A 72,089-nucleotide genomic window follows, 5' to 3' on the forward strand; every position below is an offset into this window, starting at 1 on the left:
TTGTGTATTATTTGCTAGCCATCTGATGTCCCATGCTAGATATAGGCAATAACATGCCAAAAATTTGACTTTTGTATGCAAATGTCACTCACTTGAAAATAAACCAATTCAATTTGGTAGCTATAGTTTTGTGCAATTTGCATACACAATGCTTTTGCATTTAATTACTTAACAATGAGTGTTTGGTATCCCCATGTATATGGATTATTGTTGGAGGCATGGGGGAAGTACCTCTCATGCAATGTAATCTCCTGCATTGTGCTACAGGACTCTTTCTTCCCTTCAAAATACTCCCATTACCGAGGTATCATTATTTAAAAAAAAATAAGGGGGAGGGGTGAATAAACAAAAGATTGTGTAGCGCTGACATCAGCTTTTTGCTGATCTGATCCCTTCTACCATACAAAAATGGAGAGCCCTGAAGGCTTAGGTCCTACAACAATGTCATATTCCATACTGCTAGGTGTTCCTCTTTAAGCTGACTTTCACATTTAAATGTGAAGCGCATGTGGTTTCCACACCAGGAAAAAAAAAAAAGGAGCAGTGTCCTAGGCCAAGTATAGACCCATGTCTCTAATGAACCTCTATATTAAAACTGCTAGTGACCTAGGAGACTAGATACCGGGATATCCTTGTTGATCGGGAAGGAGCAAGTTGGCATTATTCCACAAAGACAAGCTGGTGACAACATTCAACGCCTCCTTTATCTTATCCTGTGGATTTCCCCCTCCCCCGGCTCCCCACAGAGCAATAGATAACCCTATTCTTAATCGCTCTTTGTGGTCGGGGATTGTTAAGTATTCAGGGCAGCTTATGTCTCCTCACACTCCTCTTACAACACTGACCCACAACCTTTTTCCTGCCAGGGTTTAAGAACCCCAGTCATTTTCAGTGGTGATCCTGAGGAGGGGGTTCTGTAGAACTAAGGACTACAATCTGCGGTATGTGCTCCTTTTCTTCTCTGCAAGATTTTTCATATCTCCATCTCCGAAGCAATGCGATGTTCATCATGCCCTTTGCTTTGCCTGCTCCCACTGTTTACAACTGGATTCAAAGAAGTATTGTTAAAAAGCCATTGGGTGAGGGAACCCTGGTCCCAATTTATGCTTTCCACCATGAACGCTTGCGCGCTCTCTTACATTACCCAATTGGGGTCCAATGTTGGTTGAAAGCTGGGTTAATTTCAACGGCAGCGGATTTTGGAATTCAGTATAGGGCTATACCCATACATCTTTTAATGAAGCCAATTAATAAATCTCCTGGTACATCGCCACAGCAGTTGGCTAAGTTTCAACCCAGTGCCTCCAACCTTTGTTTTCAAGGTCATTTGGCTCGTTATATCAGCGGTCGCCAACCTTTTTGGTCCTGAGGGCCTCTAAAATTATGGGCTCCTGACCTCGCATGTGCATGGAGAGCAATCATATGCCTAACTACTTGTACACATACATCTTTAGGCAACTTTGTTCTTTTCCAATACTGTTATTTGTTATCCCTGATATTTATTATTTACAAATTTGTTAAAAACCATTGAAACAAAGAAAAGATAATTGTTCAAAAAAGTTGTATCTATTGTGACACCAATGCAGGATTGGTGGTAGAAGGGAGGTATATTTTCCCAAGATTCCTCTCCTATGTGAAGTAGCAGGTGGAAAACTCTCACCTGCGAGGTAATTATTGAAGCAGCACTGAGGGTGAGGTTATAACAGAGCCAGGAGCTCAGTCAGTCTCTCTCTGCCTGGGGACACAGAAGGTTGGTCTGTGTGGATGAACTCAGACCTGAGTAAAAGGTTGCTGAAAGCTTTGTTTGGAGCTGACAGGGAGAAACCCTCCAGCTGATAGACAGGCATGTCGGATGTATAGTAAGTGCTGGACAGGCGAGGTTTTCTTTTGCTATTTTTGTTATTTTATCTGCAACCTTCAAATAAACCTGACTACAAGTCAGCTTAACACTTATACCTCAGTGTATGATCTGAATTGGATGAATCAGACAAGTGTCCTTTGACCCCAGCAAAGGCGATACTGAGCTTAACCCCTTACACTATATATAATTATATATAACATTAGTCCTATATAAAACATATTGCATCTCATAACAGTCATCCATTATCTGCAAACATCAATATTTTGCAAAATGTTGTGTTGAGGAAAAGTCGAGTTTGTAATGGGACAAGTTTCTTAATTCTAATTGATACAGACAGTGACACAGGAGAAGCGGACCCTACCCAGCAGAGCTTACAATCTAGGAGGAGGAAGTATCGCACAATGGAAGGGGGGATATGGAGTGGTGGGAAGTACTGAGGATTTTAAGAGACAGAAGAAGACGGGTAGGTGAACTTGGGTGATGGGTTTTGAGTGATCTTTTCTATGAGCCGAAAGTAGGAACAAATAGGAACAAGATGCACAAATGCAGCCCAATCACTGAACGTCTGATGCTTAAAATTAAATTACAGGCTGTGGGTAAGAGTCGGCATCTTGCATATACAAGAAGAAGTTATTACCAACATTTAACCTGCATGGTAGGTTTACCAGGGTAAATCATTCGATGTCCAAAATTACATAAGAAGTAAGCAACAGTTTTCCTTTATACCTATAGACAAAGACAAGGTCTTCTGGTACAATGGGCTATAAATTAATTTAAAGATAGAGTTGTTTGGTAACAGTAACAGTAGGCATGTTTACCACAAACTGATGACACCATTAAAGAAAAAAGAACCTTCTATTAACCGTGAACCATGATGGTGAAAATAAAAAAGTTTGGTGTTTTGGCAAGTTGCAGTCTTAAAAACAACTGCAAATAATGCATATATATATATATATATATATATTCAAATGTTCTCTAGAAAATGTTAGGCCATCTATCCAAAAGTTGAAGTTAATATTCAATGGATTTTTCAACATGATATTTATCTGAAACAAAAAAAATAAAGGGCGGAGAGGTCTAGCCTAGTAAAAGCCTTGTTCTTCAAATTCTTTTAAACTTTGTGGATTCAAAATAATATAAATACACAGTCATCATGCAATAAAATAATTATGCATGTATGAGTGGTCAAAATGTAGTCACTGGGGTTGATTTACTAAAGAGATATTAGTAGGTATTTATTACCCTGTAAGTGAAGCTCTGCTGTCTTCAACTTTCCAATCATGTGCAAGAAAAATACAGTTTTGCTTTGTATTTCCTTGTGTGTTATTGGGTATTGCAAAGTTAACTATTACCACATTCATCAAGTGAATTCAACTGAATTTTTCTAGTGATTTAGTGATAATTCACTAAATTCCTATGGATAATACTACTAATATATGTTATACTAATCCTACATTTCTGCTAATGGAGGAAAAATCAACTTCTGAGGCTGAGGGTGTACTTCCTCTTCTGAGTACAATATTACATCTATTCAAAGTTTTTGGCAAAATGATTGAAGATACATATTTTTCTTGTGTTTTTTTTATTGCACATATATCACCTTAGTCTATAGATATTGTTTGAATAATGATTTAATATTGGCCTGATTAAATGTGTTAAAAAAATTCTGTAACATTTCTGGAACAAAGGTTTGTTTTTCAGGTATTTTATAAAACTAAAATGATTATGAAATGTATAACATTTTACAAATTACTGGTTTTCTACTTGGTTTACGGACAAATTTCAGGTTTATTTAAGAAAAAGTTGGAGACAGAAAGTCAAAATTAAGTTACTCAGCATTTAATAAAAGCAGTTTTTTTCTGAAATACTCTTTTCTGGAGTGGTAGCCTCTACTGTTTTTTTCCACATTCAGTGTAATTGAGGCCATTTCTCGGGAGCCCAGGGTATCAGGAGCACATCCCCTAAGGATGTGACATCATAACACTACTACATTTACAAAAGCCCAGTGTTGGAGGGGAGAAGAAATAGAAAGATGGCCCCAAGACGTCTAAAGACAGCTGGAAAAAATGGAGGAGGCCATAGGCCTGTGAGGGGGCATGGACATGTTTAACACATTCCAGCTTCACAGAACAATGCTCTTCTTCAAAAAAAGTTAGTTTTTTTTTGTGGAAATGTATAATGATAACATGATGTGGACTAAAAACTAGCATTAAAAAATGTCTTTTATTGTATAGACCAGGCATGGGCAAACTACGACCCCCGGCCATATACGGCCTGTTAGGCTTTTTTATCTGGGCTGTTGAACTCTCTCTCTTTCTCTACTTTAGCAGCTCTGCTGAAGTAGAGAGAGGGAGTTCAACGGGCCGGATAAAAAAGGCCACAGGGGGCCAGATAAAACGGGCCACGGGGGGGGCCACACCGGTCAGAGCTGCGGACCATGTCCCCTGTACAAATCCTCGGCTCAGAGAAGTGGGCGGAACAACCCGCCCACTCTCCCATCGCAGGCTCAGATCTGCGATGGGAGAGTGGGCAGGGTTATGCCATCATGACATCACGTTCACTGGCATCATGATGGCATAACCCCGCCTACTCTCCCATCGGCCTGGCCCCTCTGTCAAATTTTATTATTTAATAAAAGTTTGCCCACCCCTGGTAATGACATACTAAATATTGTATATATGTTTTTTTGCAGCCAACAGACATAGTTAAAACAGTGCAAATAAAAGAGTCATACACACTGAAATCTTACCATATGCCCTAGTTTTGCAGTGCCATTTCAGCCCAAGGAATGTGCTGAACACTGAACAGCAAACCTATGCCATAATCTGAATTAAAACTTAAACTCTGCAAATGTTTCCTATTCTACAGGTGCTGTATAAATATTGTACGTTTTTACAACATCAACCTAGAAGAGAGAAAAAAAACTGAGAATCTGTACAAGAGAAAAATATAAGAGCTGTGTGTATTACATGCACAGCCAGCACAAAAGTGAAAGGCAAGGGTACACATATGGGCAGACAGATGGCACAAGGATTGCAGCCAAATACTTACAAAGGATGGTCATCAAATAAATAAATACACATAAAGATAACCACAGAAGCAAGCAGCAAGACTGCTCTCTAATAGCAGATTCATTACACGAAAACTGAACTGCAGGATAAACAAATATTGGATAAATTCAAGAGGCATTGGTATTCATATTGAATTTTGGTGCTCTTTGTGTATTTTTTACAGATTTGTGCAGTAATCTAGCATGAAACTTTGCCTTTGTGCGGGGGCTTTCTGTATTAAAAACCAAGTCACTCCCACTGTCTATCCTTGTTCAGGGTGATTGGTCTTTTATTCACCCTTCCTGTAGTTTTCTGCAGGCTGCCCTTGATTCCTTGGAATAGCTTCCCTCTATGCAAAGTACTCACTGGACTTTCAAATTCATTTGGAGCACATAAAATGTATTTAAATACCCTAAGTTAATTTTTTTTGTCCTTGGAATTCAGCTGTTCTCAAACATAATTATCCATACATAACTACCAGTCAACCATTTGTAATCACTTCCCTTCCATCCATATAGTACTGCTAAAACATTCACAATAATTCCTCAGCCACCCATTCAGGACCACTAGTAAAACACATCCTGGTAATACACCTATAGTTAGTATTTGAGGATTTTAGGCATAATGTTCATGGTAGAGTGCCTCATAAAAATAAATTAATCCCATCCATGACGTGATCAGCCATGGTGGTCAGGAGAGCCAAAAAAATTCACCTCATCACACAGACAGGGGCAGGGGTAGAGTCGTAAAAAAAGAAGAGGGGGCACAGTACTATCCATGGTCCCTCTCCCACTACACCCCTGCCTATGTGTCACTCAAAGGGGAAGAAACTTCCCCCAGAGAGACGTCATGATACCAGAACCGAGGAGACAACCTGCCCACCACCCTGAGCCTGCAATTCTATATGGCAGACATGGTCCGTGGCTCTGGCAGGTGCGCTCCCCCAGCGGGGTCATCCTTCTGACCCCGTGGGGGGTGGACCGGCCAGAGCAGCGGACCACAAAAGAATTCTTTGAAAAAAATAAGACTGGGCACATGTGTCCATTCCCGAAAAAAGTAAGGGCACTCCACACTATACCCCTGGTAAGGGGTCAGGAAAAGAGTGGGCATGCGCATGCACTGTGCACTTTAAGCAGGTGGGCTGCATTGTGGCTGTGCATTGACATCACTGGGCTCCTCTCTTTTATCTGATCTCTCGTGCAGACCGCACTACAATGTGACTACAATGTGCAACCCTCGCCCAGTCTAAGCCTGGTCGCGGGTACTGAGAAACTGTTTAGTAAAAAGGAGTAGGTGGCAGATGTGCTGTATGCATGAAAAAGCCTTGCCTGCTGCTGGGCCCCCTACTACTTGGCTGTGCAGGGACCGTAATGATACCTTAACATTTTTTTTTAATTCTTATGAGTCCCCTATTCTGCCAAACGTAGAACTGCCCCACAGGAGTCACTAGCTTTGCATTTGGGTAAATGTGTAGTGTAAAAAAACAAAACAAGGATAAATATACAAGTACACCCCATAATTCAATACCTTGTAGAATCACTATTAGCAGCAATAACTCTCACATTGTTGAGGAGGAATTTTGACCCATTTTTCTTTACAATGTTGTTTCAGTTCATTGAGGTTAGCAGTCATTTGTTTAAGATAAGCTCTTTTATAGGTCCCACCTGATTACCGTAGGTTAAGGTCTGGACAATGACCAGTTTATTGCAACACTTTGATTCTTTTCTTTTTCAGCTATTCTGTTGTAGATTTGCTGGCGTGCTTGGGATTATTGTCCTGTAGCAGGACCCAATTTCAGCCTTTGGTATACAGAGGAATGCATGGTTGACTGCTTGATGCCCAGGTCCTGTGGCCCACATCATCAACCCTCCACCACTTTGCATGATTGTTGGTATTTGTAGTGATATTTGATATACAAAGGAGTTTGTACCGACATGCTGTGTTTGGTTTTCACCAAACCTAATGCTTTGCATTATAACCAAACATCTCCATCATCTCATCTATACCAAAGACTTTCACACTTGTGATCACATTTGCTAATTATCAATTAATCAAGTTCATTTGGATAGCAGTACCCTCTGAATTTCAATGGAAGTTGTAGGAGTGTACCTAATTTTTCACACACTGCTTTTGTATTTTCACTTGTATATTTCATGTACTGTTATCCAAAGTTGTATGTATCCAGTTTTAAGACCTGCTAAAGACCATCTGATTTGAAAGAGGATGTATTTTTTTTCCACATGCCTGTATATATATTTTAAGTATAATTACTGATCATACTACTAGCATCTACATTTCTTGTTCTTTTTCATTCAGTGTTCCATGTGCAACTGAAGGGGACATAATAATCTACATATTTATATTAATCACATCTATGTGTATGTCATATTTACTGAAAAGTATTCCAGTTTCTCCCTATACATAATAAACATGTTCGGAAAAAAACATTCATGTCAATTCAGTGTTCAGTTGAAATGTCTAGTCCTATCAGTGTGACACATTTGTTCAGAGTTCCAGTGAATGTTGTAAGTTGGAAGCTGAACGGGATAATAACATGAAAATCCCTTCTTAAGTATTTAAATCTTCTTTGTCAGCAGGACTTAAAACTGCCAGAGACACATACAGCATAAAATGCTTTGCTATTGTTTGCTTCTGTAGCGATATAATTCAGGGAGACATAGAAATATGATATACAGAGATGGCCATTGCTCTTGGCATATTTGTATGACTGATCTTTTCATGAACTTTGACTAGGCATGCTGCAATACAGACAGAGGGCCAGGGCTCCTCCTTTGTCATTTTTTAGAGAAGGATCTGGAAGACCCCGTGGTGACGAGGAACGATTTCACCTGGCTAGAGATTCTAGTGGCTTCAAGTGGACCTCTGAAAGCAATTTTGTTTATTACATTGAGGATGAAGATGATGATGTAGAGGAACAGAAATGGGCAGAGCGAGAAGAAAAACGACTGGATGGATGGAAAAAGCAGTTTGTTTCTAGCCATGAAAATGGATCCTATGAGGATGATCAAGACATACGTATACTTTCTCCCTCTGTTTTTGGAAATGTTCGCAGCAGCTTGCTACACATCAACGTGGGTGGCACAGCTTACTTTATATCCTACATGATAGCAGCTAGTTATCCCAAAACTCGGATAGGAAGATTGGCAACATATACTGATCGGCAGCGTAAACTAGATTTATGTGATGATTACAGCCCAGTGGATGATGTCTATTTCTTTGACCGAGACCCAGCAATATTCCATCATATCTACAACTTCTATCGTACTGGGGTGTTGTGGGTGAGGGATGAGTTGTGCCCTCGCAGCTTTCTGGAAGAAATCAACTATTGGGGTGTAAGAGTAAAGCATACTCCTCGTTGCTGTCGAATATCATTTGAGGAGAGGCAAGACGAGCTTAGTGAGCAGTTAAAGATCCAAAGGGAACTCAGAGCTGAAATGGAGACAGAGGAGAATGAGGAACTTTTTAGAGGAATGCTTTATGGACAGATGAGACGCTGTATATGGAACTTGATGGAAAAACCCTTCTCTTCAGTCACAGCCAAAGCCATAGCGGTTGCATCCAGCTTCTTTGTTCTCATTTCAGTTGTAGCTATGACACTTAACACAGTTGAAGACATGCAGTACAAAAATGCCGCTGGGCTTCCTAGTGGTAAACCTTATTTAGAGCATGTGGAGACCGTCTGTATTACATTTTTTACTTTGGAGTACATACTGCGTCTCATCTCTACTCCAGACATACAGGATTTTCTGCGCAGTGTTCTTAATGCTGTGGACCTCATTGCAATATTGCCACTGTATCTACAAATGCTTCTTGAAAAGTTTTCTGATGATGATGAAGGTGGTAAAAAGACCAGCCATGAGCATGAAATAGAGGCTGTGGGAAGAGTTGGCAAAGTTGGACAAGTACTTAGAATAATGAGGCTGATGCGTATATTCAGAATTCTTAAGTTGGCACGCCATTCTACAGGACTAAGGGCTTTTGGGTTCACTCTTCGACAGTGCTATCAGCAAGTGGGCTGTCTATTACTCTTCATTGCCATGGGAATATTTTCCTTCTCAGCCATGGTCTACACAGTTGAACATGATGTCTCGGGCACAAACTTCACAAGTATTCCTCATGCCTGGTGGTGGGCAGCAGTAAGTTTTGCTTTCAGTGTCTACAAAACACTTCAAATGTTTGAAACTTTTGTGATTTGTCCAAATTGCCTGGTGTTCATGATTTATTTGATTCTTTGTAGATCAGACAGATAGATGTCTTAATATCCAGGCCAAATGAACATTTGCTAATTGGCAATTCCCCTGATTTTATCATCACTACAAGGGATATATTTTAATTCATAAAAAACACTAAATACATATAATATCTACCACATAATACACATTTTCTAACCTGGGGAATGAACTGAGTATAAATAACAAGTATATTTGAAGATATTTCCACAAGATATTTCCACAATATCTTCTGCTGTTACAGAAAACTCATATCAGTTTGACAATGAGAAAGAATACATTGGACTTCAGATCTAAGTGGTCAAAGCAGCAGTGAGTGGTGACAAATCATATCTGTAGCACATAGATATGTCTCAAATTGGTAAAAAAAAAACACTGATGTTGAAAGAAGCTGGTGTCAGAATCGAGGCTCCAGAGAGACTATGGATGGAACTATGAACAGAGTGCATGCATATAAATATATATATATATATATATATATATATATATATATATATATATAAATATATACACACACACACATTTATTCCATTTATCTTAAGGCTTTTCATCATACAGAAACAGGCAGTTAGGTATTCTCTTCTGTATATCTGTGACACCACTAAAATCTTGCATAAAATACAACTATCCTGTACTAAGCTATGTCACATTCTTCAGATCTTATAAACTACACATAAGTTACAAGTCCTGCAAAAATGAAAGTATATAAAGGCAGCTTGGGGTGAAGTGGACCCAAAGCCTAAAAAAATGTTCATGTTGAAAAATGGTCAGGTGTCTTTGTTACTTTTTTTTTGTTAACACAAAGTTTCCCCCCTGGGCAACACATTGTGGAGATAGACCACTGCTATCTGTGAGAGAGAACCAATCTCTCTGCAATGGTCCTACATGGGCAGAGTGAATAATGCTCTCCTACAGCCTCTGCTACAAGTAAGAAATACACATAACTGTTTTCATGCAAACTAAACTATGCACTAAAAATAAATCCTAATTTGCTTTTTAAAGAAAAATACTAAAAGGTTAGTATGAACCTTTGTAAAGCTTTCTTAAAACACAATTGCATATCCCACTTTTGCCAGAAATAAAACACAGGAGTTTAACTAATCATTTTAACATAGTGGATGATGCAGATCATTCCTAAATGCTCCTGAACCATCTTCACTGGTTTACAGCATGGATACAGGGTAAAATAATTCCGCCACTTATTACAAAAAAAGCATTAAGATGTTTCAGTCTTGCTGGCCATCATCAATTCAGCACATGGAAACAATGGCTTCTATTGAAGGAGGAACAAGAAAGAATGACTAGACAGTCTAAGAACCGTAACATGATCCACTAAACCAGTGCCAGCACTTCTTAAAGGGGAGGAAAAAGAGGACTGTATAGGCCTGATTTACTATTGACTTTATCAAGGACTTGTTACTGGCTTTCCTTTAATTCTCAAAACATCACACACTTTTCTCTTGTTTTTCCATCCTTCCAGTTACCTAATCTTCATACTAATCACCCTCCTACAATAACAGATAGTGTTCTGCACTGACAATACAGACAAAAAAACATGGACATAGTATTATACACATTACACACATATAGTCCTCATTAGCCATCTATACACAACATGGGCATTGTAAAATATAACATGTAGAATATATATAATATATATCAGAATGCATGCTAGCAATGGAATGTCTAACCTCAATTTCCTGCTCTTTAAATGTAATCTTCTTCCTCTTTCTTCATTCTTTAGTTTTCCATGCTTTACATTTCCAGTGTATCAAAGGGACAGATGCAGAGAGTTAAAAGAAATTGAGGTTAGACAGTTCATGATTGGTAACAGCTCATGTGATGTATGAATTAAAATGCCCACATGCCTAAGAATATGAAGGAAGAACTACTCATAAATGAAGATAAAGGTTAAGAAAATATATTAATATTATAAGAATAAAATTCCAGTGTCTTTGTACACTTTACAAATGAGTGATAGCTTCAGAGTGAAAAGATCTTTAAACTGATTTATCAGTAATAAACTGAAGATATAGAAGGGAAAACTTGAGTGGAATACAGAGAGTGAATGGACACCCCGGCACATCGTAGGAGAAGGTAGAATTGACTGAATTGGGAATGGAGACAGGTTGTTGGGGGTGGGGAGAGAAGGGTTGGGTGGCTAACGGGAAGAAATGAGGTGTGATTGTGTAAAGGCACATTGACAAAGGCTTTATATTATTGTTATTAGACAGTATTTATATAGCGTCAACATATTAAGCAGCACTTTACAAAGTCCATAGTCATGTCAATAACTGTTTCCCAAAGGGGCTCACAATCTAATGTCCCTAGACTCTCAGGAAGGCATGGTTTGGGTCATGTTGTCTATATTACATATTTGGGCAAAATGACAGGTGGAATACACTGTATATGTTTTAATGGGCTGGAGTTATAAGGGGATATTTTATGTGAGTTAATACATTTTCCTGGGCTCGTTGTTTTGGTCCAAGATTGTGCCACACTGTTGTTGATCTGGCTATTGATAAAAGAATAATCATCAGAATTAGGCTAAGTAGACACACATGCAATATTTTGGAAAGTATTTTTCACAATTCTTTCCAACAACAGCACAATGCATACAGAACCGTTCTGCTCTATGGAGAGGTGAGAATGATGGAGAGGTGAGAATGATGGAGCGGCACCCCGCTGCGCTCTCACCCCCCGTTCACCAACAAGCACTGTACACACACAAGATTCTTGTCTGATATCAGCCCCGAGATGAATATCAGACAAGAACCATTGTACGTGTGTATGTAGTCTTAGGGTCAAAAGGAACACAGCAAATTAAAATAAAAATAGGTGAGCATCTCTATTTTGTTTTTTTTGAACAAATGTCTTGGTTTGATGTGGTGTTGGTAAAGTTCTGGAGAAGACTTCATTTTGGTGGTGGCACATTCATTCATAACAGGAGTTAAATGCTGTCTGTGGTTGGTCTTTGATAGTGCCAAAAAAGAAAATGATAAATTTGTAAATCTTTGGTGTTGATTGCGTAATTTTATTATTATTATTAATAAACAGGATTTATATAGTGCCAACATATTACGCAGCGCTGTACAATAAATAGGGATTGCAAATGACAGACTAATACAGACAGTGATACAGGAGGAGAGAACCCTGCCCCGAAGAGCTTACAATCTAGTAGAAATGACAGTGACTTCAACTTGTGTTTGTTGATCGTGGTATTAATCGAAGTTTAGGTATGATGGTAGAAGGTTTCGGAAGTACCCACTGAGCTGGTGTGATCTGTGGCTCGTGGCTGGTACAGATGGTTATGGCATTCATACTGGGAGGCACTGTAGAGTTTGTATAAACTTTAACTTTATTCTGTAAATGTTTGTTATCTTAAGGTTGTTGCATGAACAACATTATTATTTATATTAAGGTTGTGGCCAAAATAACTCCTAAAAACAAGTCATCTTGTGCATTAATATTTATTAAATATGGTATTACTGTGTTATGTGTCACATCCTCTTATCCCGTCCTTTTGGGATTCAGCTCTGCCCAAGTGGTGTGAATTATAACTTTCTACATGAGAGTACTGTAGGGGGTGGTGTGTGTAAGCCAAATTCCATACTTTTTTTCTGTTTTGACTTATAGAACATTGTTTTTGTATGATGGTGATTGTAAGACTAAATGAGAATTAGGTAAAGCCATCAACAATTCCTTGATAAAGTTGTTGAGATGATGCATATCAGGCCGCAATCGTGGCAGGACTATATAAACCTAAATCTTGCACAACTTAACTTCAAGAACATGGAACCACTCTGCAGCCTTTCCACTTAACTCGAGCATTTATTATAATGGTCAGATAATTCTAAAATTCTCCAGTACAATTAGTAGATCAGATGTTTATAGCACTTTCAGGCTCTAATTACATTGTAAATAGTATCAATAACATGCATAGCTTGGTAACCCTTTATAGACATTTTTAAATCAGCAAAATAAAGTCAGCCTATTGTATTGTAATATTTGGTTACAAAAGATTACAGGGCTTTACCCATTATTGTTGATCTCATAGCTTTTCCTAATCTACTATTTAATGGAAAGAACTTCAGGAAGGATCAAATGACTGTGTTTACTTCCAAATTACCTGTTTATGGAATGATCATTCATATACCATCTATTACCAACAGAGGAAAGAATGTTTCAAAAATGGCTATACTTAGGATTGCAGCGTTAAAAACATGGCCCATTTGCCCCCACTAAGCATAAGCAGTATTTATGCAAATTGTATGCTAATTGTTTAGCTGTTGTCATTTTAAAATTTGAAAAACAGTTACTCATTTTAAATTATGGAGTTTTTGATCCTACAATACCTCTGTTCTACATCTTTACAAGCTTGTTTGCCAGAGAACAAAACCTGTTCTCACTTTAAAATACAGTACAGGTAGTCCAAAAGTTACTCCTAGATACGAACGGGGGGCTTCCCGATACAAACAGGGCAGTATGAATGACTTCCAGAAGAAATTTTTTGCTAAACACAGCAGAGACTGAGCTCTTCTGCAACATCTTGTAACTCTGTAATGACCAAGACAAACTCTGCAGTTGTTTCTTCTTGCATAAGCACAGCTTGCTCCAGTTTTTTGCTTTGTTTGCGATTAGCTCAGTGTGGATTTTATGCAGTAACTGACACCACTCTGCCTAATAATATGTTGAGACAAACATTTGACCTAATTACATTTATTAAAATAATGTACCTGTTCCATCCTACATACAAATTCAACTTAAGAACAAACCTACTATCCCTATCTCATATGTAACCCGGGGACTACCTGTAATGGGTTATAAAAGAGGCAATCAGGTTTTTAAGTAGGGAACATGAGAAGCATGAAATTTGTTCTGTTCCCTACTTTTTTAAATATACCTCATATAGTAATGTGAGGGGAAAAAAGTTTATACACTTCCTCCACCTATCTAAAGTAACAATCCAGCTTTGCTCCAGTTACATTTTTAAGAAAAGTGATTTAGGCTTAGTAAATATAGAACATCTGGACTTATGTTTGTTCTGGTTTTCAGGTGCCATTCTTTGTTTGTTTTGTACAATGCATAAGGTGTACAGTGATGTTCAAATGGCGATGTTTCATGGAAACCAACATTGTCATATATGTACTAGACCAAATATAAATGGAAAACAAAATAACCTACAATGCTTGTTTTGGGAGAGGAAAATAGAAGTACCCTAAAAGTGAACATAGCTCAATGTCATGATACATAATATAGTAATAATATAATCAGACACAAAGATTTACTCAATTGCTGCATTGCATTGGAGGTCTGTATACTTGTCGTTCACTGAGATAAACTGAGGATAAAAAATAGCAGCTAAATCAGGCCCATGGGGCTTTTCCGTGTTAGCAGTAATCTTAACCTTTTCTGCTTTCCCTATTATAGTAATTACTTAGAAAGGAATCAGGTGCTGTGTAGAATTTGAATACATTAATACTTTTGTTATTTGTTTCCAGGTCAGCATCTCCACAGTGGGATATGGAGACACTTACCCAGAAACTCACCTTGGTCGTCTGTTTGCTTTCCTCTGCATTGCTTTTGGGATCATTCTAAATGGAATGCCCATTTCCATTCTCTATAACAAGTTCTCAGATTACTATAGCAAACTAAAATCCTATGAATATACTGCAATCCGAAAGAAAAGAGGAAAAGTTAATTTTACTGGCCGAGCTATGCAGAAGATGACTGAGTGCTGTGCTGTGCCAACACAGCATCTGCCAGGACACCACTGACGAGATTAACAAGGATTGATCTATATCTGTTACCCTGTCAAAATGCATATTTAAAGGACAACACCATAGAAATGATAAAATGTTTGAAGAAGTGAAATATTTGTAATTTTCTCTCTCCAAAACGCTAAACATGACCTGTTACTTTAAACAGTCTACTGTTGCAATCTACATGCAGAAAGTAGTTTGAGGCAGCAATGAAGAAAATCAACTGCAGGTCAATTGCACCTAACAACAAAATAATCACGGAAGTATCTCAAATGAAAATACAAGCTCAAATGTAATGTGTATTTTTCCCTTGACACAAACCTTTAGGTAGGTCCAATGATAATGTGCACTGAATATTCCTGGTGTTGGCCAAATCTAACTTCTGCAAACACTTGGCATCTAAACAAAAATTCTGGATTGTTCATAGGACAATAGAAACATTCACAAACCATGTTTACCATCCCAGCCTTTCATGGTTCCAGTGAAATTAAGTTGGCCTTAAAAGATATACGTGACCCAAGCATGACTCAATTAGGGATAAAAGGCTAAATATGCAATACAATGGCGGCTTGCAATTTGAAATGTATACAATGACCTCACTGTAAAAAAAAAAATGATAGGACCACCAGAATCATATTATAACCATTTCAAAACATGGCATGCAAGGAAAGGAAATTTTATTTTCTGAGGTGAGTATACACAATAAATCTGCTTACACACATCCTAATTCATGCACTCCATGCAATATAGTTAGTCTTATTGTGTTTTCTATATTTTGCAACTACCAACATTTTTACCAAGTTTTCAACATAGCTTACTCACATAACTAATAGGTATGGTAAAGTTCCAAATCTATACTTTATCAGAGGGAAAAGTAGATTAAGATAAAAAAATACAAGATTAACCATTAAAAAAAAAGTTTAACACTGAATCTAAATCTATACCTAATGTTATCAGTGTGAACAATTGGCTTGCAGTCTATAAGAACATTACATTATTATTGCATATCTCTATTGATGAAAATTCTTGAGGGCAGCTGCAATGGTTTACTTCAAATTAACTTTCACATACTTTTAAAGAATGGATTATACTAGGAACAATTATATTGTATCTAGGTGAAGGTCATGAAAGTTTTATATGCCTTCATGAAATTATATAGGAAAAAACAACTCAAATATCAAATGTGTTTCCCATGATTTTATTAGTATAGGTGAACTTCTTGGTTCTATCAGATATGTCCAGTCATGGGCACATAGGGGCTGATTTATTACAAGCCTTACTGAGATAAAAAAAAACATTCACTGTGAATGGTATTCCAAAATATACATGGGCAGCAACAAATCATAGCTAAGCACAACACAATACACCTATTTATTCAAGCGTTAAGGTACAGAGTACTGCAACACACATCAAAAAGGTGCGCAGCAGCACTTAGCATTGTGGTTTATGCAGTTAAAATATTCAATAATATAACAAAAAAAAAGGCTTTTGCTTACTTGTGGTTTGATGTGTAAATAGGCAGTTTTACCTTGTTCATTAAACTTATAAAGTGAACTTATGTTTTACAACGAGCAAATGTTTATTTCCTTATGTATTGACCCTTGTTCTACCAGTGGGTGCAATAAATAAAATATTCCTAATAAAAAAAAATGTCATACTCCCTCCATTTTCTTTGTGGATTATTAGTTCTTTAAAGCAGTCGTGGTTATCTGGAGTGATGATGCTTAAAGGCTGGTTAACATAGGTTCATAGGAAGTGGTGCTGCTCAGGGGTTGGCTATTGGTCTCCAGAAAGATAGTCGGGTAATTGGGAATGGGTGGTAATACTACTTATCTGAAGTGGAGCTGCTCAGAGGTTTTTTATTGGTCTTTGAAAAGATAATGAGGTCATGGGAAGTGAGAAAAACCTCTTGTAATTTTGGTAGGGGATAGTAGCAGTGCCTAACACAGAAATCAAAATGTCTGGAGTTTCTGCGTAAGGAAAAAAGCTGCATGTGACACCAGGTAACCCAGTGCTGCAGGTGAGAGTGCTAGTCACCAATCCAACTGTACTTTCCATTGGGGTGAAAATTGTTGACGTATGGTCCTTGATTCATGAATATCATGCTGACCTTCTGGTTTTAATACTATGTAACCAAAAAAGAAATAGAGAGAACTTCTAATGTGATCTTTATGCTTGTTCAGGGTAGGGACATACAATGTAATCAAACCAGTAGGTAACTAGCATTTTCAAAGGAAGGTCTAAATGGCAGACCCTATATACTGCTCCTCAAGTGAGCCTGTTAGATTGTATACAAATGCATACAGTAAAAGGAGATTGAATGAACTTCCTTGGCTTTCTGGTAGCATGTGTTTTTTTTCACAGCCAATGCAATGCCACTCCCCGGCTAATCCAAATGTTCCATACTTCAGTACCCGTTCCCCATTGCACTGTGATTTCTCCTACCGAATGACAACACTACAGGATGTACGGCGAAACAGAACTGCAGCAATCAGTATTTAAACCAACCAAAGGGCTAAAAAATTGCAGCGACCAATACCAAAATTATTGGATAGGCAAGCATATTTCTTCCTGTTTGTCCTAAAATCAATCCCTATGTTGCTTTGTAGTTCTGTGGATCCTAGGTCAAGGTGAAACATTGAAACATTGGCCTCTGAGATTAAGCTTTGCCTCTATCCTCAAATTCCAGATGCGTTGTGGAAAGTATAAAACAAGGTATGTAAAAGGTAAAGAGAATTCAAACCCAGCCAATCAATAAACCTATAAAATGGATGCTCATAGGTTTTATTATCTCCTTAGTGTACAGATTCTTACTTACATAAAACCCCAGTGAAATGTCTCCTTGTGAAATAGGTGTTATGACAAAAAAAAAATCTGGGTCTTCACTAAACATAGGCATTTGCATGTACATATAGCATAATGTTTTTCATACAAATATGTAAAAGCAATGGATGACACACTATTGGGTACCATGTATGCAAACCACAGATGATTACCTGGCTATTAACATTTAACACCCATTAACACCAGAGAATGCTGATTCAGGAAATACCTGATAACCTTATGGAACAGTACGTTTTTTCCCAAATTCTAGGACCATACTGTAAAGGTTTTCAATGCTTGCCTCTAGATTTTGAGTATAGGGTGCTGAATGTGCAAATTTTTACATTTTGATTTTGAACTTTTTCTTCATTAGGTAAATGACTGACTAGCAGCATGGCTTTAAATTCTTTTTTTGACTTGTGGAAAATACAAGGATGGAAGTGATCAGAATAATTCCTGTGGTATTTTAGGATCAGGGTTCCAGAGCCAATAGACGTGTGCCCAGTTCCATGTTTTTGTACAGAATTAGATACAAGGAAAGGTTCAATTTCCTTAGGATATGTGAAAGGAGTTTTTTTCAGTACAATTTAACCTTGAGTAACAAAACAAAGGGACTATTACTACAGCACAATGTGCTTACGTAATAACAACAAACTGGAAACAAACTGAAAATTAGTATCCCATATTCTGGACATATGGCTTTAATGGTAGAATCTAAAAATGTTATTACCAAAAAATATACAATTATTAAAGCAGCAACAGCTTTTACGTTAATCTATTAATTTTAGTTGGTGAAATAAATAAATGTACAATATGATCAAAATATAACTGAAATAATTCAAATTTAGTAAGTTTTTCTTCATGTTTTGATTTGGAATAGAATGTGCAACATTCCCAATGCATTTGAGTGTATGGAAATAACAGCTATTTTTTATGCTTTATTCATACTGCTATTATTCTGAACACAACTGTATTGTTTAGATATGACGGAGCAGTTACCAACATATAGGATTGATCAATTTGGATATAAATGTATTTACTTGGCAGTAGCCATTATTTGTACTTAGAGTTGTATGTACACAAGAGTCTTTGAAGCAGCAAGGTCTGTGTAATCGCTTAATGTACGACCCAATTGGTTTCACCTGTCAAAGTTGACTGAAACACTGGACATACTTACTTTACTGTTAATTAGTGGGCTGAATATACTAAGTGAATTTACTGTAATATTGGGCACCATTACTAGCAGTCTGTACCTTGACAAGTATACAGAAATACTTTTTCAACAAAACCACTATTTGATGACGAATTACTAGAATGTAAAAATATTTTAGCCAAAGAAAAAAGTCAATGTAGGACAGCTTTGTACTTGTTTTCTAGGACAAACATTTTTAAAATAGATTCTAGGTAAACTCAGGTGCTTCCTATCTCTGAGATGACAGACAATTGCTTCCTAATACAAAAAAAAAAATGTTTTTTAGAAAAGGATTTTTAATGGAAACATCTGGAGGGGACACAGTATGAGTTACAATGACAGGAAATTAGTCCTTGAAGGAGTCTCCTGAATGTGGAGGCTTGTATGAAGCACTGAAAGCATTCCCTTCCATTTTTTACTGTGTTGTATTATCCTGTTTTCTAAAGGCAAGCAGAAGGATAACTCAGCATCCAACATTCGATTGGTTTGTTTTGTTTAGTACCGGTACTCTTAATGTCAATGTAAATGTCCACATTTGAAGAAAACAATGTGCACTTTTAGCATGCAATAACACTAGCAATAATAATTGTAAGCCTGTTCGTGTGTGCAAGATGGAACCAAGCAATGCCAAAATTCTAAGAGTCTGATTGCACTGAAGTACACTATGGGTGTTACAGGGAGGACATGCAGCCAAAAGTTCTATCAATGTCAAAAAGAACTGCTATCTGGGAACACACATAATTGTTCTTTTCTGTTCACTAAGCACATGCCTCTAGCAGAGGCTAACTGTTCCATTTTGCTCCTATTGCAATTTATCTTCTCCTTTAAGGTCCGTAGCTAGATAGAGCAAAAAGACAGTATTTCCTGCATATGGATGAAGACATGAAAAGATAGAATGGTCAAAAAAAATTCATTTTTAAACATATTTTTCCTTTTTGCTATAATACATGTCGAGGAGTGGTATTGCCTTTAGGCTCCCTTCAGATGATCATTCCCTCAAAACTAACTTACCATGTCTTATTTCCTGCACAATGTGTGTAAGTGTCAATCTTAGCAGAGGTAGGGTTTTTCTTGTTCATGTCATTGCTACCTCTTGATAATTTAGAACAGGAGGAGTAGAGGGATATTCATTAGGAAGCAACAGAGGAGGTGAATGAAGCACAGTTTCACAAAATGGATAGGGCAGAAGAAGTGAGACCATAAAACTGCAGGTCTCAGCCATACCACTCATATACCCACGCACACCACTCTTGAACATAAAATGACCCCTTAGTCTGACTGCTGGAGAAGAGAAACTGTAAGTGAACAAAGAATTTTATTTCTTTAATGTAATCCTAAAAGCATGCAACTGTGTTCTGGGTTCTGACACTAATGTTTAGTATTCCAATCTTGTTCAAGCAGAGACACATGAATGAAATGCCCACAGATCCATTATACCAGATGCACAGTGCAACTCTCTACCACATCCATGTTGGATAACACGTTTGTTTTGGGTGACATTTTATACACGTAGTGAAGTCCTGCTGAATTAAGCTTTGATGCTACCTGCTGTGTTTTAGCCAGCCAGCAAAAAAAAAAAAAAAATAAACAACAGTTAACTGTTATACACCAGAATGTTCTTTGTTTCTGAATACCAAGTTTTCCAAATGCCCAAATTTGATCAACTTACAACAATAGTAACAGGTTACTGCAGCCTTGGTAATCTCACATAAGAAAAGAAAACCAAACCATGAAAAGTTAAAGGAGGGTTTATTTATAAATATAAAACATTATAGCAGTTCTCTCCATAGCCATTACCATATAATGTGTACAGCTCTTACACAGGCAAATATTCCAATACACAGCAGAAAGAATAACAAATCTAGGGAGAATTTAGGTTTTCTATCAGTGCCTGGATTCCTTTTGATTCTTTAGAGTCTTTTGCTTTACCTACAAGGCTTTTGAGTCCGTTTTTTACTTTAGCAGCAATTTCCTCATCTGAACTCTGAAGAAGGCTAAAAGAAATTAAAACAGAGGAAAATGAACTAATTTAGTATATATAAAATGTACACATCATAATACATAAACACATCAACCACAAATGTCTACGGCTACATACACACATGCTCATCTGATAATTGGGTTAGGGCTGATATCGGATGAGAATCTTGCGTGTGTACAGCGCTCATTGTCCATAACGACCATCCTGGCAGAACCATGGACATTGGATGACAAACAATCAGAATGCAAATGAAGAGGAGAGAGCACAGTGGGGTGCCGCTCCATCGTTCTCCCCCTCCCCTCTCCCTAGAGGAGAACAGCGCTGTATGTACAGCCCTCGTTCATGAATCATGCAGTCATTTGTCGTTGGAAAGGATCATGGAGATTCACTAAGAACCAACACAGCGATAGGGGCCACCTGGAGCCACTTGGAAATGTCTGCACCGACCACCCATCTGAACTTCCAAGAATATTACATTTCCATATGAATACAAAAATAAATAACTAGGTAACAAAATAAAATAAACAGTACAGCATATGTTTTTATAAAACTGTTTTAGCCCAATGGCATCATTACTGCTATCTACTGCTATACTAACAGGGGTTTTCTTTTAGGTAATAACCTGAAGAGCAGAAATAGTTTAAAGAAAGCACTTCTGTTAAGCAAAGTTTAAAAAAAACACTGATTTACCAGTCTGCAGGAATTTCCAATCAAATCAAAAAACGTAGACGTAAGAACAGCAACTATGAACAGATTTTCTGACTTCTTGTAATCTGGAAACAATAAACTAAACCCGATAGGAGATGACTTACTACTAAACAATATGTACTAGAATAAGAGGGGTAGGTGATTACATTGACTGAATCACTGAACAATGACCATCATCCGCCTGTGCTTCATTACAAGTCAAGCTACAGGGCTTATTAACTGCAGTATCAGAGCTGCAAAGAATTCTCCTACGAGTCAATCGCCTCGTAAAAAGCAAGCCAGCCATTCTTAATGAAGATTAGAAAAAGGTGAAGGGTAGAGCCTAAAGAAGATGGAATTAGCAAGCCATGTGCCCTTGGTTATGACACATAATAAAAGCTGATGTACAGGCATTACCTTTAGCTGGAATCACAGCACACAGACTTCAAATTAGAAGAGTGTATACTATAGCAGCACAGACACATGTGTGTCACACACACACACAATAATTGGAAAAAAAAAAAATATATATATATATATATATATATATATTCAATGCTTGTGAATAGAAGATGTGGCTTGAGTATTTTGCAACTGAAATATCACAAACTGAAAACGCCAAGGGAGGCTGACAGCATTGCTGACATTAGGTCCATTAAACCTGCATTATGGAGAGACCAGTATTTGGAGAACATACAAACTGAAATATTAGTGGCGATTGTATTTAGTTGTTTAACCTCCTTGGCGGTAACCCCGAGTGTGGCTCAGGGCAAAAAAAAAACATGCTGAAAGCGGCAACTCTGAGCCACACTCAGGGTAGCTAAAAATACACACTGGTCCCATCGGTGTCCTCCAGTGTCCTGCCCATCAGATCTCATTCTCGGGTTGCTCTCTTTTCCTCAGATTTGTCCCCCAGCGGGTGCACAGATGTTCCTGGTGATGTGCTACTGTACAGTTATATTACAGGTTTCAGAATTTTTATGCACCTTGTTTTAACAGATTTTTGTTTTTTTGTTTAAAGTTTAGTAATAAATTTGTTAAATATTGGACATATTTAATTTCAGTGAGTTATGCCTAAGAATTATAGGCCTACAATGTAAAATAAATTTTCATGAAAGACAACGTACATATAAATCTGGACAGAAATGAACCGCAGGAGGTAATCTGTAAATGTAAACCATCTACACCCCAATTTACCTTGCAGCACAGCATAACTCATATAAATTCACAGCATAATTTATAGAAATTTACTGACTAACAAAAATACAGCATGCACAAGCAGACGACTGGACTGGTATAAATATATATATATATATATATATATATATATATATATATACTTTTGTAAACAATTTGGATTTTCTTACCAGCAGAGCACGATGGCCCCTCTGTTCACTTGTGCCCAGCTACTTAGCTTCTTAAGGCCCACAGATTCTACTAATGTTCTAGCAAAGCAGCCTGTGGAGGAGTAAAAAATGGTCAGTAACTGTGTATTACTTTATTTACAAATCCACTGATCCATGGCATAAAATTTAAGTATTCTAACACAATATTAGGTAATGATTGTAGAATAAAAAAAAAACAATCTTTACATTATAAATAAAATGCAATGATAACAACAACCAACAGTTCATGGTAAGCACCCCAACCCCAAAGCATTCTAGATGTAAATGTTTACTTTTGTACACTCTTGCTTCTTTTCTAAAAAAACACAGCTGGAAAAATACCAAGAAGGACAGGGGAAGAAGTTTAGGTGAATTAGGGCCAACTAATAGGTATTTACAGGTAATGAGAAACAAACTTAATGTATTTGAACCAGTAAGTAACACAGAATGCAAATATGGCCCTGTGTCAGCATGAAAGCTAACATTTTTAGAAGGTCAGCAATGACAACCCTCAGATTTGTATGATCACAGGCAAACCTTATGTTAAGGACAACAATTAAAACATATTTGTTTAGTCAGGTGAACAGGAACAGTTTACCTGAATATTTCAAGTTAATCACGGTCAGTGTAACACTAAGGCAATATACTATTAGGCTCTTAACAGGACAACAATCTGAATTTACATACAGCATAATAGCCCCCCCTCACATTGGATTAAAACAGAAAACAGCTGCTAACCTTTCTTTGTTAAAAGCCTAATATGCTCTACAAATAATATACTAGGGAAGAGGATCTGTATGAAATACCTAAATCAAAAACAACAATTTTTTTACACTTATAAACATTCAATACATATAATATGAACTGATCAAAATCCAATAAAACTCTCTAAAACGGTAGATCAGAAAATAGAGGACAATGCCCCAGGTATAGGTGTGATGCACTACCTTTTCTCTCTTTTTATTCAGTATATCACAATAAAACCATCCATTTGCGTCATCTTACCTTCTTTCCCTTGTTCTTTTAGGTCTTTATCTTGCTTTAACAACCATTTCAGCACTAGGTGACCTGCGGGGTGTTCAGCAATGTGAAGCTTTAAAGAAGAACAATGAAAAAGATCAAACTCGGTCCCAAGGGGAATGCCCAGTCTACATCAAACACTGCAACCAATTTACAGTCTGGAATAAATAGACTTGCATTATGGGTCTACATGAAAATACTCACACAATACGGGAAAATACTCATAGTGAAATCTTACTAACACAACAATGGGGGGAGGATAAGAAGAGATGGGAAAAAAGAAGCCAACTGAGCTAAAACCTGAAAAGAATTCCAATTAGATGTGATGCATGATGCTGTCATAATGAAATCTGCAGGCCATTCAACCTGTGCCTTCTTCTGTCAACAGAAGGATTCTACCAGTTTTTATAGAAAATTTACATCATTGCCAAATAATATTACATGTTTGTATATCCCACACTAAGTGGTGCTAAATGTGGTAACCATTATTTATTCCTAAACTGACCTAAAGTAATCTAGGGGTTAGGAACCTTGGTTCCCAGCAGGGAACACAGGCATTGGATACTCCTGGAAGTGTTCTATACAAGTCTATAGAAATGCTAAAGCTACTGGAAAGAGGTGGAACGAAGGTCAGACATAGGTCAAATGAACCTATCAAGAAATTTTAAATAATAGAAGCATTTCACACTGTTGTTAAACTGATGTCATAGGCTATGTACACAAGTGCAATAATTGTCATTGGAAAGTATCTATTACGATCCATTCCAACGACTAACGACTGCACGTTGCACGAACGAGAACTGTACATACAGCACCATTCTGCTCTATGGAGAGGGAAGGGGGGGAGACTGATGTAGCGGCACCTTGCTGCGCTCTCCCCTCCCCACTTCTATCAAGATTGTTCGTCATCCATCGTCCGTGGATGTGCCAGGAGGGTCGTTCGGAGGATAGACAACAAGTGTTGTACACACGCCAGATTCTAGTCCGATATTGGCCCTGAGCCAATTATCAGACGCGAGCTATTGCATGTAGCCATAGACACAAGCCTTAACAATACAGAATGAATACACCTTGGAACATAATGACGGATATCAAGTTTTGCTTACAAAATCAGAGATAACACAGGCTGTTGCACACTTCTGGCATACATGCAAAAAAACCAGAACAGAGAGACCTAGATAAAAGAGCACCATTTGCAATAGTAACCAGACTCCTTTATTTTGCTGATATGGGCAGTGGTTCCACTTTCAATATCAGCAGTATTTTTTCAACAATAGCAACCTTTAAATGATACTTAGATCTTTGCAAATGAGTGTAATGTTTAATATAGTTTTGAAAACTAAGATTTTTCCAGCACAATAAAACCATTGAATGTATGTTGCTAATATTCGGTTTACGTTGTTATCATAAAAAAGGCAACTCATATCTTGCCTTTCTGTTCATGGACTGGTTTTTCTTTTCCACAATATCCATTTTTGCTAAATGCAAAATTATTATTAATATTATTATCTGTTTAGTATTGCAAATTGAAAAAAAAAATTAAAATAGAACAGACCTGTAAAAAAGTAAAGACATGAATAGACATACCTCTCCATCTGTGCCCCCTGGCACAAATTCTTCTGCTGCTATGGTGGCAATGGCAGACATAACAGGCTGTGGATCTCCCAGGGCATACAGTAAAATATTTGTAATCATGGTGCACATAGCATTCTGAAAAACCAACTCCTTTATATTTGCCTGAAGATATTTAAGCAAGGGTGCAGATATAGCTTCTAGAAGTTCTTGGTGCCTCACTTCTGGATCCTTTTTGCTATAAAAAAAATGATAGCAACAGTGTGAGCAGATTCTAGCGTGTAGGAGTGTGTTTAGTTTTTACAACTAGTAAATGAGAGCAACCAATCACAGATTACCTTTTATTTTTGCTTGCATTTCCTAAATAAACGAAACACAAGTTGCTTGTGTTTGATCCCAAGGAACTGGGGGACAGGGCTACCTCCCCACAATTTATGTGGTCCGTGGAAAGACCTATTAGGCTCTAGTGATCCCCCAGATATATGCCCCACCCTGGGAAATGACAGAGGTACATTATACCCCTTACCTATTTACTGAAAGGGTTAAATAAAGCCAATAAAAATATGATCATCATACACAACTCCAAAGATATCATACCTTCCTCACACACCAGTTTATAAACTTTCAAAACTGCCCTGCTAGACCTACTTTTGTATGTCCAGAGAATCCTGGTAACTGAGTTCATGGGCATTTACAAGTCTGCCCAGCATGCCAAATCTGAAAGTGATGAAACTGGAACAAGAGTAGTTGCCAATGCCAGATCAAGGTGCCATGGAACAACTTTGAACATCACTTAAACTCAGAATTTTCAGTTTACATAAAAAGGTAGACAACCCTTTTGTTTAAAGTAAAAATTCTGTTTGTAAGTGCAACACCTTTTAAAAAAAAAAAAAAAATTTAATGGGAGCGCAGAGCCTCCCGGGATGCATGACGTAGGTATCTTGGGAGCGCTTTTATCAATAGGTGAAAAAAATGCCGATCACACACATGCGCAGTAAAATGGGCACGTTTTTTCCCTATCCACGTCACCCGATCTCCCGCCTATACAGTGCGAGATCGGGTGACATAGGAGGAAGAACCCGAAAGAAGAGTGGATACCGGGACGACGCGGGACCTCATAGAAGAAACCTCTCGACTGCTCTGCGCTAGGTAAGTGTGATTTTTTTTTTGTTTTGGGTTAGTTTTGAGTTTGCTGTCACTTTAACTAAAATGTTTGTCCGGTAAAATAAAAAAATACCAGGTATGATTCTATGAAGAGTCTCCAGACAAGATTTGATAAGATTTACTTGGTACATGTAGCATGGAACATACAAGGATCCTTGATAGAATTTGCTGAGCAAATCCTAGTGAATTTTTCTTTGTTTTTACAAAAACCTTAACAGAGTATGAACCCAACATTTTTATTCCTTGCTGATTTCTTCAGAAGCATTCATAAAATAAACATAATTACCATTTTTACTGCACGGGACTTTACCTGAATTGAACTTATAACCTTCCCATAAACTTTGTGCTGGAGGCCTTTCCTGCTTTTTTGTTGCCCTACAGCCTAATAAAGCTTCATATTGCAGCCAAAGGGGTGATTTAAAAAAGTGCATAATAGGATTACTAAACAATGCATGATCTAACTTTAATAAAATTAAGTTCTACTTTTTGGAGAACCCAGCAAGTTGACTGTAGAATCTGCAGTGTCAGCCATAATGTTGAATAAAGAAAGCATGCAGAACTAGACTAAAATTAAATATTAATCTTCAAGTGAAAATATAGAATTCATTTGTCAGCCTAACTCCATAACAAATAAAATATTGTGTGACATTAAGTAGGCCAGCATGGGGGAGGCAGCATGTGCTCAAACAGATGCATCGCTTGTATGTGCTTTCCACTGGGAACTATCCATGTTTAAACGGCAATGTGCTTGTAAGGAATCAGCATGAGGGACTGAGCTCTCTCCAGCACAGTAAAATCAACAATAGACAGCTACAGTCTCTGCCATTTTCAAAATAGCATTGCTTCATATAAAGGAATATGTGAAATGGAGAAGTAGTTTCTTTATTCATATAAAGGAATGTCAAATAAGATGTAAGTGAAACAAGCTAATGCTACAATGACATCAATTTCTGCCCCATGAAAAATTTGTTGTTTATAAATGTTGAAATATTAATTAATAAACATTTCCTTTCAAATGTTAGCTGTGAGGATTTTAGAGTGATATCATTTTAGAGTGATAAAAAATATGTTAACAGTTGTAAGTAATGGACACATTACTTTCAAAGGTTTAAAAATAAATTAAAGCAAACAACACAGTGGTACTACAAACTTACAACAGTTAGCTGCATTGCTGCACGGGGTTATTTAGCCCATTAAGGTATTAGGAGGCAATGCACATAGGTGTGAAGGAACAGGGTCCCTTCAAACTTGGCATGCACTTTAACCGACTGGACCCCCAAACCTCAAGCAACAACTACATTTCTGACCTGGCCTTTTCCCATGTGCATATAAAATTGGCTGGTGGTGCTATACATTACACTGATGTGCCCAAAGAAAGGTGCCAGGGCAGGAGAGAGGTGACCAACTAGGAAGAGAGGTAGCAACTAGGAAGGTATTTGGTACTTTCATCCATGTTTTTGGAGGCAATAGTGATTGGTGGGTTTTTGTACATAAATCTCAATCTTACCTGTGCACGTTACTGTCTCCTTGTTTGAGCACCTCAATTATCTCTGGCAGGAAATGCGAAGAACTTCGTCTGCACAGCAAATAGAGCAGCACTTTTCTTCCATACTTGTCATTGATAAGGTTGGGTAAAGCACTGACCAGTTCCTGAGGGAATACAACATCATTTAGGTAAACTTTCTATTCACAACATACCTTCACTCTCCATGAGATAAGTATACCAACAATATCTAACATTTAGGATTGTACAGTTTTCTACACAAAAACGAGCTCTGCTTAGCTGCTGGAAAAACGAATCAATATTGTCAATGCATTTTTCCAATGCTTTGATTAAATAGAAATTTGGTAATACAGGCGAGAATTTTTCTCCATCAGTGTCTCTCCTGTGGAGAGACTAAAAGATGCTTCACAAAGAGGCAAAAATTAAAAAATAAATAGCACACTGGGAACATTAACACGTTTCTCTGGAGTTATTATTCAGTAGCTTGGGATATTAAAACCGACTACTTATGATGTGTTTTTTTTTTACCACTCTCCTTTATTAAAATGGAATTTTATTTTATGCAAATCAACCATAAATAAATCAGTTATGTTTAGGAATTAAATATAAAATATCTGAATCAATTGTCTTTCTATATAAATAGTTTCATGAAGTGCACATTAACCCTTTCTTTCAACTTGCTTGTATTTCCTAATAGTAAACACTAATATCATTATGCAGAATATCTGGGAAAAAGGTGGCATAATTATGTTGAGGTGCCTGGTTTTCAATACAAGGGTTTAATAATAAAATGGGTGGAGGGCCTTTGCCAGTTAGGCGAGATTGATAACTAAAGCACTGTAACATATGCATCCTAGTGTTTTTACAAACATTTTCAAAGCTCATACTTAACCACCTGGGCGTTACACTGAGGTCTAGATTTCTGTTCCAAAAGCGTTACAGGTTTTAATGAATTTTTTTTTTTAAATTGTAGACCTGTAACTTACAGAAATATGTCCGAACAGGGTTCTAGTAGATATCATGAATATAAAAAATGTTTGAAACACACAATCATGTAAAAAAAAAATATACTTTTAATAAAATTAAAATACACAAAAATCAGCTTAAACAAGAATACATAAATAAATGAAAAATACTGAAAATGCGATAATTCGGTATACTGTATAATAATATATTTTTCTAAAACACCTCCCTAGTGTCCAACAGTCCAACCTCACATACCTATAGACAAAACCACATAAATATATTTTGTATTATTTTGTATTGGACTGGATACAGAACTTTGTATTGAATCCAATACAAAATATTTGAATTTCCCGCTACGACCCCCATCGACGGGCGCATGCACAGACATCACCAGGAATCGCCGAGGGATGTGTACGCGAACGCCGGGTATTCTAATTCTTTCCAAACTTCCATGCAAAAAGTGTTACATTTTTTGCATGGAAATTTATTTTGGATTGTAGGCTCTAATTCACCGAATTACCGCATAACTCACAGAAATATGTCCAAAATTTTATAAATTTAATAATAATTTTTTTTTATAAAACAAAAAAAAAACCTTTAAAAAAAAAACTAAAAAAAAGTTAAAAAAAGAAAGTGTATAATGTAATGTACAGTAGCTTATATAATATATATATAATACAATTATATATATATTATATAAGGATTTCTTTGTATTGGACTCAATACAGCTTTTTGAATTTCCCGCCTCCCTCCTGCGCCGACGCATGCAGCGACGTCACCGGGAAACCCCGGTGATCGTCACTGCACTCGCCGGCTAAAGACAGAAGAGAGAAGACGTGTCCGGAGGAGCGGAGGGAGAAGGTGAGTATATTTTTTTTGCGATCGACGCTGGACAGAACGGAGGGAGATGAAGCCGGGCGGCTTTTTCTTCTAAGCCGGCCGGTTTAGAAGAAGAAGCCGGCTGGCTGCTTCTTCCCGGAGAGGACACCCGACGCTGGAGGACGACGCTGGAACACGACGGATGGACGATCGCAGCGGGACCAGGTAAGTGCTCCATAAACCCGAACTTTTCTCACTGTATTTACATACAGTGAGAAAAGTTCGGGCTTATCGAAAATAGTAACTTTTTTTAGCCCGTACCAAGGTCGGGCTTATCAGTCAGGTGGTTAAAGAGAAAACCTTTAAGTATTGCATAAAATAGGGACGGGCCAAACCTGTGACAGTTTTTTCCGCAGTCTGTGTCCCTGTTGGGAAGATTTACTCACCACCCAAACAGAAAGAATCATGAAATCCTTTTAGAATTCTAATGAGAGCAAAAGGTGATGGGTAAAGTTAATATTCTTGTGATCCAATTTCTTATATAGAAATTCTCACATTGGAGAGTTTTTTTCTTTCTTCCTGCTGATCTGACGGGGAAAGGTTCCTTCAATCCAAAAATGGTATACTACATTTCACTAGGTAAATTCGGATGAAATGTACTATATATTGTAATACAAACATATTTAATTTCTAATCACATGGTGCATATTTGTAGTAGCAGAGTCTATTCTGCAGATATCAGACAATTACCGCATGCATTTAGAGCTCCTAAAATGATTTGCTTATGCTCTTGGGTCCTTACTTGCCGCCAATGCTCAGAAACTACAGTACCCTCCTTCTCCTTTTACAGCCATGCTCCAGACAGTTACACCGGAAGAAGCTAGTACCGCAAGTCAGGACATGGGGCACTATACTAAATATTTGCTAAAATTTTTCAAATACAAAAACTAAAGTGTTCAGTTAACATGTGCAAAATGGTTACCTGTAGATATGTCTTTATATATGTGTATTACCCTCACTTCTGTGCTGCTGCACAGAACGGACACTCATAAAACCATAAATCTCTGTCTACAAAAATTATTTTGCATGGAGATTTAGTTTTTTTATTTTATATAGTTAGCTAAGTGTATGAGTAACATTTTTACTAGAAGCTGCCATTCAGTCTTTTACTAGTGCAGCAAGATCTCTGCAGCTAACCTGCTATAATCTCTACCGGAACTCTACTTCTCTTCACCATTCAGGCTGTTCTAGAATAAGGTCAAATGAGACCTATGCAACAGCATGAACAATATGGCAGTTCTGTTCCCAAGACATTCACAGTTGTGCCTTTGGCTGCTCAGTAGTGAAATGAAGAGTGCTCGACCCTGATTTATGAAAGTCTGCAACTGTTGAATCCCCTGTTTTTTCCCCCTGTAGTATTCTGTGTGTGTACAATATTGCTGGATTATATTTGAACGATCGTATCGTTACAGCATGTACAGAATCGTGCACTATACGATTGTTACAAATAATCGTGAAAAACCGCTGATCTGTTGTTAATCTTCGTTTTCTAATGATAATTATTACATGTGTGTACCTAGCCAAAGAAAAGATACATATACAAACATAAGTAAGAAAGAAAATATTACAACCACTGCCTGAAGTGTGTAGATGGAAGTCAGTTTATATATTCATCAAAGAGCATACAACCAAAATGCCACAATGAGTGCTCTTGACAAATAGCTTCAGCTGCACAGCATGTCTGATTAGGGGCATAGTTGTTTGAACTTTCTCTGATCTTTTCTAGCTAGAACACAAGAAACACTGAGTGGAATCTATTGCAACATTTATTATGTGTATACAATTACATACACATTGCCTATATTTAAACAACCTCCAATGTATGTCTAAACAGGAAAAACTATTTGCTACCAGTGTAGAGTTAGAGAACTGTTTGTGTAACCAATACAACCAATACAAGTGCCATTGTAAAATAATTATTGATGTTGAAAAAGAGAATTTTATTTAAAAATGTCATTTGCATGTTGATGAGGGATATATTATGGATACAAAAAAATAAGTCTAAGCTTTTAAAGTAAAATTTAACTTACCAAAAAAACAACTTGCAGGCTTTTTTACTGGCACACAGGAGCCATGTCTTCCCCACCAAACTAATTAAGATGCTTGGTAACTTCAAACCCAGGAAAAGCCCGGGTGAAGAGGACAGCAGACACAACAAGAACATCATACCCATCTAAATGCTGGGGGGTTGGCAGGTAAGTGTGCCATAATATGGAATATGCCTAACATTTTAGCACTTTATGGCAAAATCCATAGCACTGCTAGCTAATTTACTTCCCCTTTAAGGCTGAGGTATTACATGCTGTCAAAATGTGAAGCTACATTAAAAGGTCAGCAATTAAAAATATAATTTCACAGAAATAAATACTACACTAAATGTCAATGTAACATAAAACTCTATAAGATGTAACCAGAGCTCTGATACTGATACTTACTAAATAACATAGTTAAGAATATAGCCAATTAATTACTTGATGTACAATCTGGTAAAATATAATAATGCCAGACCTTACTGTGCAAAAAAGAACACATTTTCATAAACCATTAATGATTGTTTGATGACTAGCGTATTTAATATATTTGTATCCTTTTGCAAAATGCAAATAAAGATTTTGGTCTCAAACTTATTGCTACCCAATCCCATGCTTCTAATATAGAATGCTTAGTATGTGTTCAGAGCTGCACTAATGGCACTGGTTGTGACCCATCAACATAATCCTTAACAAAAAAATAAATCAGACTCATTTTAAACATGCTTTATATTGCTCTCAAATTAGTATTGTGACTCATTCATTACAAATGAAGCACCCATATCACCTACTGTGTTTACTATGTGATTACTATGGTTGGTGATTTTAGTTATCATTAGTTTTGGGTATTAAACAGGCACAGAAGATAGATGTCTGCGATACACAAGTATTCTTGCCAAAAATTCAGCCACAACGGCCACAACAAACAAATCACAGACAGTGTAACCCAGAAAACAAATCTAGAATTTAAAATGTCAGTTTTCACATAGGCCAATATGAACATGAAAATGACCGGGCTAAAAATTTCACTATAAAGCTTCAAGGAGATAGAATTGTATAATTTGGTTCAAATTTTAGCTGTTGGACAATGGAGTTTATCAAAGAACACCACCATTCACAGGGGACATTACAACAGGCAAAGTAATAATGCAAGCAAGAACTAAAATCAACATTTGAAAAAGATGATTAACTCCTTTCATTGTGATTTATCAATGCCCCACTAGTAGAATCTGCATTAAAAAAAAAAAAAACAATGTCTGAACGAAGATGCATCTTAGACACAAAGGGCCCACAAATGTGTCTTCGTCATAGTGTATTGCTCCAATGTATGATTCCAAAACTAAAGGCCTGATAGATTTATCTGGTGTAACAGATTCTCAAGCAATTGAGATGCAATGGACTGGATTACCATCCCACTAAACTGCCAGGATTTTTTGCACAAAAGATGCGGAACAAGGGGTTTATTCATCACAATGAGCCAAAGAATCTCACAGGATGGGTGCTTTTGTAGAAATTCAGCTGTCACATAGGCAGACGCCATCGACGTGACAAAACGCATGCAATGCATGGTGTACACATCTATGTAATTTAGGTGCTTTTGGTAGGAGACAAAATGTAACAAAGACACCAAATAACAACTACCTTTAAAATATTACTAGTGCAAAACAATTTGCCAATTTTAGCATTAGAAAGAAAAATATTTACTAGGAGCATTGCATTCAATGCACAATAACATTAATTAACCTGTAATACAGGGATATAAGCAACAAACACATGTACTAGTTACAATACATACCTTGTTCATCTTAAAGGACCATTAAAGCAAACAATACCATGGAATGGTAACTGAATGCTAAATACTTGTAACAAGAATATTGAATATATAAATTATTTTCTCTATTTCACATGCCTTTAAATTATTCTACAATTTTACATGTAGACCAAGAAATCCTGCAGAAGTGTCAGTTACAGACCATATAGCATTTCAGGGAATGTTACAAAATATTTAATATTGTGTATAATTTAAACTGTGTGTATGTATATATATATATATTTATATAAATATATCAATGTTGGTAGTTGTTTTAGATTAGTTGTCCTAAAGGACTAAGTGTGCCAACCCTAAATATTAATTTTTAAACAAAGAAAAGAAGGGTTTTTGTGGCAAATGAAAGTATTGTATTAAATGATAATTCTCATATAATAATACATCACAATAGAAGACTTGTGGTTTACGAGAAACATTGATTACAGTTTAGTCCCTGGGGGGTGCCCTCCAGGGCCTAAACTGTAATTTAAACTGTTTTTTTAATTTGTTTCAATGTGTTAGTTGGAACTGGGATATATTTGTTTGTTGGTTATCTAAACTCCAAATAAAACTATATGTCTACTGAAGGCTACTCTTTGCAAAGGGTGAACCAGAGGAAAGTGAACGCAGGAATGAAGATGTATGGAAATCTGGTCTGACAGCTCTTATACTTCAACATCTAGTTTTCACCAGTCGAAATGAATCCATCATTCTCAGGAACGGAATTCAAAATGGCAAACACACATTGGTACTAGATGAGAACACATTTTAGGTGGCAGGCAAGTACTCACAGAAATGATTAACTGCTTCACAAGTTTGGTATCATCAATACAATCGAACATTGCCAGCAAAACCAGATGAGAAAATTCTCCCTGGAAAATAAAATATACCCATGCCTGAATACAAACATTACATAAAAATATATGTGTACAGAGAGAGAGAAAGTTTTCACTAAGCATACCTTTTCACCTATGTAACTTTATATTTCTGTCTGCATAGTTACTTAATAAAAAAGATAACAGCCAATAAAAGACTTTGTTCTAATTTCAATCCATTTAAAAAACATGCAAAGGCTTTTCCAGAAAAAAAGTTGTACAATGGGGGTTCTGAGTAAATCCATTTCTGGAGAATGGTCCTCTTCACAACTACAGAAATAATGGAGAGAAGCCTTTTGCTACCCTTTAGAAAAAAATTGAAGGCCTAAGATGCTCCAGGCTTAATAAAGCTGCTGTATGCAAGTAGGTGCCTACAGTATATAACTGTACAAATGTTATAGTTTTTGTGTCTAGAAAATAGAACAAAACTTCCATAACTTAAAAAAAAAACAAATCTGCATACAGAATACCTTATCACTTGCCAGTCTGCCCAGTGTATTGTTTATGCTAATAATGGGTATAAAGATTGCAAGGCACATTAGCCAAGATGAGAATAGAGCATAGAACATTATTCTCTACAAATGGACCTAGTACAAACATTTTTGGGGCTACTGGTCAGAATTAACACTAGATTGCTTTTGGAAATAAAGTAGCAAGAATGTAGATTAGCAATGGGAAAGCATTTTCTTACATGTACAAATATAGGGAGAATTGTGTAAGTTTTAAACTAAAGAAAACAAACTGTAAAAAGCTAATTTTTTTAGCATTACATTTGTCAGTATCCAGAAAGGTATCAGATACCATTCATTTGCTGGAAAACCCTACTCTGTGCTTTTTTTCTGGCCAAGGACCGACTTTAGGGCTAGGACCCAACAATCCATCTTTTCCTTGTTCAGTAACAGTTCACTTCCATGGCACTGAGGCACTGCTGGGGCGTGAATGGTGGATGGGTCCTACTACCACAGTCAGGGAAGACAAGTATATTATGGCAGCACAGAATATTCATTATTATTATTATTATATATTTAATATATAATAAAGGCAATACTGCTTTTACTATATTTAATATATAATGGCACTAATATACTATGACACTAATGCAATTACTTAGCATTAAAGGGCACTACTATATCATAGTAAGAAAGAGAAGTGATCGGACAACTTACTGTGGCCACTTTTTCAACAAATGTCTTCATCGTTTTTGTAAATACTTTTCTGTCCTGCACAAAATAAAAAAAAGGATCAAAGACAGGAAAATCTAAGCATAATGAAAACAAGCAGATCAATACAGTTTCTAATACTACTCAACCTCCTTCAAAACTAGTTTCCATATACTCCCCTAACCTCCAGCCATAGAATTAATATTTCCTCCACAGACACTATGGGCTATTCAATTAGTAGGGCCTGGTTAACCTTGCTGACTTTGAAATTTCATTTTCAGGTGACTGTAGTCTTTAATATTGAGGAGCTAAATAAACTTCACCTATGCAGTATAATGACAATGACTCTACTTAATTGGTTTATCATTTTGAATCTGATTAGTCTGCTCTATTTGAATCTATCATGAAGGAACGTTTTCTCCTGGGAAATTTACTTTCAATTATTTTTTTTAATATATTCAGGGAAATTCTGATTTTGTTTAAACAACAGATGTCCTAATGAAATAAGGCACAGGTCATTCAAATAGCATGCATGGACCTCCATAGGCACATGCTCATATTACTGAAGTACGTTTGGTGGCATCTCAGATGGAACAACAGTCATCGGCTGTGAAAATTTAACATGGTTAAACTATTCATCCCAGGACGATCAGCTGGGGCTAGTGAGAAGCATTTATGTTAATGAAGACTAGCCAATGGCCTAGAAATCATTACTTCTCATAGATTGTAAGCTCCTTGGGGAAGGGTCCTCTTCTCCTCCTGTGTCACTGTCTGTAACTGTCTGTCATTTACTACCCCTATTTATTGTACAGCATTCCGCAATATGTTGGCACTATATATATCCCCTTTAAATATTATTATTATTATTAATAATAATAAAATTACTTAATCTTTCGCAATAAATAATCTAATATTTGAGAAACAAAAGCTGTGTATTTGTCAGCAGCTCCTCAGCGACTAGAAAATACACTTCAACCTCAAATCGCTTCTGTTTATTTCACACCACATAAAGTCACTTGTTCTGAATATCATTTAATGAGATAATTTCTGCAGCAATGTGCTTCTGAAACAAAAACTCAATCGGAGTAAACATTTCAACGGGACTTCACAGATTCAAAAATGGGGACACCTCAGCTGGGAAACCTTGTAGACACAAACATAGTTGCTGCTTTTATTATTATTTTAAACTGTACATTGAGAATCAGCACCACTGACTAATAGGATCACAAGATGCGAGTTATGTGGGATTTCCTCAAGCAACATTTCAGGCATACGTGACCTGGAATAAGGATATGCATCAAACCAGAACAGAAAGGCTGGTTACAATCTCCTGCAAGCAAGTGAATCCTTCACAGCAAGATTAGAAATAAATCACATAAACTGCCTACAGAATCCCAAGGGCACCCCAGCAGCAAATGAACAAATTAAACACTTGGCTGACTGCACATTGTGTGTTTTTTTTTCTTTTATAATCGGAAATGGTTTAGTTAAAGGGAGTGTTACCATTTGGAAATGGTGCTTCACCATTCAGGAATTAAACTCTAGGAAGGTATTAAGGAATCAGTGCTACTACTGTGCTCTTTTTAATGTATTAAGTAACAATATAAAGGATACAAAGTAAGGCTTCACTGACAGTTCACAAGCTGGATAGTTACAGCTTTCCTATACTGTTAAGTTACTACACTGCCTTTGATATATGAGAACAGCAACGCTTCCTTTAAATCAAAAAGTATTTATAAAAAGACAGAAGACACTGTATGCATGTTGGAATAAAGAAGCTCTACACGGCAGTCAGTAGCTGCGGGATAAAATGACAGATCTGGAAGTACAGTTTGACAATCTGAACAAGTATGCAGCTCAGTACTTGTGATTTTACAGGATTGCACGCTAGATGACAGTCAGTCTCAGAAGCTAATGAACAGCCAGGTAACTGGTAATTTCTGTCAAGCAGTAACACAAGCATTAGGTTTTGCTGACAGGAAATATTTTATATGAAATATGTAGTTTTCCCCACTTATCTAGCGTTACTTGTAACCATAAGGTCATTTGAGGTCTGACAGTTACTGTCTGGCCACTGCCAGACTTCATACTAAAGTTGCATACAAACGTTCAAATTTCATTGCTGGAAATGATTTTTTGTGATCACTTCCAGCAACAGATGAGCAAGTGAGAGCTGTACACACAGTACGTTCTGTACTATGGAGAGGGGAGAACCAATGGGCACCACCTGCTGTGCTCTTCTTTATAGATTTATACAGCGGTCATTCACGGATCCGTCAGGACAGATCTATGAATGACTTCAGCCGACCACTGTACACATGAGATTCCTTGTGATTCTTCTGACCGTTCGTATCAGGTAAAAAAAAATCTGATGTATACATTGCCTAAGGCTTTAGATTTGCATAAGTGTCATAACAAGGCCCATTCCTAATAACCTCCCTAGCGGTCTTATTCTGGCCAAATTTCCATGCAAAAAGTGATACAATTTTTTGCATGGAAATTTAATTTACATTGTAGATCTATAAATCTTAGGCATAACCGACACATTTCTAATACTTAAAAAATGTAATGATAAACTTTTGAACTTTCACCGGGAAAACCCGTAGGACGTCTCTGCACTTCGCGGCTGGAGATTAGAGGAGGCAGACGTGTCCCCAGGACCTGTGGGGACCAGCAGGACGCCGGGAGACATTGACGGAATGAGGTGAATGTTTTTAGGTACCCCGAAACTGACTCGGGATTACCGCTTTTTGCATGTAAAAGCGACCCCGAGTCAGACTCAGGAATACCGCTAGGGGGGTTAAAGTAGTACTAAATATCTGAGACCCTGAAGTATGCAGGACCTATGAAATACCTGGTGAGACATACACAGTCACTTTTTTGGCTGGAGCTACTCTTTAACCTCCCTGGCGGTATGAATAATGAGCATTTTTAAATGTAAAAGTGGTACATTTAAAAATAGTCAATATTTAAAATTTCCTGCCTGGTCCCGCCTACCAGCCACAGTGCCACCATCCAGCCTAAGACTCGCGAGCAGATACCCCGTCGGTATCTGCTTCCCCTGGCCTCCCGTCCCCAACGTTCACATGCCAGGGGAAACAGATGCCGGGCAATGCTGGGGGACGCCACTGGAACATGGAAACCAGGTAGGACTTTATAACTCCCTGGCAATTCCACTCCGAGTGAGGCTCGGGGTTACCTCTTTTGGCACTGAAAATTATCCCCGAGCCACACTTGGGAATACCTCTAGGGAGGTTAAAGTTTAAGTTCACTTTGTGTTGTACATTCTTCAGTGAAACAAATAAAAGATAATAGAATTTGGTACAGAGAGGAAGCAAAAAGTGTGCCTTACAACTTTCCATGGGGCATTGCCCACAGAATACAGCGAGATAATAAAACTCCATCTAAGCTGGAGCTAAATGTAAAAGCTTTAAATTCAATTTAATTTCTTAGAAGCAAAGGAAATGTTAAAAGAAATGTTTAATATAACTTTGCCCTATATGACAACCAGAAAGTGAAGGAGTTGAACAAGGCAATATAAGATACTTTTAGGACACAGAAAAAAAGAAAATAGTTGAAAACTGAAATCAGGTAGTATCTGATCCCCAACATTCATCACAATGCCTGTAGATATAACCTAGGTGCCTAGGTTTACAGCCTATGGACACAATAAATCTGTGCAGTATAAAAAATAGTTTAGTTTTTCCATTGTCTAAGGATAAATGCTGTATAAGGTGCCCTCTAGTGGACACTTCAAACCAATGCATGTAGTTAGGTCAAGAAGAGATACACTCGAGCTAAATTGTGGGCATATCACTTTACAGATCTATGAAGTTGGTTTGGGATTAATACACTAATTTGATGGCAATATCTTACCTTAAACCAAACAACATACCTGCACCAGGTCAGAAACTCCACCATTAAAGTATCAGAATGCCTTCTTAGGAACTAGTATTGCAGTAGAGTTTGACAATTCTGCCTGATGACAATATGCCTCAAGTACACTCAAAACTGCGCATGCGTGAGATCGGCTTTTTTTCCCCTTTTGACAAAAGGGCTCCTTCTGCGCATGCCCAAGGTGCTCTCAAGAGCCTCCCGGGATGCGTGACATAGGTATCCTGGAAGGCTTTGCGCTCCCATGCATTCCCATGAATTAAGGGGGTGGTGCTGCACCCTTTAAAAAAAAAAAAAAATAGGTGTTGCACTTAAAAAAAAACAAACCACAGAATTTTTACCTTCCATAAAAGGGTTGTTTTATGAAAATTCTGAGTTTAGTTACGCTTTAAGTCATAACTTGGGGTGTATGCCTATAAACAGTAAATAACTTGTATACTGAAACCAATAATCTATAATACCACTGGTTATGAAGGACTGGCTATGACTGGGTGATAATCCGACCCTTCCTAAATCAAATCAATTTGATCATTCTCATGGATAAATATCAAACAAAACTAACACAATGTGGTCATCTTTACACATCCTTTTTACAGAGGCTACTTTTCTTTCCCACTATCAAGTCATAAACTGTGTAATTCAAGTACAGGCTGGCAGCAACTATGAGGGTGAATGTTTATGTGGAGCAGTCATTTTACTTGCTGAACAACTCCAGCATTCTGACTATTAGCTGTACAAAGATAGGTAGATTATGTTTAGCAAAAGCCTCAGCAAAATGGAAATTTGTATAAATATAAAAACGTCTTAACCATACCTTAGGTGTTCCATGCCATATACAGTGCATGCCCACTCTGGCACCATCATGTGTATGTATCATGTATATCACAGCTTCTCTGATAGCCTCAATCATTTCCTAAGAGTGAACAAAGAAACAACACTTCTTTACAAATTATATCAATTTGGGTCAATAGTAATTTACACGATTGTATTGAGGGTTAGCTAAAGAGACAGCTCATAATAAACCTCTATCACTAAAATTTCATAGAAGTTAGGAACCATTTGAAAAGGGACTAGTCACTGCTCCAATTTATCCATGTAATGAACATTTTTTATTTATTTGCACAGTTTATTTTCATGATACCAAAGTAAAAAAAAACAAAAAACAAACAATACTAAAAACTGTTAGGACATCTGTAAAGGGACAGGAACAAAGCTAAACCAAATTTAATCAGTTTAGTAATGTGATGTCATTAGTTTTCACTTACCGATCTTATCTTTGGGGTTGAATGGGTAAAAAAGTCCAGAAAAACTTTATGCACCAAAGAATGCTTGATTACAGCTTCCCTGAGGAAAGAAACAATTATTATAATTTGTGACATGATTACTGAGCTACAACACACTATTTCTTAAAAAAGTTACAACAGACTAATGAGCACAAACACTACAAATCAACCAAAATTTTATTTTATAGGATTTGTCAGTCTCTTTCCATTTGTCTTAAGGACTCTGGCCAGGAACTGGAGCTACCAAGTAGTTTTTTTTAACTTTTAACATGTGCACAAAATGGCAGTTACTTGGAAACTGTTCTGTATGTGCAAATTTTAAGAATCATATACAGTGTTCTCCCCAGCCCCTTTTAGCTGGGCGCACCACCCGGCACTTTTCAGTAACCACCCGGTTATTTTTGGGTGGTTACTGAAGAGTTGGGTCACAATACCGGGGTTACCACCCACCTAAAATTTCTTCCCACCCAGCTTAAAAAAATTTCTGGGTTCAACACTGATATAACATATTCAAGGTAAAATTGTACAAAGAAGTCAATAGTAGTAAAAAAAACAAACAAATAAACCTTGCGATATCTTTAGAGTGCCATGAAACTCAGAACTTCTAAAGTTGGATACCCATCCTTACTATCCCCTACTTATCCTCCTCAACATAATTCTAACTTTACTGAGTAAAGTACAGGCTGTATCAAAGAAACACAGTTTTCATAACTGCTGGAAAAAACACAAACCCAATCCATTAAAAACAGGCAGACAGAACATATGCTTCTGTATGCAACTGCTTGTGAGCGTGTGATTGTCTCAACATTTAAAATATGTTTATATGAAAAAAACCTAACCCAAAACAGCATATTCAGCAGTCGTCTACTACTGCTCTAACAAAGGCCGTAGATAATATATTATAGATGCAGTTCTAGATAAAAGTATGCTCTGGGCAGCAACTTGGCAGAGTAGCCAAAACTATATTTCATATTTTACTACTTTAATTGCAGCACTTAATGATATCAGTTGATGATCCCAAGCCAAATTAACTTTTTGTTACTAGTAACTTCGACATTGCAAAAATGATTGCCACTTTAACTATACATATATTTACTAAACAGGATGACAACACATACACAGGTAAACAGGTATGTCTTCATACCACTATAGGTCCAATACACCTGGTGACAATACACCTTTTTAACAATCTTATTTAGGATAGAATAGGGAAGGGATAGAACTTCTGCCTGATTTTATTACTATCTTGTTTGGAAGGATTTTCCTTGTAACAATGCTAGGCTTTAGCACAGAATATCCTGGTTCACCTGTTTGTTGCCCAGGGACTCAAGTTCACCACCCCTGATTCTATGGGAAACAAATGTGTGCCCTTTACCTATGGACTCCTCTATCCTAAACTTTTGTCAGGTCCATATTTATAAATATTGCGTACAAATATCTCTTGATTTTTTTTGCATCTATATAATATGATAAGGGAGAGAACACATAACTTGCTTTCCTTCCAAAGGGATTACCATATTCCATATTGTAGAAGGTACAGCTACTATGACACAACAATTCAGTCCGGGAATGACTAGTAAAGCAGATTATGGTTTGGAGGATTTATTGGCAGTGGATTGAAGGGGATATTATCTGCCTGTGGATTGGGAAGGGGGCAGTGGCTTGAGGTAGATGATGCCTGGCTGTGTTTTTTTTTTCCACACCATCACAAAACATCTTAGCATTTCAACATCCTGTCCATAATGTTCCAGATGTGTTACAACTCCCTTGTTTCCCATCACTGAACAGCCACTAAAAACCAAATAGGTACAATCTCTTCACGGACACACGGTGATACAAGCTAGGGAAAGGCGAAGAACTGTAATGTAATGTAATTTTGTCCAAAACAGATGTACTAAACTTGTATGATCATCTGTCATTGTGAGTTGGAGCTTTGCACCCGTGATTCACACTAACACAAGGCAATAGGCATACACAGAATGTGTAATGCCCTGCAACCAGCGAATATTCCTCTAACCTATGTTCATCCTATGACCCTGTCAGACACAGAATCTGCACCTGCAATCTGAAAACTAGCTATGATGCACAAGAGTTATTAATGCTGGTTCCTACTGCACAAGTAATATCCTTTAGATATGACACTGAGCTAATCAGTTTAGAAAAGATTAGGAGGAAAGAGGTCAATCTCTTAGGGCAAATAGTATAATGACATGGTTAAAACAAAATCCTAAAAGAGAAACAGCTAAAATACCATTTAAAAAGAATATCAAAGGCAAATACACTTTATGTGATAATTCCAAGAGATTAAATACCTTTAGGAGAATGATAAAACCATATACTAAAGAATTATTAGAGATTGGTCTATCATGCTTCACCATGTGTTCATGGCTCAAATTAGGCAACTTTTTTTTGTGCCAGAGAGCCTGGGTTGGAATATTTACACATACATTACTAATGAGATCTGATACATTTTTACAAATACACAACAAATCATTTTATATAATTATTTTGCCATATTATAAAGATTGCATACAATACTCATTTTTGTTTCCAGAACCTGTAAGCAATATTTCTACACTATTAACATTTGTACACTATACTCCACTTTTTAGTAGTTCTGTTGTATTAAGTGTTGTAGTCAATGCAGTTTCAAAGCAAAAATAAAGTAAAAGGTATGCCATCTCCTAACATCAACTCACTTTTGTGCTAGTGGTACAAGGATCTGCTTCATTTCCTCTAGGATGGATTCTTGCTTCTGAGGCTGAGCTTCCAAAACTTTCTCTAAAGAAGGATGAACTGTAGACTGCAAAAATAAAATAAAAGGCCACATAAAGACATTGGAAGTATAGCAAAAACTCCTTTAACATCAGCTAAGCTGAACAATACCCCAGTAGTCATTATTATTATTACACGGTTTTTATATAACACCGACATATTACGCAGCGCTTTACAAAGTCCATAGTCATATCACTAACTGTCCCTCAAAGGGGCCCACAATCTAATGTCCCTTCCATTGTCATATGTCTTTATTACAGTCTAAAGTCAATTTTTTGAGGAAGCCAATTAACCTTACTGCATGTTTTTGGGATGTGAGAGGAAACCGGAGTACCCAGAAGAAACCTAAATAAATACGAGAACTTGGCTGAAATTGGAACCTGCAAACTAGCGCTGCAAAGACAACAGTGCAAAGTGTGAGTGCATTAAAAAAATTGTGTTTGGGCCGGTAAGGTTATTTGGGACACGTGATGTCCCCTCTGCAATAAAAGACTGGCCTGATCACCAGTTTACTCACAAGTAAAGTCTCCCAATTTGTTAACGATCTGATGTTTATATGGCAACTTAGAAAAGACCAAAACAGCTGTTTGTGGAGAATACTAATTCTAACTGTAGTGTTTTCAGTGTGCAGTATATTTTTGAAGACTTTACTATGTCTTGTGTGAACTAGATCATAACTTGTGTTTACAGTGTTGTATATTTGTGTTTTATATCAGAAGTCGTTCCCATTCTATACCATAGCACTGGCAGCTTCAATAGTAAATAGCATTTTGATCAATGTTTGATAATCAAAATATTGATCAAGATCGGCATTGTTTTTAATACATTTTCTTATGATTCAGGGATTTTATCGAATAAAACTGTGGACTAGTGTTTGGCTACAAGGTTTTGTTCAAATTATTTATAATGCAAAAGGGTTAAATTAAAGGAAACTGTAGTGAATATACAATTTTCAGTAACAAAGTATTCATTCAACCAGACTTTAATTTGTTGATTATTTGAATGAAACTGGCCTAGATTAGCATTACTCACACACAAAAGCTTGAACACCTAAACGCTTATTAAACACTGTCGCTTAATCACTATATCCAGTCTTATCTGCTAATTACCTTGAAAAAACGGAATGTGTTTCCATAAAGTTCTTCACAAAGCATGTTCCTCTGCTCTAAAATGGCTTTGTGATTGTAGGCATATTCAACAATATATGAAGCCTCTGAATGTCTCAACAATTTCTTCACCTGTCCTTTAAAGCTTTTAATGATTTCGGCCACTTGAGGTTTTGACCTGTAAATATGAACATATATAATTCAACCGAAAATACAAGACTTTATAAGATTTTTTAATGGAGCAAGATATTATTTTATGGATTTCAGATAGTAAAACAAAACAAAAAAACTCAATAGACTGAATGGGAGCACAGAGGCCCAGGAGGCTTCTGGAAGCTCTTTTAGCACATGCAATGGCACAAGGGGCTTTCTCCTGCAATGGAAAAAAAATGCCGAACTTACGCATGGGTGGTAAGATCGGCATTCTTTTTTTCTACCATTCACAGCAGGCTACGTCACCCGATCTCGTGCCTGCCCAGTGCAAGATCGGGTGACATACCCAAAAGAAGAAAGCAGACGAAGATGGTTACACCCAGCGCTTCCTTTGCACCAGGACGAAGGAAGATTACAGGGCCCAAATTGAGGACAAGTAAGGAGAGATCGGGGGGCCCTGTGGAAATAAAGGTAAGTATAATTTTTTCTTTTTTAGTTCCGCTTCAGCTGCTTGTTACATTGATGGTTGCTACATTTGGCTGCTTTATTCAAATTGGATTCACTAAGCCTAGCTAAAGTGATCCACTACGGACATAAAAATATAAAAAAGAAAAACCTACAAATAGTCTAAACACCTCTAATAAAGAATTGCATGGGGAAATCAGTCATGACATCTGGCATAAAAACTGACAGCATTGTAGAAGGTATTTCAGAAATGCAGCTAACTGAAAAATTACCCTTTTGTAAATAATTTATTACGCTTTCATGATTAAACAAAACAGCAAGGAAGTTTTTCCTAATGAATATGTTGATAAAAAAAATTCATTATAGAGCACATTTTTTTTCAATCTTTAGAAGACCAGGTGCAGCCCACAATGTGTTTGACGTAAAATAACAGAGAAGAACAATATCCTTTTTAATGACTAAAAGGTTGATCACAAGTACATTTAAATTACTATTTATTAATAATTTATATATTATTATTTTATAGATAATTATTTTTATATTAGGCTGGGTATAACACTTCCATAGGCAAACAAAGTAATTATCACACATCTATTCATCAGGCAAAGGAACAAACAGTACTACATGTAAACCTAAACATTCTCCATGAACTGATTAACCCCCCTGGCAGCCTCTCAGTATTTTTATGTCAAAAGCATTACATTGTTTTGCGTGGAAATTTGTTGCTTAATATTTTAGGCCTTAAATTCTTAGGAATAACCGGGTATGATAAAGTTTGAAACACAAATCATAAATTATAATATAATAAATTATAAATAAAAATTATTAAAAAAAATAATGAAATAATATATTAGCAATAAATTTATTTTACGCATCACATCGATTAAGCTTAGGATGCGATGCAGAAGCCGGCCAGAGATCGCTGGAGGATGCCGCTGGATCGTGGCTCGGGGTTCCTGCTTTTGGTACATAAAATTCACCCCTAGCCACACTCAGGATCACCGCCAAGGTGGCTAAAGCACAAGCCAGCTTCTGAAAATAATAACTCCTCTTTATTTAAATATATATTTTTCACTTCTTACTTCTGATCATTATTTTCCATTTATTTTCTTCACAAGATCAACCACATGAAAGGTATTGGAAGATTTACAAAAGTACATAAAGAAAGTAGAAAATCTGAAAAACATACCCATACATCAGGAATTTTCTAACAATATTTCTGGCATACTTTGATTTGCTCAAGTCCACTATGTGTTCTGTAAAATAGATAAGCGATTATCAACACATTTTATTGCACTGAAAATAGATATGAAACTTAACTTACATTTTTAAAAAAAAATACTCCAACACTGGCCAAATTCTAGGATTTAGAACATTTTAATATACAACTAATATATTTGGTTTATATTTTAAACAGTGTTGTCATCTCTACCTGCTAGACAACCGAGCTCTTCCTGATCCCCTGCCCCTCTCTGACCTATTTTACATACAGACATTGATTTCTTTCCCAGCAGAATAATGTTGTTGCTCTGACTACCAAGTGTCTGGTCGAACACCTTATGTATGGAAAGGGTCAACAGGAAATGAGCTCCAAGGAGCTGCGACTTCAAGAATGTGGGTGATATTGTTACAAGGAATAATAGAAGCAGCTTTAACTACAAGGACAAGGTAAAAGCAAGAAGATAATGCTGTAACACAGGGGTCCCTCCGACAGCTGGGTAGTGAGAGCACGGAGACCAGCAGTGGTTCGTGGCTCTGGCCGGTGCTGCCCGAGCGGGGTCAGGAGAATGACCCTACTGGGGGGTTTTGCACTGTCCAGGGCTGCGGGTGGGTTATGTCTCTGGACTCAGTCCTGCAATGGGAGAGTGGGCAGGTTCTGGCATGATGACAATGTCACTCTGGGGGAAGTTTCTTACCCTTTGAGTGACACACGGCTCCCCGCGCATGCGCGGCCCAGGGTCCGGAGATTTAGTGGTTTGTGAGCTCCAAAAGGTTGGAGACTACTGTAACATACCATAGACAGGGTGAGAAAGGTTTTAGGGTACATTTGTGAATGCTTAGACAAACAATGTATTACAGTATACCAGATAACAGAATACCTTTAAGCTCTTCAAAAACATCTTGCCTTCTTTTTTCATTAGCATGTTTTATGTAACATTGGATAACCCTAGTCGTATCATGAGCAAATGCAATCTGTAAGAAACAAGACATGAAAAAGAGATAAATATCAAGGCAAGTAGTTAAAATGTAAATTTTACTAAACGATCCTTTAATGGAGACGAATGGGTAAAAGACAACTAAAATCATATTGTCAGGCAGAACTGTTCATACAAAGCTGTTCTACCAGTCCAACTAATATTACTCAAAAAGTATCCAGAGTTAAATTGGAAAGATTTACTTTCACCATTTCCTGTCCTGCTGACATTTTCCTAGACACAAATTAAGGGAACCATTACAACAGCAACACGGACAGCATTCCAAAATGCATTCATTTAGCAAAGTAAAGGTAAGCTAGAATCCCCGTTAGATTTTAAATTGCTGTCCATGTCCCTGTTTCAGATTTTCAGTCACTTCTGCCTGGAGAAACTTTTATCAGAAGAACAGCAACAGTTCTTCAATCAAAAAAGGAAAAAAATAGGCTTTGGCTTCTTACAAATTGTTTCCAGTGTCCAGCACAGTGCAAAACTGCTTATTGGCCCATGTTAAAGGGCAGAAAAATGGTATATGTGTCAAAAGGTACAGAATTTAGATTTAAGACCTTTAACACTATAAAAATCACACGGGTATGCTAAAGAGTTTATAAACACAAGATAAAAAAAGATAAAACTGGAAATTTCCATAATAGGGATGTACACAGCTTTAGTTGAAAAATATTAGATGACAAGGAAGTATTAGATACCACTTTATCCACATTTAGGAGCATGTATGTTCCACATTTCCTAATTGCTTTCAGATACACTGCAATAATCAAGTCTCAGGGGAAGCCAATGGCTTATCTAAATGTAATAAATATTGACCTGCTATGTAGTTTAATTAAACTGACTGATTTGTCTCAAGGCCAGAGCAGCTCACATTGATTAGCTGCTAAATAAAAGCAATTAGGGCTGAAACATGTAGAGCATAAGCCTCATATTATGTGGTCTGACTTTGGCCACAGGACCGTTCAATCACATCCACTCACACTTTTCACATTGCCCCGAAGAAGCTTCTCAAGCTCGTCCATTAACTTGACTCTTTTTTTGACATTACAGTCTTTCCTAGAAACAGACACGATATAACAGAATAGGATTACATAAAGGTTCAATTTTTTTAACATTCTATAATCAAAGATGCAGATGTCATTAGAAAAAAAACACAATGCGTGAATAATTAACAGTTTAAACAATACATTTAAACATGCTAAAAATCTATTTAAAAAAATAGAAGCTAATGTAAGAATATCTATGCATATATGTAAAGAAGTGTGTATCACAGACTTTAGCAAAAAGATATTTTTGTAATTAGAGTTACAATACTACAATTTTGATAAAATTATTTATAGGTTAAAAATGAATATGGAGGGGACCTATTATTACAGCATGGTCACCTCCCTACCGCCCATCCTTTGACTAAGGAAGTGAAGGGACAGGAACAGAGGAACCTTCTCCTTTATAACACTCCTAAGTTTGAATCCCTACCAGCACACTACTTGCAAGGAGTAACATGTTCTCCCTGTGTTCTCAAAGGTTTGAGTACTCTGGTTTTCCCAAACATCCCAAAAACATGCAGTAAAGTTTATTGGCTTCCCCAGATGCAACTTTTGGTATGTGTGAAAAACCAGGAGCACAACATTTGCCAGGCACGAAATGGTTCAAGCGGCTTTAAAGCTGTCCATATCAAATATGTTTGAAAGCACAAATCCTGCAGAGAAAACATAAAACCAACTCCTATTATTGTCCAGACACAGTCAGAGGCAGGTCTAGGACAACCTAGGCTCAGAGATGTCGGCTGAATGATGCAAGCCATCAAACTACTGCAGGTAAAAAGTATGGAATGAAGGTGTTTTTGTCACCTTTTAATTGGATATTATTTTTTAGCCTTTTATTTTTGGGTGCTTTGAGGTAGATGTTGAATTATTCAAGTTTCTGCCTACAGAAGCAGTTTATTTTTACACTTTTGTTTGTTTTATCTAGTGGCTGCCACATACATGATGGTCTGGACCATGACAAGACTTAGATAATAGAAAACAGATATTTGTACCTTCTAATTTGCTCCCAAATCTGCTTGGATTTTGTCATGATGTCATAGTTACTCTTTTCGTTTAGCTGCCTGGTTTGCTTCAATTCCTTCTTCTTTTTTTTGAAGTCCTCCCATTTTGGCTTCTTGGCTTCAGAGCCTGCAAGGAAAAGAGGCTTTAGAAATGTCGACTGAATATAAAAAGCAGTGTTCTCCCCAGAATTTTTTTTCAGCCGGGTGGTAGGAAGCTATAGCCGGGTGGTAAAAAAGGGGGTGTGGCAAAACACGGCAAATTTAGTGCTGTTTATCCGCAGTGTGTAATGTCATCGGCAGCGCAGTGTGATCACTATGTGAGTGTAAAAGCTGCTTGTCATATTCTGCAGCCTAACAACTCGCTGTGTTCAAACTTTCAGATCTCCTAAACCGCTGGTTGTAATAACTTGATATTTTTAAGGTACACGTGGAGGCATAGAAAACTGAAACTGTAGGTGCAAGTGGGGGACACTTGTGGCTAAACCTTTCTAAAATGTAGTTAGTATGGCATTATGAGAACATAAATCTCTACCTAGCAAAATGTGCTGCCTGCTCTGTTACACATATCTGTCTGCATCTTACCTCAAACAGCAATTTCTCCAGAATTAAGAGGTGCAGGGAAACAAAAATATAGGTGGAAGTGGGAGACACGAGGGGCGATCACCTTTCATCACCATGGCATCATTACAATATTAAAAAAAAAAAAAACTGTCCATCACAATGCACTTCCTTGTTACACATGACTGTAACCTTCCAGTACCTAAACCTCAATAACATTTAGTGGGCAGAATTCATTTTCTAATGGTGCCATAGTGATGACGTTTTAGGGGATGTTAGTCACAGGTGTTCCCCACTTGTACCTATATATTTGGTTTCTTACGTCTCCACATGAATTGAAGTTCAGAATGTTAGATAAGTGGACAGGAATGTGTAACAGGGCAGGGAAGACCATTTTAATGGGCAGAGTGTTTTATGTTCTAATGATGCTGTAGTAATGAGATTGTAAGGGGAGAATGTGCCTGACACTTGCACCTATATTTTCAGTTTTGTACCCCCATCTCAGAGAAATTGGTGTACAAAGAAGAGAAGCAGGCAGTAGTTTCATAGGTATAGATTTGTGACAGGTAGGTATATATTTAGGGGCCCCATCCCAATGCTCCGTGCTATGTTAGTGGCTCCGGGGTCCCCTATTTGCACTTTCAATTTAGGACTCCTAGTTGCACTTTCCTCAGAAACAGCAACCCCAACATTTAATTTTCATAACTTTTTACATTTGTGACCCCCATATCTTGATATTCGTTAAAGCTGGGGGGCTGAAATTGTAATACCTAGTATCTATGAGGGTCCCCTGTACACCCTGAAAATTACAGGTCATTGTGACATACATATTAGGAGATATGGAGGTTTGTACACAGAGCTGTGAGGATGCAGAATGACATGCAGAGCTAGAGATGGATACATTTCACAGGCAGAGCTCGTGCTATGAGATGGGGGCGGGGCTGCCTATGTCTCCTTCACATGAAAGCTGCACAGGAGGACACAGAGCACAGAGCAGCTTCACTGAGATCCGTGCATCTGAGGATGAGAGCTGCTGAGAGATATGCTAATATCCAAGTATCTCTTACGTAAACAAAAAAACATCATATTTAACTAAAGTTAAATTAAAAAAAAAAAAACTTTTTCCACTCGATTCTATCTATTCCATAGTTTACAAACCCAAATAACCCCACAGCTAACCAAATTGGTTTGGAGTGTAACACTTAGAATAGTGTACATAGTGCCCCACACATATGGTCACTATAGTGGTCAGTGTAGTACCCTAGAAATTGGAGGGCAGGGTGATGTGCTGCTTACATGTAAAATATGCAAACTTATATGGGCTATCAACATCATACAGTGCCCCTACACAGATAAATGTAGCAAACATGGACTTGCCAAGACTCAGACAGAACTCTGGAGGTCTCAAGAACTAACTGTCTCAGCCCACTCCACCAGGTTCCGGCAGCATCTCCTTCACTTACTTCTGATTTGAATGAGGCTAAAAACTACTGCCTGCAACACTGTCCCACTAGCACAGCGTACAAGACAATATCTCACTGCATGCCAAAGGTTGAAGTGTCGATGAGCAGAGGATTGGATTAGTATGTGCTGCTGCTTTCAGCTCTAAACCTTATTACAAAATGACACAGTAAATAGATTGAGGCAGTTTAGTAAGAAATAAAATGCTGGGAAGCTGGAAAATATACTGGGCAACCTCCCCAGCTAAAAAGGCCGTGAAGAAGAATGTACCCTGCAAGAAAGACAAAACAGATTGCCCAGGGTGGATTCTGCCACATGAACTATATGTGGGACCCAAAAGGTTTACATAATACCAAACCTTGGATGTAGAGGTTGCATTAGTTTTCTTTTTACCAGCTCTTTCACTCCTGTATTTATCAGCAATAAATGTATGTGAGCAATAGTTTTGCAGCAATTAAAACACTTTGAACATCTCTCCATTTATTTATTTCCATTTTGGATTGATGGGACTAGTAGTTACAAAAGAAAGATAAGCTTGTGTCCTTCCAACTTACCAGTAAAGTGCCATGTATTACTTTTCAGGCTTGAAAGTTAAATATGCTTTAAAGCATAGTGATTTTTTTAATACGAACCCCATGTCCTTAAAATAATACATTGCTTAAAAATGCTAATTGACTGATTAAACATTTGGGCTTACATACATACGTGGAACTTATGCCAATTTTGTTTCCCTTTTTGGTTAGTTTTGGCTATAAAAGAAGCAGGTTAGAATCTCTTTTAGGTCTGTATTGCTGTATTACCATTGGATAGTTCTTAAATCCAACATACAAAACTAGAAGTAATCACCCTAAAATAAAAAAACAGCTCACTTTTAAACAATTAAGGACATTTTTGTAACAACAAGTTACAAAGTTAAGTAAGGCCTTAGAATTGAAAGAGGATATACTTTTTCCCCCCAAAATTACTGTACAATAAAACTCTTACCAATAAAAAACAAAATGCAATAAACTTACCGCCTTCTTGGTCCTCTGCTGAACGTTTTCTCGGCTTCTTTGTGAAGCCATCCCCCTGTTTTGTCTTCTTGGATCCAAATTGTTTCACACCGGCTTTGCCTCCCTTTTGGACGCCCATTTTCTTACCCTTTTCAAATTTATTTACTTTGGCATTTCCCTTTGGACTCCATCCAGTGTCTTTGCCATGATTTTTTGGGGAGCCAAATGCTATGGGGTGAAAAAAAGGAAAATGTCTAAATCTACATTTGATAACAAGAGGTTGTATTACAAAAGTGTTCTAAAGAATGGTCAATAAAAAGGCTCTGGCGCTTTACCTATTTAGGGAAAGTGATAAAACATCTTGGGAGCCCACCCTGACCCATTTAAACTCACATTACAAAGTGTCCCTGCCACTCTGGGTGTCAACATCTGTGTATACTCTATAGATAGATGGCATCAGAGCCGACACAGGATTCATAATGTCCTCCTAATCAGCTGACACATGTTCTTCTATATGAAGCACTTGATATTTATGATGAGGGTGTGTGGGTGGTGGTAGTTACATTTTTCTTTAAGGCCATGGTGATGTGGGCCAATAAAAGAAAAAATAAGGCTTCCATGACAAATATTGATAAAAACCCAAAAATGAAAGTTTAGACACATCTGCCCAATCCAATAGATTAACTAGATTGATGCTGTGATGGCAAAGGGATTTTAATTATTCTCTTATATCATGGCATTCAGTCTTTAGAACTGCTGACGAACAGCAAATCTCCACCCAAAGCGTAGAGATATTCAAAAAGCTGGTTAGCAACTGTAGGATTTTTATTTATTTGTAACTATCTTTAATACTTGTGTGTGACTGAGAATATTGATTGCAAACTTGGTGGGGTAGGAAGAAATGCAGGCGTATTTCTACGATTGGAGGAGAGAGAACAAGCGAGAGGTGCCCTGGCACATTCTCCCCAAGAGAAAACAGCAGCGATTGTTAGCGCTTTGTCATTCAGTAATCAAACGGGACAGATTACGGGGTAATATTTAGAGACAGTTGTACAGCTGCTATTTTCATCAGTCAATCATGACACAGGCTAGGTACACATGTTCAATGGTACTCGTCCGATATTCAGCTCAGGGCTGATATCGGACGAGAATCTTGGATGTGTACAGCGCTCGTCGTCTATTGTCTGAACGACCGTCCTGGCCGATCCATAAACGATGGATGACGAACGATCATAATGGAAGTGAAGGAGTGAGAGCGAAGCAGGGTGCCGCTCTGTCCTTCTCCCCCTCTCCACAGAACAGAACAGTGCTGTATGTACAGCACTCATTCACGCATGGTGAAGTCGTTAGTTAGGATCATGAAAGATCCTTTCCAACAACAATTATTGCATGTGTGTACATAGCCTTCCTTTAAGAACACTTACTGTAAGAAATAACACATTACTGTTATAACATAAGTAGTCTGAATATCTTGGTGTTAGATTCTATAGGAAACCCAATAAAGTGATTTACCTTTTTTCTTCATTGTACCCTTAGGGGATGCCATCTGAAGTGTCTTTTTAGATTTGAACTGCTTTTTAGTTTTTCCTTCCATGGTAATCACTGTAAAAAAAAAAAAAAAAAAAAGAATAAAATATACCAGACTAAAAAAAAATTATTTATTGTAAACGTACTCTCAATAAATCCAAATATTGGATTTCCCAAACAAAGCTTTCTGAGTTATTATTAAAGCAGAACTAAAGAAGAACACACACGTGCAATAATTGTCGTAGGAAAGGATCTTTCACAATCCTTTCCAATGACAACAGACTGCACAATGCATGAACGAGTGCTGTACATACAGCGCCATTCTGCTCTATGGAGAGGGGAGAACAACAGAGCGTAAACCCCCACCCCCCCCCGCCCCCGCTCTCTCCCCTTCACTTCCATTCTGGCCGATCATGGATGCGCCAGGACAAGCGCTGAACACAATCCACTTTCTCATCCGATATCAGCCCCGAGGCGATTATCATACGAGAATCATCTGACGTGTGGATGTAGCCTAAAGCCACAATACTCACCTATCCCAGTCCCGTTGCAGGGTACCACCATCTTCCTCCACCTTTCCTTCCTGGAAATAATGTTTGGCCATTTTCATTGACCAGGATGATGTTTATTCATTCCTGTTGCATGTAGGGGAAGCTGGGATTCCCTGGCAAACAACGCTGAGCTGCTCATGCACAAAATCGGGTGACGTAGGCTGAAAAAAAAAAAAAAATTGCCGATCGCACTGCGCATGTGTGGGATCGGCAAATTTTTCTCTTTGCACCAAAAGGCTCGGGCATGTGCAGAAGAAACGCCCAAGATCCTTCGGGGATCCCTTCCGTAGGTAAACCGGGAGACTTCGCGTTCCCATTCATTCTCCATTGACCTAGGCGATCAAGAATATGGGGGCGGTGCTGCACCTTTTTTTTTATAAACAAACAAACAGAACTTTTACTTAACATAAAAGGGTTGGCTACCCTTTTACATAAAGGGAAATTTCTAAGTTTAGGTACGCTTTAAGCAAACGTGTAGACTTCGCCCACAGTCATTTCTGTGAACACAATAGGTCCGATTCCTGAAATTCAGTCAGCCCAGCACTTCTGATCCTGAACGGTGAATGTTTTGTAAATTTTACTTTGTTTTATATAAAGTCAGGGGGATTTTAGAACACCATCCCGGTGACCACTACTGCAGGACAGGAAAATCAGGTTGTCAACAGGAAAAGGTGGAAAATCTTTCTATATGTGAGTTTCTCCATTTTGGGGAAGGCTCCTCTCATACAAAAATAAAAACTGACAGGGCCCACAGAAAAATTTCATTTTAGCAGAAATATCCTTTCCATAGACTGAAGAGTTACAACATGTCTGTGAGAATATATGATTGTTAATAAAAGTAAACATTAATTAGATCCTGCAGAATGCGGGGACGGGAATAACAACGTGTTCTATACACAGGAACTGGTATCAATCAATAATATGATTAGGATTCCACGCAATGTAGTCCAGGCACAGAGCCTGTACACTTCACAATAACCCACACATGCCAGCCAGGATAACGCCACTCTCCGTTACGCACCGTATTACAGTCGCTGTTATTTCTTCCTCCGTTCACTCCTTTTATCTTCCCAAAGAAATCCAGGCCATCTACAGCATGTACACACGTGTGAACTGGAGACTGACTGCGCATGAGCAGAACTCGTTTTACGACAGCGTAAACTTTCTATGACGCTAGAATGTTAATATGTCAATAAAGCTTGTTGACAAGCGGAATCTCGCGATCCCCATGTTGGTTGGGGCACGGTCACCCAGCGCAGTGATATAGATGTGAATGGGCCGGGCTGCTGTGTGATAAAAAGTCCGACGTTGTCTAAAATAGAAAGAGAAATATTTTATACTGACGGCCCTTTTTATTTTTTTCATATCGGGTGTTACTTGAGGATTCATTTTCATAATAAAATCTGTACCTAAATCCCATGTAGTAATGCTGTGTTTTAAAATAAATTGAAAAATAGTGTGATAACAGTGCACTGTGTCCTTCAGAGACATTGCAGTGTCATAATGTCCTATTACAGCGCACTTTGTACCTTCAGCCATTATTTTTAGATGTTTATATGATATGTACCATTCCCCTCTGGGTCAGCGGTCGCCAACCATTCGGACCTCACGGAACACTAAATTTACCAGAAAAAGGAAGAGGGTCTATCTAATCCTTGAATTAATATCTTGTGTGCAAACACCAAATATATTAGATAATTTAGAAAAAGAAAAGGCTGGGGTTTTTAGGTGAAATAGTAGTTATCATGGATATGTTTAGTGTGTTATATTTGTATACGAATATAACACACTAAACAATATGAATAATAACTAATATTTTGCCTAAAACCCCCAGCCTTTTCTTTCCCTTTCCCACTAAGTTTACCAGCTATAGACATTGCATGCGTGGGGAGCAGGGTGTCTCAAAGGGTAAGAAACTTCCCCCATAGTGACGTCATGATGGCAGAACCTGCCCACCGCCCTGAGCCTGGGATCCATATAGGAAACATGGTCCATGGCTCTGGCTGCTGCGGCCCCAAGCAGGGTCCTTCCGTCTCCTGACTTCACTGGGGGGGGGTGCACCGGCCAAAGCCATGGACCACGGGTTGGTGACCGCTGTTCTGGGTAATTCTAATAGCAGCAGGGCGTAGTATTGGTATTTGTGACTCCGTTCTCTGCGGCTTTATCCCATGATCCCCAGTGCTTTCATAAAATAAAATATCCCAAAGGGGCGTTCATGACACCCTGGGCTGACAAGAAGAGAGAAGGAGCAATGCGTGTCTGCAGGGTACAGCAGCAAAGAGAGTGCTGCAATAAGAGCTGCATTTGTTTTGTTAAAGCATAACAGCAAAAAAAAACACCATTACAGATGTAACGCCAATGATCCCTCCACAAACCGAGTCCAGCAGTTCCTGGGCCATCCCGGCTTCCTTCTTCTTTCATGGTCCGAGGGAGGGCCCAGCTCTCTTCTTCATTCTTCTTCTTACATCACCCAATCTCACATTGTACAGGCACAAAATCTGGTGACGTGTCTTCCTAAAAATTTAAAAAAGTGCCGGTCCCACTTTTTTTTTTTACATTCCAGGAAAGCCCTTTTTGCTGATCTCTTTCATTTTAGGAATGTTAAATACAAATCTTGATAGCAGTGTTGAATGTTATAATAATGAAAAATCGTATCTTCCTAATGTTAACTGTACAATGAGAGCTGTACGTGTGCCTAATCCTCAGGTGTCAGAGCCAAACACTAGTAAGAACAAAAATATGCTACAATTTTTGCCATCCTTTTATATAAAGTAAAAGTCAGCTTTAATACTTTCTATTTTACCTTCAAAAGGATAATCTCAAATGCAGAAAAAGTTATGCATGTGGACAGTACTAAAATGGGGATTTTTTCTTTTTGAAAAGAAAAACACATTTGGGGGAAATATAAGAACTGACTCTGAAAATCTACTATACAAAAGCAAAGCATTGTTGCCTAAATTCAAAAGTTTAATGACATGGTTTGTAACTATTTACACCACCAGATGGCAGCATTTTCTTTATTTGCTAGTTTATTGTGGGGTTTATGGGGTTTTGTATTACTATTCTAATAAAGATTAAGACACAGCACATCTTTTTTTGAGACTGATTGACAGTCAGTCTATGGATTTAGAGATGTATCTATCACAATTTTTCTATTTTACCAGTTTCAAAATATTACTGTATTTTCAATCTAAAATGCAAAAGACAGCATTTGGTTGAATTTGTAAGTGTGGTCATGGATTTTATTATGAAACTATGGGAAATATCCCAAAACTCGCATCCTTCAAAATGACATTTGTAGGAAGAGAACAGTCACAGTCTGTTCATACTTGTACATTTCGTTACAATATATTAGTCATTCACATAAAGTATGTTGCATTTGGAATTGGCAGCCAACACATGGAAAGAGAAGAAACACCAGACCTGAATCAATATTTAACGCATGAAATTTATATGTAAGTTGCCATTCTAAATGAATTGCTATGCAACTGAAATAAATTGAACACTAGTCATGAAAAGGAAATAGAATGATCTCTATAATGTGTTTCACACAAACTTGTGCTTGAGCATACAGTGCTTTTTGCTTAAAATGCATCACAGAGAAGCAACTATAAATAAAATTGATTTGATGAGTTTGTATCAGTTGAATTGATTAGATTGTATTGACCGTTGTAGTTATGTGTTTAGCCAGGTAGATGCTCAACACGACTTAAATGGGCCTGAATTATTAAAGCTCTCCAAGACTTGAGAAAATAGACCATAACGGTGAACCTGGGTGATCCAACAAAATTGGAATAGACTTTTTCCAGTTTAAAGTAAATAAGTAAAACTGACTCAAATCAATCATAGCCTTTGATTGATTGTTTATTTCTATGAGCAACAAATGTATGTCAAATGGAGTTTAAGCCAGATATCATCATGAAGGAGAACAGACAGGAGAGTTATCTGACTATATCTGTGCAAAATTCATCTGATGATCGCACACCTCCACACAGATTTACTTACAGCATTAGGAAGCTCTTCTGATTAACCTAAGCCAGAGTTTCCTAACTAGGGTTCCTCCAGAGTTCCTTGAGCAATGAGTACTCTCAGGTCATTTTAATTGACACCAATGATTTTTTGGACTATCTGTAAGGGTGACATTCTTCCCACTGGCCAGCACTGGGGGTATAGTAATTATAGCAAGGGTTCCCTAAAGACCTGAAAGTTATCTTAAGGGACTCCCTATGTTTAAAAGGCAGATAAGCACTTCCCTAGGCCAGTGTTATCATGAAATGTTGCTCAGACGCAGCACTGTAAAAAGCAATGGAAGCTTGAAATCTGGAAAAAAGTTGCTTTTGTTTATCTATTTTTGGCCAGCCTAAAAGAACAAGGATTTAAATTCATATTTTTTAATAAGCTGATGTAATAAAACAATCATCTTTATTTTATATTTTCAGAAGTTCTTAAACATATCACCCAACTGCCAAAATCCAATTTGCAAGTATACCCCGAAAAACTCCTAAAAACTGTGCTCATGTTTCCAGCAATCATGCGCTTGTCCAGAATCCAGTAAGAGAATTGCTGTGTTCCAGAAAGCCAATACCTGTTTGAAGTTTGTGTGTTCTTCCTGTGCATGTCTGGGGTTTTTTCTTGGGGCATTCACAAGTCTGATTATTACTAGACTGCAAACTCCTCAGATAGCATGTTCAAATTGCATGAGTTCTATGCACTCTGTAAATGCAGTCTGAAATGTCAGCAATATATAAAGTAATTCAGTAATAGATAATATTTGCCTTCAGTGATCAAGTATTTTTCCTGAAATAATATTCTTTACATCTACTTCACTGCCAGATTAAGAGCCAGTTTGGTCTTCCGCTGCCACAATGTGAATGTCATATCTTTGTTGAAATCAAACAGAAAGCATAATATGTGGATCAAATAAAACGTATGCATCATTACACTTTAATTACCATATCTGTAGTGCCTTGTCATTTCTGGTTAAAAACATTAGGAATTACAGGCACGTATGCTCACAACGCTTCGCTTCCACATTATGTATTGTTATAAAGTGCTGATTGCCATCAACCTGTTCAGGACATTTTGTGGTTGCATTTTCCATCTGTTAATTTCAATTCTTTCGGTTAATTAGTGTGCTTTGGTGCGTACAGGTACTGCTCCTCAACCCATTTCAGATGACAATTACAACATAATTTACAATAGTAGGACTTACTGGAATGTTACAGCAATTCAGATTAAGGCAGCTTGGAAAGTTATTTTCTCTATTTAGAATACAATTACCCATTTTCCACATCTCACTCGTCTTACTAAATAAGTGAGTAATTATGCCTGTACATTAGGAAAATAAATTGCTTTGTCCTGTGAGTTTTATCATGAAATAATTCTAAATATCGCAATGCAGTTCCTAGCTTGTATCTCATGTAAGAGCCTAGAACAGGGGTCGGCAAACTCAGGCCTTTAGGCCAGATACGGCCTAGCTGGTGGTTCGTTCTGGCCTATCGCCCCCTGGCCAATCTGGCCTAATGCCAGCTGGTAACCCGCGGCACCGGAGCCGCGGGTTGCTGGTGGATCAGCCATGGGGTGTTAGGCACTACCGGAGCCGGAGCCACTGTAGCTCTGGAGCCACCCCCTTGCAGTTGCTCCCCTATTTATATCAGGAAAGCTACCTAAAGGTAAATCCCTCTCCTCCTCAATGCATATGAAGGAGAAGGATTTCACTTTGGGGGGGTTCCATGGTGGTGAGCGGAGCCTTTAGGGTGGGTCCGGCCTAGTGTGCTCCCGTCCACCCCATAAATGGCCTAGTGGCCATAAAACTTAGCCGACCTGGCCTAGAACAATATGCACAGATGTAGTAAACTGGTCCAGGTGTTACTATGACTCATTGTCATACTAAATATTTGATAAAAGGAACAGGTTTTAGTGTACAAATGGTCACACCCTTCCAATCCAGTGGCAACTCAAGCTCCTAATGTTCTGGACTGGGCACAATGTGGGCACAATAGCTGGCTGATGGGGTAAAGTGCACAATGGCAAAAAGTGAGCAAGATTGAAAAGAGTCTGAGCCTACTCACAGTATACACTGCACACCTTATCACTGTCTTTATATCCACAAAATTACATTGCCATATATGATATTTACATTGCACATGTTTTATAGATGCAAATTAACCATAGTACCAAATATCACTTTTTCCATTTTAGAATATGGACTTTACATTCCAGTGTACAGAACAAGGTGGTACAGAAAAAGTAATGTGCAAGTTAGTGTAAAAAGTCAGGTAGTGAAGAATAGGAAATGTTCAGTGCAAAGTACAGAATAAAGTGGTGCAAAAAATGGAACATACAGCACAGTGTGCAGAATAAGGAAGCTGGGATAGGGAACAATAAACTTTAGGAAATACACAGCACAATGTACAGAATAAGGCAGTGTGATAAAGGAAAGTACACTGCAATGTGCAGAATAATACAGTATACAATAGGGAATGTACAATGCAGCGTAAAAAACAAGGTGGTACAAAATAGCATAATGTACTAGATGTAATAGAATGTAATAGAAGAATGTACAGTACAGCTTAAAAAATAAGGTTATGACAAAGAAGCAAAGTACAGTGTAACATAGAGAATAAAGTGCAGAATAAAAAGCATACAAGCAGTATACAAAATAAGGAATTTACAGCATAGAGAAATAAGAAATGTACAGTGTAATGTTGTGATTAAAGCAGTGGAATAAGGGAACTGTACAGTGCAGTGTGCAAAATAATACAGTGCTGTGGTTAGTACACAATTACCATTTGGGGGTGATTTAGGAGAACTCTGAGTTTGTGAATGTAGGATTAAAGTAAGATAAGGGGAGGATTGTGGGGAGGACAGAGGGAAGTAATGGGAAGAGAATAATGAGATTATAAAGCAACAGTAAATCAGTTCAGGTTACTGTACACTGTGAAAAACATAGCTGAATTGGTTATTGGGATTTGGCAAAGCATTAGTTGGGGGAGGAAAGGATAGGCAGAAACAAGAGATCTGTTTTGTTTTTTATTTTAGTTGACCCAAGGAGGGATTTTGGGATGAAAGAGAAACTGGAGAATTTTTCACATTAACATGTAAGAAATTATATGTTTTTATTTTTTTTTCCTTATGTTTACTTGCTCGATATCGCTCCCTTCCTAAGAGGGTTTCACCATTCATTACGAAAAGTAGAGTTAGAAGAATGCAGATTTGTTGCCACTGAGTTCTTGCTTCTGTCGGTACAGTAGAAAACCAGACTGTGACACTACAAGGAATGGTGGAATACTTGTATGCTTTTATTTAGTCCTGATTTTCTTGAAGGTTTACTTGTAGTAATCCAGCAAATGCCATGTCAAACCAAGACCACAAAATATGACAGTTAATAATGTTTTGTGCAAGGGTCAAAGAAACCAAAACCTAAATATATTTTTGGATAATACCAGCTGCCATATGAACACAACAGAAGCATCCGCATTATGGCTGTTGGTTCAGGAGGACACAGATGAATAAAATTGATTCCTAAATGGCTCAAATAGCAATTGATCCATAGATATGTTTCACTTCCACAAACAAAGTATTATAAGCTTTCATCTGTTTATAGGTTAAATCACTCTATTAGCATACTAAATAAGGAAGGGGGATTTTAAAACACAACTATAAGCAATAGGAGCACACATCCACAATGAAACATTTTTATCTGGAAGAGAATGGCTTAGCCTGCTTGTAAATGTGGGGAACATAGAAATGAAGAATAAAAAAAATACTGAATATTATAACTAGTGTAGAATTACCAGAATGCAATCATTTTGCAATATAGTCATCTTTTAAGTTCATGTTTAAAAGCAGTGTAAGCACTCGAGTAAAATTTGGTATCAACCTTCTAGGGAACATGCTGAAAAGAGAAGAGATACTGGAGTAACAGGGAGAGGGAAAGGACAAGAGCTAATTCTATTACCCCAATCAGGCAAGAATAAAGCAAGCAACCAAATCCACCATAAAGACTGTCTGCAAGACAAATGAGTCAGGTAATACACTGTTGTAGATAATAGTTTGTTAGTTTGTTCCACCTGAAAGAATAGCCCCAATGGATAATCAAAGAGGAGTGGACTCCTATTTGCCCAGCCTGTGATTGCATATCGTGTATCTGTGGGAGGAAAAGAAGAAGAGGAAGGAGGGAAAGCCAGGCTTTTGCAGGGCAACCAGAGTTAAATTTAAAAACACAAAATGTTATTGTTCCAACAACATAATTTAAAAGATTAAGACCTGTGTCCCTATAAATAAATCCTAGGCTAACATATAACCACTAGTTTCACAAAAAATAGCAATATGGTTTGGTATCATACTGGGTTAGCTATGGCAGTAAGGTGTCCCACCCGACGCGTTTCGCCTGAACCGGGCTTCCTCAGGGGTAAGGGGAGATTTAGTATTATTGCTGGGGCTTTTTACCGCATTAAGAGCCTTGTGATACAGAATTGCTACTTGTAAGTGATTTGATAGTAAGACCAATATCAGTTTGGACGTACTTAGTAGAAGTAAATGACAGTGATCCAGCAGATAAGTGTTGTCTTCTCGAATGGAGTATTTTCAATGTGGTATGTGGGTGAGCTGTGGGCAGCCATCCAAAAGTCGGTTGCCCTTCAGAAGCCTGGCTTTCCCTCCCTCCTCTTCTTCTCTTCCTCCCACAGATACACAATGTTTTAGATAATAGCTAGAATCCCCTAGAATTTTAATTGTTTCGTCTTTCCATGAAGTTGGGTTTTAACTGCAGAAACTTCAGATCTCCAAGCTGCCAATGTTATCTAAATTTCAAAATCTGATGGACAGAAATATAAACTTTTTGTCTTGTAAAAACACAACACATATTTGTATATAAAGGCATACTTAAAATTGTGCCTGCTGTTCAATAATAACAAACAGAAAAATGATTGCAATGACAGTCCATCCCTGTTCCTTTACGACTGTCTAAAGGAAAGATGCAGGACCTCCACCATCTCAATCACATAGAATAAGATTGGCACAGAACATCTCATTTGATAGGTTGTAATGTGTAAGAAAATGTTACCCAAGTACTGCATTGGTTTATCGATTGGAGAAAAATTAGGTACAGTTATGGCTACTTAAAAATAGTATACTATTTGAATAATTAGGTGAATGGACCTGTGTACTCCCATGAAGTGCAAGTTTCAGGTCCAGCTAAGTCAATAGGAGTTCATGTTTTTCCTGAGCAATGAAATGCCCCCCACACAGTACTGAATGATAAAAAAATTAAAAAAATAGTATTTTCATAAAAGCAGCTCTATAACTTTTTTTCAGGAACATACAAGTATTCATAATACATTTTAAATTATGTGTTGGTAAAGATTCTAGGAATGCGTGATTATGTAAATTATATAATTATAAAAAGTATTTTTGCCATACATATGTTTTTTTCCTAGCAACATTTGCTTGATTTTTTCACTGCATGTCATAGGACATCTAAATTCAAAGCATGTAGTTGTTCATGGCTCATTTGTCAGACTAAAATACCAGATTCAGCAGGGATAGATGTGGCACAAAACCATCTTGTACTTTTATTTGTTCTCATAAATGTCCTCTAATTGAATATGAAACCATGAATTAAGTCTATAAATCACATTCACTTAGAGATGTGATATCTTTGCAAAAAAGAACGTTGCAATATAGCAATAAAGAGTAAAATATTTATGATTAGCAGATTACTGCCAAAATCTCTTCTGCATACCATATATTCCATTGATTTATAAATCATTTACCTGTCCAAGCTTCTCACGATATCCATTTGCATCCGTTGCTGCTTTTTCGTATTTAAGCCAGAAATTCTAAAAAACATCTACCAAAATATTTAAATAGGGTTTACATTCAAAGGGTCTTCATTAAAGGACACATAAAAGCATATTTTATATCATTCAGCAACCCATAGTTTATTGTTCTGATGGCTCTAAATTCTTGAAAGGTGAAACCTGATTGGAAGTTGTGAACTATTATGCTCCATAATTAAAATGACCTAATCCATTCTTTTTGCTATGCTACCTAACAACACCCTGTCCTTTAAGGCTGTTAACGTTTCATTGCTCTCCTTGTCCCTGTTGGCAAAATTCTCTTACAACTTAAAATTGGTGCCATCAACATTCATGATATGTTTCTGTAAAATCTGTAAAAACTCAGAAGCAAAAAGTAAAGAAAAATCATTTTATTTTAGACACATGTTCATATACTGAATGTATACGCCATAACAAAATAAAATCCTACATTTTAGTGAACCAGCATAGGGAGGTGTCTTTTACACAATAGATTCTGCTTTGTATGTCTGCAGTGGTAAAAAGCAAAGCATTCACAACAACTGGTTGGGTAAAGTATTCATCAGGTGCTGCCCTTCACAGACAGGTGAGGTTGATGCTATAAAAGCTCTTGTCATACCAGTATTTTACAAAGCACACCATTTGCAATTTTCTAGGAAGCAACCATACTCTTAGTAGAAATGATTGTCCTATACCAGCATCCTGCAGACATGGGCCTTGGTCTCCGTTTAAACCAGTTGTCTCTTTGCAGAGAGAAGATATCCTTCCCTACAGCACAACAGGCTTTTCTATTCAGGATGTGGCTGCTTTCTAAGGAAGGTTATTTGTAAGACATTGGACAGGTTTTGTTTTAAAGCACCTGTACAGGTAGTCCCCGGGTTACATACGAGATAGGCACTGTAGGTTTGTTCTTAAGTTGAATTTGTATGTAAATCAGAACACAAACATTATTTTAATGAATGCAATTAGCACAGATGTTTGTCTCAACATATTATTAGGCAGCGTGGTGTCAGTTACTGTACAAAAAAAAAAACAAAACAAAACAAAAAAAACTTTCTGGAGCAAAGACATTCATTAATTTCTGGAGCAAGCTGTGCTTTGAAATGCAAAAAGAAACAACTGCAGAGATTATCTTGGTCATTAAAGAGTTACAAGAGGCTGGATTCAGTACTTAAGATCACCCACAACCCTTAGCTGTGTTTAGAAAAAGATTTCTTCTGCAAATCATGCAAGCTACCTCCCCTCCCCCCATCAAGTCTCCGTCCTGCACACAAGCAAGCAGGGAAACCCTGATAATATCTAGGAGTCATCTGCATGTCTGATGTCCTTAACTCGGGGACTACCTGTATTGTATTTAGCTAATTAAAACTTAAAAGGTTCAATTAGGCATTAACATGCAAATATTGTACAGCAGCACCTCACTAGCAATACCAATAACAATTAGATTATTATAAAAAGTAAATGATCTATTAGCACGCATTATCCTTCTACAGTATTATAGGGGGTGATAGATCTGCCCTTCACCATTTGTATTACAGTGATCTACCATGTTATTTCTACCATCAATTTTTGTGAAGGAAGGTAGAGTTGTTCAGATTTGCTACAGTTTAAGGACTATTCAGGCAAACTGAGACAAAAACTTTTGTCAGAATATTATATTTAAAAATAAACTGAAGCTTGCTTTAAACATTAACTGTGAGTCTGTTAACTGTGCAATTGACACTCATTGCCTGCTGTGTAAATTAACAATGGGCTTACATTAATTGTTACTTATGTAAATGTCGGCTGTAAGCCCATAGTCAACGTATACGTCAGGCAGAATTCCAATAAGCTGGTGGTTGTACCATATGAAGAACAACATTGTTATTTGATTCCAGGAAAACGGAGCCAAGTGTTGGATTCTTATCCAAGACTTTATTAATAAACAGTATATATCCCACAGATTTATAATATCTACATACTCTGGGAGAGATATTTCTTCAATTTTTCCAAATAAAACTGAAATTTTATCTGTTAGCTTGTTACTGGTCACCAGTATCTAAAATAAAGACATACAAAATAATTATATTTTAGGTTAAAGCTGGGTGGGAAGAAATTGAAGGTGGGTGATGACCCCTATATTGTGACCCAGCTCTTCCGTAACCACCCAAAAACAGCCGGGTGATTACTGAATAGTGCCAGTTGTGGCAGAGGCTAGGGAGAACACTGTTGTATGCCACTAGGTGGCAAAACAAGTACGACCATAGAAAAATACGACCATAGAATTCACTACCAGCAAATTTCAGACAATACATCTGGGGGCTATACAATATACATTTTTTTTTTGTATATGTTTTTTATGTAAGGATAAATACATAAGAACAATAATATATGCATTTACAATAAAATAATTTGAATACAGAAAATTTAGCAGACAGTTAGCATACTATATAAAACAGGTGTTTACACTTCAAATTCAAAGATCCAAAGAAAAACAGAGAAACCAAGAGGAGATGAAGTATTGTGATTGTTATTAGAACAATAGAAACTATTACAATATATCATATAAGATGTATTGTATCAACAACTTCCATAACCACCGGACGGTCATTAGCAATCAATCTCAGGGCATACCATGAGGTATGTTTGAAAGTTATCATTATTTGTTGCCTTTTAGTTTTAGATTGAGTCTCTATAAAAGATTCCCATACCTCCAAAAATTTTGAGACCTTAACCTCCTTATCTAAAGAGGCCTCCGTCCATGCCATACGGAACACGTGGGCCTATTTCTTTTTAAAAAGTCCTAGAGTAGGCGGATAGGATCCTAGCCATTTGTACAGGATTGTTATTTTGGCCACTGGTGATATTATAGCTAACAAATTGCGACTTCCCCTAGTTATACGTGCTCCATTCAAAGTGAATGTTTCAAAGATCGCCCATTCCAGTGTTAAGGGAACATAATTTGTTAAGGTAACATAATTGGTTACTGATCGCCAAAAATATTTTTTTTTAGGGCAATCCCAGAAGGCATTATACAAATCTGCCTGCTCTTGTACATTTGGGACACTGAGGGGTGGTACTATAGTCCAGTGGTCCCCAACCTTTTGAGGCTCCTGGACAACTAAATGCACCGACTCCGGACTGCGCATGTGTAGGGAGCCATGTGTCACTCAAATGGGAAGAAACTTCCCCCCAGAGTTATGTAATGATGCCAGAACCCACCCACTCTCCAGACACAACCCGCCCACCGCCCTGAGCCTGCGATGTCTCCAGGAGACGTGGTCCGCGGGGCTCTGGCCGGTGCGCCCTCCAATGGGGTCCTTCTTCTGATTCTGCTGGTGGGTGCACCAGCCAGAGCCACGGCCCACCTGTCAGACGCCCGTGGCTCACTATTGGGCCTTGGACTGGGGGTTGGGGACCCCTACTATAGTCCATGAGGTAAGCTCAGTGTGGGGAGATACTGTATATACTCCATGGTATACCCTAAAAGTGCCTGTGCATTATCTCACAACTTTGAATATAGAGAGCCTGGGTTGAATTCTTTTTCCTATGGTGTAAAGTGTGGAAGGCACTGTACAGTCATATATTGACTATATTGACTATATTGAGTGCATACAATAGGAAAAATAGTAATGCAATATTTTTATTTCTGTAACCGAGAATATTCTAGAATATATTTGTCTTGAACTGCCGAAATGACCTTCGTGTTCTATAGTTTAGAGTGATAGGAAATAAACAGCAAAACTCATCTAAATCAGCTGAATTTCCTTATCCAATAGTCATTGGAACAGTACCACTCATCATACAACACAACAAATATGACAACTTTTTGTATTTCAGAAATACATAGGGGTCTATTTATAAAGTAGTAAATCTAATATATACATAATCTTTTTCTGGGGGAGAATCTTCCAGGTGTTTTTAATGGCAGTGACTGATTCTCCACCAGAGAATTTTTTGGTGAATGTCAGATTAACTTCTTTATAAATAGAAATGTTAATCTCTATATATGATAAAGTGAGTATAAAGTACTCTTATTAGTTGTTAATATTGCTTTATGCCGTAGGATAATTACTGTTATTATTTCCTATTATAAACCATTCACTTAAATATCTGGTATTGTCAGACATGAGATCCTACAATGAGCTAGAGAGCAATGTGCAACAGAACAGCGTGACACACAGACAAATAACAGCACATTCAACACTTACCACTGCATGACATGAATTCGAGCAGAACACCGATGACGCCTACAGTAATTAACGCTGATTGCTTTTCAACACGATAGTGCTCTGTATCCTGGCTAACCAGACATTTAAAGAGGAATTAAACTGAAAACTGCATAAAACCAAAAAATTAGACTTACTTTCAGTCCTGCAGGGCAGTCCGATCCATGTGGAGGTGTCTTCCTTCGGGGCCCATGTCGTCCCGGCATCCGTCCCTGAGGCGGCGCGTCGGGGCTCTTCTTCTGGGTTCTTCATCCTACGTCACTCGACCTAGGCGCGAGATCAGGTGAGGTAGGATAGAAAAAAAACCTGCCGATCTTACTGCACATGTGTGAGATCTTCAGATTTTTTCTTTTTTCACGAAAAGGCTCGGGCCTAGGCGATAGAGAGTTAGGGGGCAGTGATGCACACTTTTTTTTTTAAAAAACAACAAACAACATAATTTTTACTTTATATAAAATGGTTGTCTACTCCTACTTTCTGCTCTCAAAACCCATCTTTTCAATCTTGCCTACCTGTCTTCTGTCTCTTAAAACCTTCCTATCACTCCATATCTTCCCTCCTTTTTTGTGTTACTTCCCCCACCTCCTAGATTGTAAGCTCTTTGGGGCAGGGTCCTCCCCTCCTGTGTCACTGTCTGTATCTGTCTGTCATTTGAAACCCCTATTTAATGTACAGCTCTGTGTAATATGTTGGTGCTATATAAATACTGTTTATTAATATTAATAATAACAATAATAATAATAATATTATTAAGAAATAGGATCCATACTCTTTGTATTTATGTACCTCGGGGTGCCTTTCTCTAGAACAAGGTATGAGGTGTAGTTGTTTTTAAGGACCCCAATATCTGTTAATTAGCCAATGAGATCTACCTCCTTTATTGGTTTTGATTTTTAGAAATTTTTCATAATTTTTACATTAAATATTAAATAATTTTACATTAAATAATGTGCATGAAATCACAAGTAAGCAAAGGATTTTATGACATCTTGTTTGAGGATTTTAGTTTCACATGAGTAGCTTTATTTCCTAAGGTATATTTTTTTCAGCCACTAATCATTTCTTCTCGAAGGAACAACCTTTGTGTAACCCTTGACAGATGGCTTTTCTTGGGTACGCATTTATATTTCACCCAGTAAATAATAGAGTTGTCCAAAAAAAAAAAAAAACCTGTCCAGTGCTACAGTGTGATATATACAGATTTCCCATGGCCTGGTCAGAATAATAGTTTGTTACAGTCCTAAATCAGTGCAGGTAGAGGGAAGAATACCAGTTTATCACAAAGAGCACCATCAGCTAGTCATTCATCTCACTCTCTTGAACACAAGCCAGAAGAACATCTAGTAAAACTATCACTGTATCACTTATAATAGCCGATCCACTATTCCTTTGACAAATAAGCAGAAACTCTAGAAGGGAGCGCTGGACACAAAGAGCTGAGCAACTAACAGAGCCAACAACTTTTCTGCTTTGTAGATAAACTACTCTATGGTTCTGGCAGCTATGGAGGACAGTGCGGGTGTTCAATAAAACTAATGTTAACGTAATTTAATGATCTTGTTACGGTTTTTGATGTTTCCTAATCAAATCCTGTTGTATTTTTTATCTTGCTATGGTCCTGCTATGGCCTAACCTGGAATTTACAAGGTTCATTTACAAGTGTACAACACAACGCCCTGGAGTGTGATGCTATGGGCCCATATCATCTAATGGTACTGGGTATTAGTTCCTGCTGGGACCTTCTAGTCACACCTTTAGTGACTTTAAGTCAGTGGCCCCCATTTTTTGGACGTCACGGACCACTAAATCTACGGACTCCAGACCGCGCATGCATGGGAAGCCATGTATCATTTAAAGGGGAAGAAACTTCCCCCCAGAGTGACGTCATGATGCCAAAACTCACACACTCCCCCAGGTCTGAGCCTGCGATAGGAGAGTAGATGGGTTGTGTACAGAGACACAATCCGCTCATTGCCTTGAGCCTGCGATGCATACGGAAGACATGGTCCAAAATTTCCTCTGGTGGTCCACGGACCACAGGTTGGGGACTGCGCCTTAAATTATACATAGGAAATAATCAGCAAGATTCCAGAGTAAAACCTCACTCACTGGCTCCTAGGTTCCAGTCTTCATGACCGTGCTTCCAGTTCCGTTTCTGATTCCATCTCACAGCTGGACTTACCCCTGACCATAATTTCTGTATGTAGCCCACCCTAACTCTTTCTTTTTTTGACAATCCTGTTGGCACAGTTTCTGATCAATTTCTTGTCTTTCAACATGATCCAATTTCTGTTTTCTCTATTTTACATAGTTGCTAATTTGTAAAGTAATGCTTTGCATTTTTTAATAAATACATTGCCAACGAACTATGGGTTTCCTATGAGAGAACAGCAGACCTTGTTTTCTTTCAGATACATTAGATCTGATTTATTAAAGCTTTCCAAGACTGGAGAAGATAGACTATCATGGGAGAACCTGGGTGATCCAGGAAAAGTGAGATGGATTTCTTAAAATAATTTGCTATTACAGTGGTACCTCGGTATAAGTCCGCTTTGGAATAAGTCCAACTTGGTATAAGTCCAACTTTGCTTGGTATACAACCTTTGTGCTAGAACTTGTATGGGTCAAAACGCTACCCTTATTTACCTCTCTTGAGACAAAGCCACGACTGCCCACGAGCGTCAGTACGTCAGTTACTACCATCCAGTGAACAACCTGCACTATAACTCTCTGTGAATTACAGAACATCTCTTCCTCCTCCTGTCTCAGCATTATCCTAGAAGGCACTTGACTCTTCTCAGTAAGGTAAAGTGAGGTTAAATTTTCATTTATTTCATCTAATTGCATTTGCAATTATGTATTTTATTATTAAGTAGTGTTTCAATTACTTTATACAGCCCCATCAACATATAATATGCCAAAAGCAATAGGATTTTTTTTTTCATGGGAACGGATTAATCTTTTTCCTTCTATTTCCTATGGGAAAAAATTGTTGCTATTTCCTATGCTGTTTGGTATAAGTCCAAGGATCTGGAACGGATTAAGGACTTATACCAAGGTACCACTGTATTTGCCAAAT

The 72,089-nt window shown here is 37.6% G+C and overlaps 2 protein-coding genes across 3 annotated transcripts; one reads left to right on the plus strand and one right to left on the minus strand.

Annotated features, from left to right (window-relative positions):
• The first annotated feature begins 7,533 nt into the window (after positions 1-7,533).
• KCNV2 (potassium voltage-gated channel modifier subfamily V member 2) lies at positions 7,534-16,582 on the plus strand. Its single transcript, XM_072404208.1, has 2 exons — positions 7,534-9,068; positions 14,663-16,582. The coding sequence occupies exons 1-2, from the start codon at positions 7,668-7,670 to the stop codon at positions 14,936-14,938; spliced, it is 1,677 nt and encodes a 558-aa protein (XP_072260309.1). The 5' UTR covers positions 7,534-7,667; the 3' UTR covers positions 14,939-16,582.
• A 4,088-nt stretch (positions 16,583-20,670) lies between these two features.
• PUM3 (pumilio RNA binding family member 3) lies at positions 20,671-56,136 on the minus strand. Of its 2 annotated transcripts, XM_072404209.1 has the most exons (18): positions 56,003-56,136; positions 54,416-54,505; positions 52,925-53,131; positions 49,884-50,019; positions 48,826-48,901; positions 47,744-47,837; positions 46,834-46,900; positions 45,030-45,204; positions 43,845-43,948; positions 41,128-41,206; positions 40,677-40,775; positions 35,975-36,028; positions 34,725-34,805; positions 28,255-28,397; positions 25,599-25,821; positions 23,997-24,084; positions 22,974-23,064; positions 20,671-20,932 (listed from the first exon to the last, which is right to left on the minus strand). In XM_072404209.1, the coding sequence occupies exons 2-18, from the start codon at positions 54,495-54,497 to the stop codon at positions 20,800-20,802; spliced, it is 1,932 nt and encodes a 643-aa protein (XP_072260310.1). In that variant the 5' UTR covers positions 54,498-54,505; positions 56,003-56,136; the 3' UTR covers positions 20,671-20,799. The 2 variants fall into 2 exon arrangements, with proteins under 2 accessions (XP_072260310.1, XP_072260311.1); XM_072404210.1 differs by lacking the exon at positions 56,003-56,136 and having other exon boundaries at positions 52,925-53,133; positions 54,417-54,493.
• Between the last annotated feature and the right edge of the window lie 15,953 nt (positions 56,137-72,089).

Source organism: Pyxicephalus adspersus, chromosome 3 (genome assembly GCF_032062135.1).
Source record: "Pyxicephalus adspersus chromosome 3, UCB_Pads_2.0, whole genome shotgun sequence".
Classification (NCBI taxonomy): Eukaryota; Metazoa; Chordata; class Amphibia; order Anura; family Pyxicephalidae; genus Pyxicephalus; species Pyxicephalus adspersus.

Excerpts from the sequence above, each read along its gene's own strand:
- KCNV2 (XM_072404208.1), top strand. The coding sequence starts at position 7,668 with ATGCTGCAATACAGACAGAGGGCCAGGGCTCCTCCTTTGTCATTTTTT. Across the intron at positions 9,069-14,662 it reads ATGCCTGGTGGTGGGCAGCA|GTCAGCATCTCCACAGTGGG; the intron begins GTAAGTTTTGCT and ends ATTTGTTTCCAG.
- PUM3 (XM_072404209.1), bottom strand. The coding sequence starts at position 54,497 with ATGGAAGGAAAAACTAAAAAGCAGTTCAAATCTAAAAAGACACTTCAG. Across the intron at positions 48,902-49,883 it reads ATTTGGGAGCAAATTAGAAG|GAAAGACTGTAATGTCAAAA; the intron begins GTACAAATATCT and ends GTCTGTTTCTAG. Across the intron at positions 36,029-40,676 it reads TATGGCATGGAACACCTAAG|GACAGAAAAGTATTTACAAA; the intron begins GTATGGTTAAGA and ends TATTTTGTGCAG.